Source organism: Lagopus leucura, unplaced genomic scaffold (assembly GCF_019238085.1).
Source record: "Lagopus leucura isolate 7727_CA_CO unplaced genomic scaffold, USGS_WTPT01 Super-Scaffold_100012, whole genome shotgun sequence".
NCBI classification, from domain to species: Eukaryota; Metazoa; Chordata; class Aves; order Galliformes; family Phasianidae; genus Lagopus; species Lagopus leucura.
Window position 1 is genome coordinate 5,594,218 of NW_024962267.1, and position 72,089 is coordinate 5,666,306.

Here is a 72,089-nt window from a genome sequence, read left to right on the forward strand (position 1 = left end):
TTTTGGTAACATACAAGGGCCTTATATAAAAAAAAAAAAACAAATTCAGTTGATTCAATACAGCCAGCATAGAATGAACCACTAAAAACTATCATTGGCTTCAAAGCATCCATCATTCCTTTGCAGAGCAACCCGCCCCTGGCTCCAGCCACCACCATAAACTGAATCAGGTGAATATCAAGTAGGTTTATAGAATTATGTTGTGTTTTTTGTTGGGTTGGGTTGTTTTTTTTTTGTTGTTTTTTTTTTTTAATCCCTCAAGAAACTACATAAACAACAAAATCAATATAACTTTTATCAGCTATCTACACACAAGGGCTGCTCCAAAAGTACTGGTCACTATTGCGTTGGCCCACGACAGCAGAAGTGGATGTTGGCGGTATAGCAATAGAGGTTGAACCTTTCAAACCATATTCCATTCCATTTCATTGCCCCGTGACAGATGGCTGCAGAATGGCCAGTCTGAAAACATGTCCTCTGACATGGTGTGCATATGGAGGTGTGGAATTGAATTCCTCCACGCAGAAAAATTTGCACCCATTGTCATTCATCCATGTTTGTGGAATGTTGATGGAGATCAACCAGTGAATGTGAGCACACCAAGGCACTGAGTGGTGTTCCAGCAGCGGCAACAGTGGGTCACCTCCACTGGTGCATTTTTACAAGTGCAGCATGCAGGCTCTTGTACATCTCTGGTGAAAATACATAGCATTTTGTAGGTCACTGTTGGCTTTAACAAATAGTGTTATTATGCTCTTCGTATCTGTTATAGTTTTCATGGAAATAAATAGAGGCATTACTTTCGGAGCAATCACCATAATTCTATATTTCTAAGAATTTGTCTAACTGGGAAAATATCAGATTTCAAAAGAGAAGGCAAAAGTTTAAGCATCTTCTCACAAGCAGAAAAGCTAAGAGCAATACATGCTGTCCAACAGGCAACACTGCATTAAGCTTATCGGACCCTAAGAACTCACTTTGCCATTGGTTTTAATGGAGGTTCAACTACAGGTGATGCAACTGTTCATCAAGACCACTGCTAGGATTCTCCTACATCCTTTTCTCAGAATATTCCTGAATAAAGACACTAGTTACACTGTAAACTACACAGGCACACAAAACCTGTGCAATAACAAGGACATTACAATGAAAGAAAAACCAGAAATAGACAGGTTCTCCTGTTTAAACAAAGTCTGATTTACAAAATCTATAGGATGAGTGCAAATATTACCCTAAGAAATGCTAACTTTCACATTTCCTCTAAAACATTGTGTAAAACAGTTCTCTTAAAACTCATTTTCTTGTTGTTTTTGTAAAATGTTGAGTGCAGGAGCAATTCAAAAATTAAGCTTCTTCAACTAAGCAGAACTCCTTGGAGCAAAGCAAGGAATTAAAGACCAGACCACTTTAGGATAGCTGGAAGGTCTTTGTTGCTTGAGAATTCAACAGATGCAGCATCTCTATTTTCATTTAGGCAACAAAATAGAGAAAGCAAGAGAAAGAATTATTATTTCAATATAAGTTACAAATCTAGAGTTGAATGGGAGTTCACAAATTGAATAATCTAAATTGCCAGACCTCCAGTATTTGCACCCTCTGTTTTCTCCCATATCCGATTATTTTAGAATTTTTGCTGCACGTATTTCTCTCTGGCAGTTGCAATCTTGCTTTTGCATATAATTCTTCTCACATAATAGTAGGAGAACATAATTTCACAGTGGAAAAGGCTTACAAAACCCTCTTGGAAAAATATCAGTAACTGTACACAGAACACTTACAGCACAGTGCTAGGCCTGCCCAGAAACATGTTTGTTCCCACGGTGAGTATGGAAAGAAATAACCAGTATTACAAGAATTGGTCAGGACCCTTCCCACCACGTAAAAATTAAGTCGTGATCAAATTGATTTTATGCAACCTTGAAAAGGCTATATTATGATTCAGTGCTTTGGATTTTGCACCGTTGTCAGGTTAGATAATCTATCAAGATTCTTAAAAGTGTTTGCTTTAATCTCAAAACCCCATGGTTTGGGAGCAAATTATTACATAATCAATATGTTTCATTTTAAAACCCATCTCTCTATCCTGCCCATCATACACCTCTGTGGGTCTTATTCTTGCAGAGGAAAGATTGAATGTGACCTGACAGGACCCTAGAGAGGTTCACAAATCAAAAGCAGTGGGGGAGAGAAGTCAAATTCCTTGAGACTTGTGATCTTAAAGGACAACTCAATGTACTTATTTTTAAAAGCAAGAGGGCAGCAATTACCATCGTTAAAAGCTATTACAACTTACTCTTCTTGTTGCATAAACAAATTGCCAGTCACAGAATCACAGAATGGCCAGGGTTGGAAAGGAACTCAAAGACCATGAATATCCAAACCCTCCTGCCACATGCAGGGCCACCAACCTCCCCATTTAATACCAGACCAGGCTGCCCAGGGTCCCATCCAATCTGGCCTTTACATGTCAAACCATTCCAGTCCACTTGGAACTCCATCTTTTTCCCCTGAAAAGTCAGACATCAGAGCTCTGAACAGTTGGCCTGGCAGACAGTATAAAGCATGGAACATTTCTGATGGAATTTCACAACTGTTGTGATGCATTTTTACACAACAAGACCTGGAAGGCAAAGTCCTGTGCCAATCAGCCCAACAGGGACAATTATGGGAAGAGTTGGTTGTAATTCCTCACCTTCATCACCTTCCACAAACTGAAAATTGCCAACTCCACCCAAAGACCACAAACTGCAAAATGAGACCATTGCCACAGATTGGTAATTAACACAAACATTTTCATCGTATTGAAATTTCCAGACAAAAAAATCTTCTATGAATTATCACGCAGGTCCCATCATCTAACATATTCTTAAGCGAGAAGACAAGGAGAGACACTTGAGATACTGACCAATGAATAATCTCGACTTCTCAATCCCCACTTGTAACATTTAACCACTGCAAAACTTTGTCCAAATTGTTTGGAACCTTCAAACCTTCAGTCTGAGGTTACTGAACTCACTGCGCTCCTAGTTATGTTATATGTTTTATGTTATATTTGTAGGGTTCTCTTTGTCCTTTAAATAATGTGTACTCTATAAACACATATTACACCTAATTTCAGAAAGTAATGAAGTGCTGAGGTGCTAATTTTCAGCCATGTAACTGAATGGGAAAGAATGTCTGAGAGGTACTACACAAAAAAAAAATCAGCAAGACATAGAAGGAAGTGAGAACCTAGATTTTGCTTGAGAACATTCAATGTATTGGTCAAATAACATTTAGGAACTTTTTGGCAAATCATGTATTCATAGTTGTGTATTTTTCTAGTGAAATCTCCACAGAAAGGCCATACACTTACAGTCTGTATTCCTCATTGTGGAAGATCTAACAAAGTCTCACTCCAGAGTAACCTTGTGTACAAGGTGCTTTTGTATTTTATTTGTATTTTTAATCTTCCAGTACCGTTGTACTAAAGACTTTATGAAGATTAAGACATTTGAGATTTTAACTATTAAATAATGAGTAGCTTCATTTATCCTATTCACCCATCCCCACAAACTCATCAGTGTGTGAATATTGCTAAGACAAGGCCAAAACACATGAGGAAGAAGCACTTTTTCCCCAACCTTCTGAAGATTAATAATTTGTTAGAAGTAATTGCTGTTAGATTCAGGATTTAAAAAAAAAATTTCTATGTTTCTGTTTAAATAAAGACGAAAGCAGCAACTTCATAATGTTTGCCTCTAGTAGCAGCTAATAGCAGCTAAAAGTCTTACTATACCAAGTTAACATCACCCAGTAGTTTCAGGATTAATTCTAAAACAAGCAAGTTTATCTGATACAATTTTTTTTTGTTAATTGCAGAGACAAAACGTTTCTAATGTAAGATATTAACCTGGGATATATTGTCACACAGTGCTCCAATACCATTCCTGAAAAAAAAAAAAAAAAGTGTTCTCAAGGTCTTTTCTTCTGTTTCAAGGTCTTGTCCAGTCAGACAAAAAACACTCCTTTCTTCCATCCTGCATCAACTGGTGTCACCTCATGGTTCTGTTCTTTAAGTCAGATTTGCTCCAACACCATAAGCAGTACAACCTTCTTGATGTTGACTTCAAGGCAAGCATATGCCCTCCTAATGAATTGGTTTTGATAATATCTAAACCAGCCTCTAAGTGGAAGCAACTTCCATATCATCTCTCTTCGCTTTTCCTTGTCTGCTTCCACACTGAACAGCTTTCTTGAAACCACCTTCATAGGAGGATTCATTCCACTAAATGATCTACTTCTGTCAAAATAACTAAGGGTAACCAATTCTTCTTTAAAGCAAGCGCTACAACAAAAAGTAGCATTTCCTCACTTCCCTGTTCTGAAATGTTTTTAAAATTGACCAGCTGACTCACTGTTATGAACTACACTTATTTGTCTTTCACAGCAGTTCTTACGTAGTCCAGATAATTCTTCTCTAACTTATACACACACACACACACACACTGTATTTGAATAAAAGGAAATCCCAGAAATTACTCACAAAATTTCAGAAGCAACTAAAACCCAACATCAATAAGCTTCCCAATTGTTTATTACACCACTTTGAGGTTTTGCTCTTCATCTTGAAGAAAGGGCAACCGTATAACATCTCTCACAATTAAGTGAGACATTCACAAGACCTGGCTTTCAAGTATTTCTGAAATAAAATGAGATTCAAGTACCTACTAGAAAATCAGAATACAATCAAACCTCAAGTCATAGTATTTATTTTCCCTTGCTTTCTTTTATCTCCTCTCATCTTTTGTGAGACAGTCTGCAACTGAATTAAATATCACTAGCAATTTGCAAAATTTCAGATTTTGCTTCATGTTCTTGGGAGTCAAAGAGACACAACTCAAAACATAAATTTTGTTTCCTTGACATGCATTTTGATCCAATTCTTCTTGAACAGCCTTTTTTCTTTTGTTACTATTGCCTCTATTGCAGTAAATGGAAGTCAAGAAGCACCTGCTGCAGAAACAAAATCCTCTCCTCTCAAGTGTGTCAAGACTGGAGCACACATACTTGGCATGAATAATGTGTAAATGCTTACTGTAAATTGAGGAAAGCCTAGAGTCATATTAGTATCATATATATATCTCCAAGCCTGAATTGACTTGAAAATTAATCTCATGTACCATAACTTTAAACCCTTGAAAAATTACAAAGTTAAACATAGACCCTTCTCTACAAAAATATGGGTTGACACTAGATTTTTAAGTCCCTTCAAACACAAACCACTCTTATTCTGTGATCTTTAACAGCTTTTCTAAACCCTCTGAAGCAGTCAATGGAACAACTGCATGGATACAATGTTCTAGGAACCACAATGCAAGTTTGCTGCTAGACATCTTTATTTTCCTTTAACAAAATACACAAAGGCACAAGATTCACTTATATCTTGTCATTATTTTACAGGTATAAATAGTGCTTCGTATTCAAGTACAATCAAGTGCAGAGACTTTCTATATTTTATGTAAACACAAAACAGAACTGTATGTATGCGCCTCTGGTTCATCTGCAATGCAAATACCAAAGGAGATACCATTTTTGAGTGTCATTTAATTGAATTCTATCAAAAAGTTAAACTATGAATAACATCAACACTACTGTAATGACACTTTCCATATGCTTAAGTCAAATGTCCGATGACACTTCAATTTGTAAACATCTGTACTTCAGATGTACTCAATTTACTTCAGTAGGGAAACATTAAAAGGTATCTAAGTTCACTAGACCAAATTTACTAGATCAGCTGTGGGCCAGTAGTTGTTCGTTAACGGCTAAAGAGATGCCAAGTTACAGGTCACCTTTAATAAAACTTAAAAGTTCAGTTTTTCAAATATGCATAGTGAACTACGTCTATGACTGTTAGACTTCAACCAACTATACATTCTGTGAGTTAACTTAAAGACATGCTTAATTTACAATATCCACTTTTACACAAAGCTTTGACGTACTGTGGCAGTTGAGGCAGTTTCAAGCTCAAGCGAGATTTTTAAGTTGTACCATTTAAAAAAGCTCACCTGAATAGTAACAACAGGCATGAACAAAGCTAATAACTAGCTACAGAAGGCACTTGAAGTACTTTATTCTGCTTTCATTAAGGATTCCTCACTTTGTTCAGTTGAAATAGCAGAATCTGAAACAGAGTCTTCAGTTGTTGAAACATTTTCTGCTGCTTCTTTTTCAGCTTCTTCAACAAGACTATCACTCAACTGCTCAGCACTTGGTGCTTTCTCATCCGTCTCATTTGACTCAGCGAGCTGAGCCACTTCTTCAGATTCTGTGGAAAAAAAAAAGAAATCCAATACCTATTTTCAGAAATAGCAAACAGCTAATATTTCTAAAGTGCATATGAAAATATTTTGCAAACATATATACAGGTTTCATTACATAAAGTTCTCAGCTGCCAAAGGTAAAACTATCAAGAAAAAAGAAACTGCTGTGGAAAAGAGTTCAGACCTCACTGAAAATACTACATATTATTTGTGAACATTCATACTCAACAGAATCTTTCTGGGCTTGTTCATTTCATGTGAGAGATGGTTACAAGTAGACATTATGGTAATTCAGTTTCTTTATTCTTGGTAATGGAAGCAATATAAACCGTATAGCTTTTTCCAAGCTGAACCTCCACACAAATACATTCTAAAAGATTCTACTTGGTGGAAACTACTTTAAACATAAGAAGCCAGGTCAGGTAATTAGAAAATTAGAAGAAAATAGAACAATCTAGTTCAACATCTGAGAACTGCCAATAAAAAACTGAATATTCTTGATCTTGCTACTTGTCTCACCTCTGCTTTTTTTCTTCAGTCTCAGATACTACAAATGAGTTTATGCCTTTTCTTGCTCCAGCCTCTCCACACTTAAGTTATGTTAGATCTTTACTGCAGCTGTTGAAGCTCGAGTGACAAAGAAAGTAGAGGATGGGAGGAAAAGAACTGCATGCCCTCAATTCTCCTATAGTATAACCCAACCATTACTTGTCTGCTCGCTCCTGCAGCCCTTAACTGAACAACGCTCAGCATTCTGCAGAACTGCCTTGTTTTCAACCTACCAAAAAATAGAGGCGCTTTCCCTAAAGAAAACAGTTATTTTACTCGACTTTTTCCCTCACTGAATTTTAAAGAAACTTCGTGAAGCTGCTGAAACTCTCAGTTTAAAAAGGAAAACCTTACCTGGAAAGTTAGTATAATAAATAAAGGTCTGACAACGCTAAGGAACTAAAGAGCAGGTTCTTTAAACAGGAAGCCATAGCAGTCATATGAAATGGTACTGCTAACTCACTTATGATAAATCTTCATTGAATATACACAGTGATTCCATTTTAAATGCACTGATTAATTGAATTTTAACTTCATACCGAGTGCCTTAAATTATTATAGGAACAGTAGCTAAGAAAAAGCTCCTTAAGTAAACTTGAAGATGACCACAGAAAGGTAGCATTCTTGATGATTAATCACAAATCCCAGATTTAATTGAAGAATGCAGCTGTGCACAAGCAACAGCAAACAGCTCTACGATGGTTTAAGGCAAAATTGCAACCATAAAGTTCTTAAACTTAAAAGCCCTGGTTCTTAAACTTAAAAGCCCTGGTTTTGGCTTCAGTAGTTCCCTCTTTCCTACCATCTCTGCTTAATGCTTACAGAGCACGTGTACTTCACACATAACGAGTTCATCTAACCCTCTTCTTAGAGGGTACTTCATTGTATAACCTGTGATAATCACAATACTGCATCACTACCAGATTGAGTAGAAGATTTGAATAGTCATGCTACAGACAAAAACAATGGAATTTTTAAACTAAGAACTGTGAACAAGTCATTGAACTCCAGGTAAGCTGATCCAGGTCTGCCTCAAAATCACAGAACTCTAGCTATGTTAACCAGATAGCAGACAAAACACAGCAGGCAGAAATTCACGTACTTTAAGTGACAAATTGGCTTACAAAGATATACCATATCCACACTGTCCTGTGAAAGCAAAGCATATTTAATAAAGAAGCAAGCCAAATCTCAAGCAGAATTTGTCCACTTATTATTAAAAAAAAGCAAGTAAACAGACCATCTGACCAACTTACTCCTTAGTTTTATCTTCTACCAGTTCTAATCCTAATGTTTCTGCTCCATTTGAAATACTTGCCCAAAGCTAAGCTCTAATTTTGGTACAACTCAAGCATATGCTCAGAATAGAATTATTTTTTGAGAACAGTATCACTGTGAACACTTCCATTGAAGTGCAAACCAAGTTTCGGCATCTGCCTTGTAAATAGAAATCTTCTCAAACATACTAACAGTTGCTATATGCCAAGAGCATTAAATAATTGTAGAATATTCAGACAGCCAGGGAACACCATGCAAACCTGGAGATCACAAGTTATCTTCACAAATTCCTGATGGCTACAATGAAATCTGAAGTTCAAAGGCATCTAACAAACATCAGCACCAGATATTCACCACAAAATACTCATGCTGTCAAACTGCAATTTCAACATTCAAAATGTTGCTATATGATAAGTCCACATCAAGAACAGAGCAGAAGCACCTAACACAGGGAAGGCAGAATTAACCACAAAGGTGAAAGTAATTCATGCTGTGTTTCTATCCCCAATATAAGATCCAAACATGAATACTTTGAGATGTTCATAAGAGACCTGCCTTTGATAGGAAAAAACAAAAAAAACTGAGATCAATTTTTTTCTTAAGAACTCAAGTATTTGGTTTCATTCTGGTACCAAAATCTCCCAAGTTACACAGCTGAATAGCAAAACAATGTTTGTGCCAGTAATCGGCATCAGACTGACAGGTGATGACTTCATATTTCCAGAGGATTACAAAGGCCAAGGTTCAGTGCCAGTAGCACTCCACACAACCATTCTTCAGATCTCTTATCTATAGAAGTACCATGTAGCATGCTTCACTGTGTGAGCACACAGCAGAAAAAAGATTGAGCTTCATGCTCCATTCATTAGTAAAGTAGCTGATGGTAAAAAAAACATTTATAGCACTTCTGCATCTCACTAGTCTGCAGTTTCTTCAAGCTATATAGCTATGGTTTAAACAAATTATACATAAGAGTTGGATATCCCTGTGTTGTCAATATTGTGGTGAGTTTGGTTTCTTGATGTTAATGTTTGTTCACATCTAAGTGAAGATATTCTGTTCTTGCCATGACAGCATTTATATTACCACAGTGAACAAAAGGCTTCCCCAGAGCTATACCTTCACAACTCAAAATTACAATCAAGGAAGATGCTCATTTATTAATACAGCCCAACTGTCAGTAAGCAGAGTTATGCTTCAAATTAGGGTTCTGATGGAAAAAGTGATTTACTGAAAATGATATTTTCTCATTCGTAAGACATTACTTTGTGGCAGGACACAGGCAGTTATGCACAGCGACAGACAGGATAGCATATATTAAATCAGCGAGACATGCTTCAGATATTAGTTAGGTTAAATATTAACGCATGCTCTATGCTGGCTGCTTACTAATTATCAAAACAGAATGGTTCATACTCTGTAGATGAAATATTCAGAAAAGATTCAGGCATTTAAACCACATAGAAACAAAAGTCAATGCACCAAGTTCTAATTTCTCCTCCAAAAAGTTTCAGCATATACTTCTTAGCAGGAAAAGGTAAGTAGGGAATGACCCCCACAGTGGTTTAATTTTTGTTGTTTTTTTTTTTGTTATTGTTTAAAGTTAGAGAAGCATACCAAAATATGAAGATCTACAAAAAAAGAAAGCCATTTTTACTTGAAAATTCTACTTTCAGAAAAAAGAAGTATTTCACAGAATTTTCACTCGCACATTTCAACTGCCTAATGAAAAACCCACACTAATTCTTAAAGTTTTTTTTTTAACAACATCTGTAAACTGACTCAACAGCTCAGACCCATTAGAAGTATAGTTTGATAAACATTACTTCAAAGATAATACTAGCTTAATTAGCACACCCTCTCTCAAAACCTCTAAAAGGCTGCAGCTGAACATTATTCAGATGTCCTCAAGGCACATATCTCCAAGAAGCAGGAGCTTCTCCATTTGATTCATACAGAAAAAGAAAGCCTGAGTTTTGAAGACACCATTAACAACCCCTATCTTTTCTACAACAATCTTCTGCCTTTAAAAGTAGCCACGAATTTATCAGTCCATCCACTATGCACTGAAAAGATCAGATAATTAGAGGGCAGAGGTGAAATTTGCATGGTTTGGCTTCACACATGATTTAGTTCTTGTTTCAATACTATTATCATAAAAGTACATTTAAGTAGTCAAGTACACTTATCTCTGTTGCCATTCGACCATAGTTCTCCATCTCCTCAGTTGTGTGAATAAAACTGTTAGCTATATCTACATACATAAAGCAGATTGTAAACTGTGGCACACTGGCAAACACAAGGGGAGAGAAATACAATATGCTGTCTTAATAAATACTTGAATGTGGAGCTTCTCAATCTATGTCAGAAGGAATTTCTTCCCTCCTGTATGTTGCTCCACGATACATCATCCTTTCAGGTGAGCCAACAACTGGCTGGGGAACTACACTGAAACTAGCTGAGGAAAGCTGCCCTGTCACAAGCATTGCTTTGACAGGAAAAGAAGTCAAGCAAGTTTTCCCTGCAATGCACCTTTCATCAGACTGCACCCACAGAGATAAGTCTTCCCTACCAGTCTTAATCAGCATTCCCATGCCATTTTGTACTTAGTGTTAAAGAGTAAACAAGTATTCCATCACAATCTGACAGTTACAATCTGATGAACTTCCAGTCTGAATACCAGGTCTGCACCATCTCATAACTTTTTCCAACATACTCCCTGATTTGAACTAATGCAAAATGCAAGTAGAGAGATTCTTTAGTTCTAAATTATAATTTCCAAAGTCTTTTAAAACACTGCATCTTCCTGTTGGCTGTACACCAGATGCCTACTGTATCTGCAGACTATAAAAAGTCTCAAAAGGAACTATGTTAAATTAAAATTGACAATTTGTCTTTGAACTCCTTGATTTTAAACAAGGGGGTTTTTACTAGATTTTCCTGCCCTGAGGAAAACAGCAAAAGGAACAAAGGCAGAAATTCCAATGCAACTTAATCAAATGACCTGCTGAACACAGTTGAAGTTAACCACTTCGAGATGTATTCCCTCCTTAATTTATTTACAGTGCTGTTTTCCATGTGTTTATCAGTAACAACAGTATAAATAATTTTGCTGTGATATCATTTGTGCTGAACATACTGCATGATATCAAGAAACTTTGGAGTTCGGGACAAAAAACAGCAGCATCAACAAGTTAAGCTAGAAGTAGGAACAAAAAGATTGGAAAAATTATAGGCTGTAACTACTTGTGAAGCTATTTCTACAGAAAAAAAATCACCCAGGTAGAGAAATCCCAATGTACAGTAAAGACAAACATACAGACTACATACCAATAACAGTTGGCACATTCAATAGCTGCATGCATGGGAAATGGCAATTTCATTGGGCATTAAATAAGAGCAGACTTGGCGAGGTTAGCACGTACCTTCTGTCTGCCGATTCCCCTGCGGTTCTCTCTCTCTTGATTCTGGATGCTCTGTTTCCGACTGCAATTCTGGAAGTTGCTTTTTTTCAAAATTGAAGTCTGGTAGCCGTGGAGCCCGAGGTCTCGTTTTTCTTGCAGGATTCAGGAAAAAGCAGTAGGCACACCTAAATGCTGCACAAAAGCACATCCAGTAATTAGCCTCACTGACCAATTTCACCGTTTCACCCTACCCTGCACAATATCTTGACTGTCCAAAATACTATAAAGAGAATTAAATGACTATCAACACCTAAGCATATTCCCATCAAATTTATACAAGTGTTCTATTTAGCTTTTTTTTCTTCCCTTCAGCACACATTTACTTATTAAATACCTGTTTGCTTTCAGCTCCGCTGCACTTCAGCATGGATATTTTTGCCCATAATTGTGAAATATTAGACGACAAAAAAATAATGCAATTCAGTACCATGAATTGTTGTCACATGCTGTTCTATTCTTTCCTACAGAAGACCTAAGCTGGCAGATTACCTTCTTATTAAGATGTCACTGTGCTTGTTTTTCAAGTAAAAGGATGCCGTGTACTCTAACACATTTCCTCACTATTTGCTCTTAGAGGAGCATTCAGCTCCAGTGAGGCTTAGTTAAGAAAAGGCAATTTTCTTCCGAAATACTGCATACCACATAACACATTTTACACAGTTAAACACATATTTTCACCAAGACACAAGTGGGGGGAAATGGTCATCTCTTGCACACCAGAACTATGAATACACTTGAGCAAGGAATGACATATAGACTAAATATATTCAGACTCAGAGGAAACTTTCATCTCATTCTTTTAAAGTGCTATATATTTTCTCACAAAATTAAGAGAAACAAGATTAAATAGACTTATCTAGCATTTCCTCATTTTTCAAACATCAGGCTTACACTTGTGGTAGAAAGAAGGCAAAATAAAACATCTGTGTTCAATAACAAGCTGTGTCTGTCCTAAGTTATTGTCAGCCATAAATTCACATATAGCCTCCCAGGGCTTGTTCCCAGTCCTTTTCCAATATCTCCCCAAGATCTTCTTGCCAAAGCAAAATTTTAAGTTCTGGTTAAAAAGGAATACTTTAATGTCAGATCGTTTCTGAACATAAAACCCTTCTGAGAACCGTTCAAAGCAATTTTCAGGGATGCATTGGAGGAGGTTTATTTCTACTGAGTAGTTTTTTTGCACAGAATCCCTGTCCTGGAAGTTGCAGTAAAATACTTCTTCAAATCTTAAAGTGAATCTTTAGATACAGAGAAGCAAGTTACCATAAAACTGTTCCTGTGTGAACTGGCATTTCACAGTGTCAGTTGAGTATTTTGCCACAGTCAAAATGAAGCATCACACATGCCTGTTATGAAACAAGCCAGCTATTACAGTCTACTGTACAGTCTACAGATGAGTTCTTACCTATATATTCAAACTCCTCCTTCAGAGCCATACCATTGTGAGAACAACACTGCTGACATATAAGGGCATACCTAGAAAACAATACTTAATTTTGTACCTTTAAGTAATAACGCACTGAAGCAGGAGAAACATTTTACTTTAAACACCAATAGCTTAGATATTTACTCTAAAAAATTAATTTGCACAGTGAAATTGATACTAAAGGACAACTAAATCTGTATACTTAACAATTTTTAAAGTTGGTTTAGAAACAGCTACAATTTAGAGTTCATAGTTGAATAGACTTTTAATACTAGCATTTTCAGAAAATAACATCAATACCATTTAAATGTTTGTACCACATTAGTGACCACAGCTAATATGGGAGTTCAGATATGTCTGGACAGTTCTGAAGGCAAAGCATTTATAATAGTAATAAAGTTGAAGTGCAAAGATAACTAAATGGTTGGGTTTCTTGAACAATTTATTCACCTACTTGAGTATCAAGGTTTATTACTTTTATATCATGGCTAATACCATTCAAAGTAGTTACCATTTTCCCTACAGACATCAGGAAGCACTAAGCAGCAGCCATTTCATTTTAAAAATGTGCAATACTTATAGTCTTGACACTTCTAATTTTTTTTTTTTTTTTAAATAAAAAAAGGGTTAAGTTCCCTAACTCAACTGTTTGCATTCTTCCTTAAGCAATGTCTTACCTGTTCTGAGGACCATCACCAACCAAATATTCAATAACTCTATCCATAACTCCTCTTTCTCGAGGAAGAATAGGTCTCGCTAAAGGAGGGCCTGGAGGATGAAGACCTAGGAAGACATGAAAAGTATCAAATGGATTTTCAACTATGTTGTATATAATCCATCACGTGTGCATGCTAGTGCCATTAAAATCCCACCTACTCAATATAAAATGTATATTCCTTCATTTACTAGGAAAGCTTTAATTTTTTTCTCAACCCACAACAGTTGAAAGTTCACCTTCTCCTTCAGCTTACATTAACTCATTTTACTTTTACACGTTGTTAAATTTATTTCTAGAAAACAATGTATCAATAGTACTTAATGACGACTGAGAATTATAGACTTTTTAAGAAAAGTACTGCTCTTTTTTGAGTTTTCTTAACACACTTTCAAATCTGCATATGTAGTTTTCCAAGTTCATGCCAACAAATCTGGGGGGGGAAAAAAAAAATCAATCCAACAGCAAAAGAATAAGTAAGGACACTACCAAAGAAGCATCCATTGGCTTATGCAGTCCCTAGGCAGCAGGAGCTTAATTGAAAATATGTACCGCATGTATTCAGTCTACACATTAAACATACCCAGACATCTGATATTTTGGTAATCTAATATTTGTTGGAAAGCTGGATATTTTCAGACCTGTGCTTAGTCAAAGTAGTCAGAAGATCAGTGATATGAAAATATTTCTGTATGTGTCCGATTACTACCAAAATAGAACTCCTTTCAAAAACAACTAACAACATTCAGTGCTACCGCCTTCATCTCTGTTCACATACAGCAATTACAGCACAGCAATGGCAATCACTTGTCTTCCAACAAAGTTTGAAACCCTCTGGTCTGCTTCAACACCATCACAAACTACCAATTTCCATATATGTCACTTACATTCACACTTCTATCTTCCCTTCTAGTCTTGACACAGAAGAAGTTAGACATAGTGAACAAATACAATAAAAATTGACCACTCAAAAAGCAAGCATTTCAAATCAAGGACACTCCTGGCCAAAAGCCATTTTACACACACAAGGTAAGTTACAGTACATTCAAAAATTTAACACATTTATCAGATTATACGGCAACATATACTGCCTTCCACTTCTCTGTTAATTAATAGTAACTATTTTAAAGGAAATACTGCTTTTATCCACAGTACTTCTATGCAACAAGATGTATGCCTCCCAGAACTGGCATATCACATTGTCATACCTGCAGGCTACAGACAATGCTTCAGTTTGAAAAACTGCTTGATCAATTAGTTTTAGTTAAATCTCTTAATTGTGTGTCCAATCACCAGCTAACATCCACATCAGGTTAAGTTCAAATAAGTGCTACCAACTGAAAACATCTGATTTCTCATCTTAAAGGACAGAACCTTAGAACACATCCTTCTGAGACCACTTTTACTACTCAAGATTAACTTTATATCCCAACCCTTCAGATTCTTTTTAAAGGTTACATTAACTGCAGTCTGCTCTACAGCTTGAACACTTTGCATTGTTGTGAGAATACACACTTCCTCCAAAGTCCTGCCTTCTAAATTCTGACCTGAAATGACTCCTTACATGAGCAAGGATTCTGCATATTATTCAGTGCAGAATTCATCCACATTAATGATAAGAAGAGGTTCCTTCCAGGATCTCACACAGTTAACTGAGACAAAGACCATGCTACACCCACTAACCCAAGAGACTAATACCCATACTTGAAAGCTCATTCAGCAGTTGAAAAAGCTACTACAGCATCTGAAATCATATTTGGCAGCTCATTAACTAAACTTCTAACACATCACAGAGGAAAAAATACTTACAGCTGAACAATGCTATAGCCTCGTGGGTCAACATACAGCATTAGTTCCAGACAACTTGTCCTGTTGCTATGATTTTGCTCAATGCCAAGGAGAAAGAAATGAATGTGGGGTAATCTGAAGCCATGCAAAACTGAGTATATTTAATCCTTAGGAGTAAAATTCTCAAGGCGCAAAAAGCAACTCCTATTCTCTCAGGGAAGAGTTCTGGCTTGTAACTATTCAATATATCCAATAAAAACACTTATATAAAACACATAGCTTAGAAAGGCTTTCAGTGACCACACATTCAGCTTTTGATTCTCTATTCCAGTATTTTTCTTGGAAATGTGTTTCATAGATTGGATTAGTTGAACTAATTCAGAAGGACATTTAATTGAAAGACACTACAAGGAAAAAAGAAAAAAAAAAAAAGAGCAGACTTCAAGCTTCACAGAAGATAAATTTATCTTTTCTGTAGCCCTTTTATGCATGCCCTACCTGCCCCTAGCTGAAGTCATTCCTTCCAGTAACTTTTAGCAGATTCCTTCATAAGCACCCACAGAGAAGCAACATGTATGTTATGGTTATACAGAGGCAAAGACAACACAGCAGCTCTTGCCACTTAATAAGCTGATCTAAGATGGGCATTCTGCTTAGACAGCATTAAATGTAACCGACAGCAATTCTCTCTCAAGCCTTTTATCTTTTAACCTCACAGATGCAAGCAAAGGGAAGATTCACAGCCAAAATGCACTACAATCAGTTGTAAACCTGAAGTTCAATAGTAATATATCTACATCTCCTAAGGTAAAAAAAAAAAAAAAAAAAAAAAAAAAGAAAATTGTTTCACAAAGTAGGTCTCAAACATTTGGAGCTATGTCCTCTCACAGTCCTACACTGAGAGTGAGATTAATCTTGCTATTAAGGGTGCTTTTTCTAAAAGAAAATGCCTCTCATCAATTCTTGAAAACTGACCTAAATGGTTTGTCCTGATCTACACATAAACAGTAAGATTTGATCAGAACATATTGCAATTTACAAGTCTCCAATAAGCACATAGTTTCATTCTTAACATATTGGGTTTTTTGTTTTGTTTTGTTTTTAAAATCATCCTCATTTTCACAAAAGAACTGAAATCAGGCGACATAAATCAGCATTCTCAAGATATTCCTGTATTCTGCAAACAAGTAGTACTTAAAACAAAGAAAAACCTCAAAGCAGTTACCAGAAGAATTTCACTACAATGTTAACTAGGCAGAACCCTACGTTTTACAGATTTTTTTCCAAAGGCTGGCCAGAGAAAACTTCAAGTGAAACTCGAATTTCCTAAGGCTTCACAAAAAAAAAAAAGAAAAAAAAAGAAAAGAAAGAGGAAAAACTCAGTGCTTCCATTAAAAAAAAAAAAAAAGCGAATGGTCAATGTTTAACATATGAGTGCAATGGCAAAGATTTGGAAGACTGATATAATCTGCAATAAAATTGAAACTCTACCATTTTTTTTTCCTCAATATCTGGTTAGTATTCAAACACTGATTAATATCCAAAAGACCAAATTTTTATATGCCTCATATATCATAACAAAGTTTCCAGTAGTTAAAAAAGGTAAAATTTAAGTAAAACTACCTAGCACTACAACATGCTCCAAGGAAAACTTCAATTACCTGACTACTAATAACTCAAACCAACCATCTTAGTTCTCATGCTGTTATGGACACCAGTAATTAATATGAACATCAAAAGCAATCATTGTAGAAAGACTGGTCATTTTTGCAAAGCTTGGCAAACTCTCAACTACCTGCTGGTTATTAATTTTCAAACATATGGGAGCTCCGTGGTAATACACGTTAAATTGATTCTCCTCTACAAAATATAGTATAATGAAAATGAATTATTAATCTTCTCTACTTTAGAGATAATTAAGGCTATTCACATTTGTTGCAAGCCATGCATAAACTTAGAGGCAATGATATTACTCTTACAGATAGTGAATTTACATACTTCCCACTACAGCTGCATGACTAAGATTTTATATGCTTGAAAGGTTTGGGAAAACTCAAGAGAAAACAAGGCTTCCACACTGACACTGACAGTTACAGCATACAACAGAACACTGCTGCAACAGACTAACGTTTAAGTAGAAAAAATGCACATGCATACAAAGCACTGTCATCAAAGTCACATTAAATATTTTAATTAACAGTCTTGGCAACTGTCCTTTTAAACAAGCTAATTTTTCTTCCTCCTCTAAATCCTTTCTGCAAGTAAGGGCTAAAATTCACCCAGCTTATTCATTGTACCCAATGATGTCTTTTTTCCCCAATAAGAAAACTAGCAGACTGCTGATACTTGATTACAAAGCCAGCATCTTAACCAAGAAGGAACATGTGCTTGTAAGCTCATTAAAGAATTTCCAACAAGCAGGTTTCAGTAAACACTTTTTGAACCCAAATGACCACTTCCTTGGTGTGTGAAGCTAATTTACAGTACTTCAAGATAATCAAGAAGTATTAATATCTTGCCATTATAGTTCACTTCAGGGATAAAAACAAATTTAGCAGTTACATAATAAAGGTAAAAAATTACTAAGCAGTAACAAGGCTTAACAAAGCACAGTAAACAGATCGCTACTCATAACACTGCACCAAATTACAGTGGTGCTGAAAAGAATCTTGGCAAGTTGCATCCCCATGACCACTTGAGGAACTTAAACATCCACAAGAATACAAGTCCTGATGAGACACATCTCAGAATTTAAGGAAATTAGCTGATGTAGTCATCACGTCACTTCCAATGACGTGGATGGCGTGCCATACAGAGGCATCTAGATAGGCTTGAGCAGTGGGCCCAGGTGAACCTCACGAGGTTCAACAAATCCAAGTGCAAGGTCTTACACCTGGGCCGAGGCAACCCTCACTACAAATACAAGCTCAGGGACAAAAGGCTTGAGTGCAGCCCTACCAAAAAAGACCTGAGGGTAGTGATGGATGGGAAGGTGAACGTAAGCCAACAATGTGCCATCGCATCCCAGAAAGCCAGTTGTACCCTGGGCTGCATCAAAAGAAGTGCAGCCAGCAGGTCATGAGGGCTGATTCTACCCCTCTACTCTGCACTGGTGAGGCTTTACCTGGAGTACTACATCCAGATGTGAATTCCTCAGTACAGAAGAGACATAGACATGTTGCAGCACATCCAGAAGTGGGCCACAAAAATAATCTATAGAATGGAACACCTTTCCTACAAGGACAGGCTGAAAGGGCTGGGACTATTCAGCCTGGAGAACAGAAGGCTCCAACATGACCTGAGAAAGACCTTTCAATATCTGAAGGGGAGCTACAGGAAAGAAGGGGACAGATTCTCCAGAAGGATCTGTGGTGACACAACAAGGGGAAATGGTTTCAAAGAGGGTAGATTTAGAGTGGATATATGGAAAAAGCCTTCTTACAGTGAGGGTGGTGAGGCACTGGAACAGGTCACCTAGAGATTCAGTGGATGCCCCATTCCTGCAGACTTTCAAGGTGAGGCCAGATCAGGCCCTGGGCAACCTGACGTAGCTGTGGTGTCCCTGTTCCACTGCAAGGGAGTTGGGCTAGATGGCTTTTAAAGGTCCCTCCCAACTCTAAGGAATCTATATTTTTGAGATTGTGATCTCCTCCACTGTCTTGAGATCCAACTTGCCAAACATTCTGCAACAAATGTCTGCAACAATTTGCAAAAAACAAACCCTGGATCTGGCCCCTACTGATTCACCTTCAATGAGCAGAACAAAACCTCTCCTTCTCTCAAAATCTCCCAAATTTTAGCATCCCTCCCTAAACCAAATGGCACATGCTCAATTCAATTAAGTCCATTCCTTCACAACAGGAAACCAGAAACAAAAGGAAAAATACTTCCAGAATATGAAACCAAGTTTTAAGGAGCATTCATTTCTACAGGATTTTGACCTGCTGGTAAACTTTTGACTATTGCACCAAACTAACGTGCAATTTTAGAAAAAAATCCAGATACAACACAGACAATTCTTCTAGCATATTTGGTATTTCATACTTAAAATCTATGAATATAGATTGCCTGAGTATACCTACTGAAGTAAAAATTTAAATAAATGTCAAGATGTATGTTAAAAAAATATGTGCAGGGTTTAGTCAGAAACATGAATGTGTTCGGAAAGTGTTCTCCTCTATATCTGATTTATATAACTGTAGAGTTCTTCTAAACTAAGAACATAAAAAGGTATGCTATATTGTTGACTACAGAACACTGCAAAGTTTTATTGCCATTTAAACAAAGAAGCCATAACAGTTAAATGAGCTCAGGCAATAGGTTTCAGCATCAAGAGGTGCCAGCTGTAAAGAGTTATAGCTAATTGAATATGGAACTCCTGCTTAATCAGATAACTGCTCTGCAATTTCCAAATGAAATGCCATTTCCATACTGTCTGAAAATGGCCTATTTTATAGGTAACCAGAGAAAACAATATAAACTGTAAATAACAGTAAGCATTCTGTTTACCCATTCCAGGCACTGAAGTAGCAGGGGATCCAGGGCGTCTTGGTAGAATGTTTGACTGCAAGGGTGGCACAGCAGTTCTTTCTGGTTGTCCAGTAAGAGCAGATGCATCCCTCTGCTGATTAGGAGATGGTGTTGCCAAAACAAGTGATTTTGGAGAGCCTTGCTTAGGAGTAGCAGGTGTGGGTGTAGAAGCATTTCTTTGAGCTGCAGTCCTCTGACGAATTTCTGACAAGATACGCACATACTTATTTTAACATCTAACACTATAAGCAAAAAATAAGTACGTTAATATCACTAGCCTGCTATTTTAATCAGCCAGAAATAACAGAGTCAAATAAAACCAGAAAGGCCTATAACTAAAGACTGCCACTGAATGGTTGAGCATATCATAGAAACACAGCCTGTACAGAATGCTATGTTTTTAATAGTAACGATCATTAACTGTGTACTTGGGGTGAAAGACTTCCAGAAGAAAATTAGCAGATGCTTACCTTATAATCTTGTACTCTAAAGCAGAAAGTTGGACAGATAAACAGATAAATTTCAACCAGAAAGCACAGATGGAACCTGTTATTTCTGTTTTACTCTATGATTTAAACACGCTTCCAAGCATTTCGTTTTCCATGGGAATAAAAACTATTCAGTCATTGCCTAAAATATCCAGGTTAAGTATCCAGCACTATTAAGAAACTTTCAGATTAGATAATTTCAGATTGTATAAATTAAAAGTCTAGAATGATAACAAAATATTACACTGCTAATCTTCAATAGGTAATACAGTTCTGTTCCCTCTTTTCAATAAATGTACCAACAAGCCACATGTTTGGATCGTCACAAAGCAGGAAAAGACTCTACTACATCATTCACATACTTTTACTTTGATCTCAATCTGTGACCACTGAGTTACTATTATTTCTAAGAACATTTTTATATGTTTCTTCAGCTTCTCTTCCACCAAGACAAAGCTCTCATTAACAAAAAAAGGAATATCATCCCAGTAATATATTATGGTTTAGATATTTTAATCGAGTCACGACATTTTGAAGTTCTATTACGTTTATATACAAGTTTGTTCACCAAAGCAAGGCAGGATCAGTGACCAGGAATAGCAACCACTGAACTATTTCTCATCCTATCTATATCATGTTACCTCCAAAGAACATTTGAAATACTCTACTGTAAATAATTAAATTGAAATTAACCCTCACTTCAGGACTCCAGACATTAACACTGTTAGTATATGATGGCTTAATCTAAAAACTGTACTCCCAAAATGGCTACACCAGACACTAACCAAATGCTTCCAAAGCTAGTCCCCAGCACCCACAATATTTTAACTGAACTTGCTTATCTTCAAAAAATAAAATAAGGCATTTAACATTTGGTTTGGACGTTCAATTCATCTCCCTGAGTTTCAAGATTGGAGAGACTGCTGAGTTTCTGGCAGGCTGGAGTGTCAGCTCCTAGCAAGTAGTTAGTAAACTCATTAGCAACTGGATGGCCAGGGGGAGATGGGTGTGCTGAAGTCTGAAGGAGCAACCTCTGTACCACACTAAGCTTTTGTATGTGCTATGGGGGGTGGTGAGCATGTAACACGAGCTTACACTAGCCAAGGAAGAGTTGCTATCACTGGAGCATCAGGTCAAACAAAAGTTCAGTTGGGTCAACTGCCAACACCTAGTGCTATGAAACTGCAACATGTAGGCTATGTTCTGGCCTACTAATCTGTGCATATATATATATATATATATATATATATATATATATATATACACACACACACACGTATATATATAGCATTAGTGTACACCAAAAGGAAGAAAATATCATCATCCACAGTCAGAAGACTGCAACCAGTCTTATTAAAAAAAAAAAAAAATCTACCTAGCTCAGTTTCCTACTAAGCAGAACACATTATTAGCTTCCCCTTCTACGTTATCATGCACATTGCTGCATTAACTGACACTTCATCTTGCAGTTTAGATCACCCAACAAGTACGAAGATTCTGTATGCTTTGAAGTTGGTGTTAGCAAGTACGTGTCCCCTCATTTAAACTGTTCTAGATCTGCATAACAGGATAAATTGGTGAGGTTGCAGAAATTCCTTAAACGTCTCCTTGGTAACATGTTCCTACTTTTAAAACTAATCCTGTGTCAGAAATTGAATTTCATTGAGAATTTATCTACGATAAACATCTCACCAACACTGAGAGATTTTTGTGAGAGATTTTACTAGCAACATTTCAAATTAACCCGCACTAGAATAACTACTCTCTTCATTTACTCATTTGCAGCTTGTAAAATTCTGCCCAAAAAGTATAAGTCATCTATAAATAATATATTGCATGTTAATTATGAACCTCTTGTAAACTTTCAGGTTTCCATAATGAAAGTCCCACGAGTTAACTGAAGAAAGTGTTCATTTTGTCTCTGTTCTAACAATATATAGAACTGCTGAAGTAGTTTGAATTAAGTTCTGCAGTTTTCAAAGGTTTCTTCACCTCCTCCCCCCCCCCCCCCCCATAAATGAATACTTTCCATCTGTAAATTATCTGTAAGAAGACAGACAAGTAACTTGAAAATGGGCCTTTTATCCTTCAGGTGTGCTAAGTTCCCTCAATTCAGGTGTGTTGACCCCTCAGTTACTGGCACTGAACAATACTCATACATAAGCAGATAGATTAAAATGGCTATTCCCAACTGATGGTTCAGTATGATTTCTTGCAGGTTTATAGAGATATTGCTACTGGTGAGACAGCTGTATCTTTCACTTTTAAGAGAAAAAGTATTTTATTTCTCCTTCACTTCAAAACTTGATTTGTGTACACTGTTTTTAAAATATCTACAGCACAATGCCAGTCAAGACATAGTTCACAAACTTGTTGGCTTTAGTGGCAAAGATGAACCAAGAATTTCTTTATCCTTGGTGTCTGTACCCAACCCACAACTTGCAACCATCTGTTATTGCACTGTTTTTAAATTCAGGTCATGCAGCGATCTCAATTACAGAGCACTGCTAACAGCTGTATCAGCACATTGAAGGGAACAGGTAACAACAGGATATTACTGTGTTTTTTTTTCCCCACTTACTTACTCTATTTTCTTCATAAGGACAGAGTTCTGAACATTCACTAACTCCACCCCTCAAAGCACTGAATACATAAAAATCACACTTCAGTTTTCAAATTCCCCTCCTTCTGAATTACCAGGATTTTCTAATAGCAAACATCAAGACTAATTGTAATTTTAAGAGATGAATTGTATTAATTAACAAGTGCATCAAAAATCACAAAAACTTTGAAAAGAGCTAAGCAGCACACGATGAAGCTGCTGAATGATCAATGCAGGGTCTCATTTCTTCCCTGTGATAAGTTCAAACTCTCAGAAATCACAGAAACACCAAGGTTGGGAAAGACCTACAAGATCATCCAGCCCAACCAACTACCTATCACCAATAGTACTCACTAAACCACATCCCTCAACACAAAATCCAAACGCTCCTTGAACACCTCCAGGGTCGGTGACTCCACCAACCCCCTGGGCAGCCATTCCAGCACTCAACCACTCTTTCAGAAAAGTACTATTTAGATATAAATCTCCCCTGGCACAGCTTGAAGCCATTCCCTCTAGTTCTATCACCAGTGGTTTTCTGAGAGTTAACTACTATGTGAAGCTGAATGATAAAAATCTTTGAACTAAATAATTTGTTAGATGTGTGAGTTTCTATTTCAACTTGCAAGTTAACCATATACCAACTAACCTCCCACCAACTGCTGCATACAACTTTAAGTCCAATCTGACTGGTCATTATCTATCCAGTGCTTAAGATAATGAGTTCTGCTCCCTGACCGGCTTGTCTCCAAACTGAGACAATAGAAGTCTAAGGAAGTATAGATGTTAACTTATCAGCTATTTTGTGAATTTCAAATTACTAACTATGTTGTATGTCATATACAGTAAGTTATACCATAACCACAATAAGGCACCATTTAGTAAGTTGTAGTAAGTTAAGTTAGGTACTGTTCCATGCACTGTATTTCTTTGGGGCAGATATTTAGCGTGAAAAACAATAAGCTAACACTTTTGATATCTAAAAATTGAATTAATGAATTACTGCATATACAAAAAATGGACTATTGAGAAAACAGGTCTCCTCATTTCAGAAAATAAAGCCAAACAGCACAAATACAAGCGCTGTGCACCTACAAAAACAGCATTTCAAGAATGAAAAATGAAAAAAATACAGGCTTGTCTATTTCAAATCCCTTATTCAAGAATTAGACAAAACTTAAGAGTTTTAACATATGTTCCAGAGCAGTGTTTCTTCCATAGGAAATTATGTACATTAGATTCTGCAGTTTATTTTGGGTATGAACCCCCACAGGTCTGAGTTGGTTAAAACAGCAAAAAACTCTTTAGACTGTCTCAAAACAAGTGAGCAAGCCACCTTCATTAACACTATACCAGGTGGCCTTTAGACTGAAAATGCTACTGTTAATACAGTACAAGTACAGCATGTTACACTCAACTTTAAGAAAAATACAAGTATATTTTGTTTGTGACAAACTAGTGAAATCCATTTTTATTACCTAACACCACTTCTGCACTAGCTTTGAGAAATCAACCTATCTGCCATAGAAAAGTAATTTCAGTGCTGCACTATGAAATATCTGACTAAACAGATAATGTAGCATAACTGGAAAATTAAGTCAAGGAACACAGTATTAGATTTCACAGCCATTTAGTATTCATATGAAACAAGCATGTGACACAAGAACTTGATTTTAATGCATCACTGTGTAATGTTGATGCTAACATTGCCTAGAAGAGCATCAGTATTTACTAACAGATCTACTCTATGAAAAAATAAGGAACATCCACAGGCATAGTATAATAAACAGTCTATTAACCCTAAATAAAGGTCAATCAATCTACAAATTTTATTACAGAGAGACTTCCAAAAGTGGAAACTGCAATGAAAGATGAGCATCTCTGCTAAAGAGCAGCCATTTTACAGAGCTATTACCTTGTCCAGGTCTTGAGGTTGCAGATGTTCCAGCAGATGGCAGTTCAGCCTCCTGCCAATTAATTATAAATAACATTATCTGAATGTACAACTCCATGGTACCTTTTACATTAAGTCACTATCAATAAAAATTCTTACCTTTGCATTTGATTCTGGATCAAACCTTTCAAGAATTAGTTTAGCAGTCTTGTATGTTTCCTTCTCCATCACTTCCTCAAGCTGGAAACAAAAGGGTCCACATATCAAAACAGAATTCTTTCAGCATTGTCTTCACACACACCTATTCACAACCAATATAAGAAGTTACCAAATTGTGAAGCTCTACTCAATGAGTCATGTTCAGATGTAACTCACATAACATGTTCAGAGAACTACAGATTTGGTGCATACAATGGATTTGTATATGTATGGTGCATAAAATGGATTTTCCTTCCAAAAGTTTAGCAACTCTAACGGGCTACTTGTATTTAACAGCTTTATTGCAAGGAAACACCAAATATTGCTAATTGTTTACATATAATGAGGAGAATAATTACATGCACCAACTTCAATAATGGAATGTGCAAAAATCTATCAGCCATCATTATTGGAAGTTATTAGACATGACAAGCACATGACAGGCAATTCCTTAGATTTATTTCCTCATAGCACTTAATGCTATTAATTTAAGGAAGGTCGTTAGCCAAGTGCTTTACAGAATAAAGTCTCTGTGCCAATTAACTGCTGTCAGCATCGATTTTAGATTATTTATTAGCAGAAGCAATTAGCTTGCTGCAAACGCTGTGAAAACTCACTAACTAGAGAACAGCCATAGAATTTGCTCAAATGACTTTAAAGGCTGGAACTCCATCTTTACAGCAATTCAAACTGCTTTTCAGAAGAAAAAAAAAGGGAACACGTTAAGAATTTAAATAAAAAAAATTTACTGAGAACTATGCATGCTTCAGGGAGTGTAATTAAAGCACTTCATTATTACAGTGTTTTATTTACAATGCACTCAAGTGGCTTTATAGCTAATACATAGGCTTAATTAAAAAAGTAATCACTAGTAAAGTATCATTTTAGTGGTTAACAGTCAACATCAGAAGTAGCTTAACTTTAAAACAGCTAAAGTTATGACAAATAGCAAATATACATAGAAATTATAATGCATTTTACAGTATCTTAAGCAGACCTTTTCTCTTAGATATGCTGACTAATGGCCACGTTCAGCTAAAAGTAGTCGTTTGTTTGTTTGTTAAATTTGCTGTTGGCATAAGCTGTAAAACTGAGAAGGTCAGTGGTCAAAAAATTACATTCCCTCTAAGTCATTTATCACTGCTAAAATAATAAATGGTGCACATCAACATGACTTTTAGGCAAGTATTTCACTAGTGAGAAACTAGCATCTCAGCCTGTGTATACAGTCCTTGCATTGCTTTTACCATTAAAGAAACCTCAGAATCACAAATAGACCTCAGAAGATAAATAAATTCCACTCCATTTAACAGATACACAGTACCCATTTAACAGCTCTCTCCTACACACATTACCAGAAGTTCAAGGCAAGGAATACTATACAAGCTGCTAATTAAAGACTGTTGAAATAAAGAGGGAACGAATACGGAAGTAAAAATAATAATAAATTCACTAAATTTTTTATTTCTGCAGGGCTTTGGAGTTAACCCACTAACTTAGAAATGCCACGCAGTACACACTAAGATCAGAATTAAGAGTCTAATAGGAAAAACAAAGCATTAATTTCTCATAAAGTGCAAACCATTAGGCAATCCTTCACATGACCAGGTGATGTTAGCAAGGGAAAGTGGGGAAGCACTAACCATCAGTGTCAATATCCAGTCCCCAAACCAAAAGGAAGAGCCCCAGGTCACTTTACATAAATGACCGTAGAATGCATGCATTTGTCTTCATAGCAACACAGGAAAATGAGAAAACCTCAGACTAGATGACTTCTAGGTAAAGAAAGAACAGAATGCTCCACCATCACTTGACACTTTCCTGTCACAAGATTCAGATGTCACAGTCATTCTCAAGTTATCAAATTATGGGATAATTCAACAAGTTATTCTTCATATTTTGAAGTTTATACACAGCTATATAAAACCAGCAAAGCAGAAACTGAGTGAGAATTCATATCTGCAATCAAGCTTTTACAAATTTCTTGAAAACTCCTAAAAGAGATCGAGATTTTTATAAATACACTCACAAATCCCATGGTTTCACTTCTAGAATATATTTTCCTGAAATCAGTTAAATTTATATTGGCTGACAATATAAAAAAAAGTAGTGAAGAGATCAAACTTTGCTTACTGTTTAAGCAAATTAGTATAATTACTATAAGCACATAATGGCTTGTGTGCATAAGCTTGGAATACTATAAGATTGCATGAAGAAGAAACTTGCTTCTGCACTACCACAAATCCATTTGTAAATACAAATCAAATGACTGACTTCTGGATCATTCACTACTTTGAAACGACCCCAGAAAAGCTTTGTGCTGAACAATGGCTCAAAAACACAACAAATTGCTCTACAGTTCCACTCTTCTCCCTAATAACCTTCTCTGAGATTCAAATGTTTTCCCCCCACAAAAACATTTTTCACCTCCTACCAAAACAAAATCCAGTTTATCAAGCTAAAATGCTGAGTAACCAGAATCACAAATGAATTCTCTATAAAGGTTAATACCACCCTAATCATGGATTTCCGAACTAACTCACAGAATTAGTCACATCTTAATAAAGCACCACGGTTGTACCACTTTCTCTCCTATGGATAACTGCATGGATGGCTTGCTTTCCAAATCACAACCAAACAGAACTCCTGCAAAAACTACACCAGTTGCCTACACTGAAAAGTAATATGTGTAATGTATTTTAAGCATCTTGTCAGGGTGATTTAGCAAATAGAAGTTTGAAGTATTAGCACACTGCAAGCTACTTAATCACCACACTACCTCGTGAGTTCTTAAACTGAATTACTTGGTACGTCAAACCTCACTATGGAGAAGTATTTCTCCACATTTGTGCGAGGCTGAAGATTAATTTTAACATACAGTATAAGATTTGCAAGCACATACAAAAGTAACTTTAAAATAGAAAATAAAGTAATTTAAGCCACAATAGTAACCGTTTCATATGAACACTGCAACACATTTACAAGAAACACCTTGGTTATTCATCAGTAGATTTAATTTTTAATCATACGTTGAGCTTCCTATTGTGAATTTGCAGGACTCTAACGTATGCTGGGTAGGCACAGCTGGGCTCACGCAATGGTCAGTAATTACTATGCTATCTTAGCAACTCTGTTCTCAGGCTAAGAATTATCCCATCTTTAAGACTGCTACTCAGGTAAAGTCTCTGTTAATTCCCACTTCTAGCAGCTTAATACATGTCCTGTGCCCTTGCTTTTAATCTGCTTAACCCTCTGAACTTGCTCATCTAAACACATTCAGGCTTAAGGGTTGACAACTTCATTAACTGATGAAGAACTAAGGCCAAAGAGACAGTCACAGTATCACAAACACAACCATAGTATCCCTTATAATCAATGATGGGAAAAGTTGCATCTTGAAGTACTGTCTTAATTATAGCTAACGCACTCAATTCTTACCCCCGTGACAGCGCCATAGAGAACCACAGCATGTTTGAGACCACTAAGGAAACAATACTCAACCCTGTGCAAAGTATTATATACACTGTGTACTTCGTCTCAACAGACAATATTAATGGATATTTCAAGATGAAAAATCTCAGATATTTCATCCACATTACCATCCATGTGATTATGCTACTAAAGTCTGAAGTCTTGTGAGAAGAGCTAAAGGGTCCATTTGGCAGCTCACATGGCACAATCACCAGGGCTTTTCATCTAGTAGGTGAGGAGCTTATTCTGTTGTTGGCACCCTTTGGAACTTAAGGAGCATTACCAGGGAAAAGATAGACCACAGGCCAGAAAAGTCAAGTGCTGTAACACTTCTCAAAAGGCCAACTGTCTTTAAAGTTTCTCCAGCACTCAGGCAGTTGAACTACAATAAAGTGAAAAACTATAGCTATTGCAGCATGCTCACAGTGCCTAGACAATCCACATTACAAATAAACAGGAAGTACATAATTTACCCACTCACTATGTTAGTATCTCAGTAACCATTTCTATTACCAAATACATTGGCTACTTAGAAACCAACAGGAAAAAACTATGATCTTGTCCTTCTCCATTCCCATTACTTCGCATTAATGCTTTCTGGTTGGTTGGTTGTTTTTTTCCCCTTGCTTTCATTGCTTTAACTACGAAGTAAGTATCACTACAGGTACTTGTTGATACAGATAGGATTAAGGAAATACAAAACCAAAACTAAATCTAAATATTATCAAAATTACATTACTACATAATTGTTATAACTCAATTTTAAAATGTTTTTATCTAGAATACAAATTCTAGGTAATTACCTGCATCTGTTTTCAGCTCATTTCAACACAGTAGGATTCAAGCTTAATTAAATACCTTAAGCTATGACCAAACTTTGAAGAAAATCTTCAGAGTGAAAAATACTAACACCACACCAGATAAATAGGCTTCAATAAGTCCTCTGCTTCCTTGCTAGGAATCAGGCACCCACAAGCTCAGCAGATAGTCACAGACTATATTGCCCTCAGACTGAAAAATAGTAGAGCTAAAGTTCTGCTTAGAAGTTTGTCTTCAACAATTACAGGTTGGCACTTGGGCTGTTGTTTTGACTTTTTTTTTTTTTTTTAACTTTTTTTTTTTACATTATATAATTTGCATATGCAAAGTCAGGACATTTACACCATGTTTCACTATAATTCCAAGCAAAGAAACCTCCCCATTTTTTTTCCTGACTCATCTACTTGATTTTATCTCATCTAAAATAAAATAAAAAAGGCAAGGAATCCACACACAAGTTCAGCATGACTATTTTTTCAATAATATGATGATTGTGATCACAGAAAACCGTTTATTTAAATGAAATGAGAGATTTACACTCAAGACTCCAAAGGCTCTTGGGATTTGCATTGAGCTTCTCCAGAAATTTCCCTTCAAAACAACTCAGTAAATGTGTAAATTGGAAAGATTAACTAACTTCAGTTATTGTTTTAATAAAATAAGATTAAAACTATAGCTGTCATATTCGTTTATTTCATTACTACAAAATTTAAGCTTCTCCAACTCTTTTCATCACCTCTTCAGCCAAAGGACACCTCCATTTAACAGATCCCTTAAAATAAAGATTAGCAGATATAAATTAGCAAATCCTCTTTACTAAAGGACAATGACAATCAGGTTACAGTTTTCCGTACCATTTTTACATTTACAATGTACTTACACAGCCCAGTGGAAGATCAGTGAATTCTGTTTGCCATGTGAAGGCCATATGATTTCAGACTCTTAACAGACACCTTTTTAGTAGCTTTGCTGCAGATTTTCTGTTAATTTAGCTACTAGAGCAAGCAATCCGGAAGGCACAAGGTAAACACTTGGAAAAAATCATAAACATACTGCAATCTCAGGAGGATGTTTCATGGGTAGCGACTTCATTTGTGATTTCATCAGTGGCTGGTTGGAGGTTTTTGGGTTTTTGTTAAGTTTTGCCCTGAGAGACCTGAGATGAAGCCACAGTTTCCTTACAGAGCGACTAGCCAGAGATGAAACAGCTTTCAGTATACAGTGCAAGTTATCCAAGACTCAGTAGCTTTTCGATCTAAAATTTGTTTCAAGATCAAGTGTTGATCCATCTGATACAAAGACCTGACGTACACCAGTTTCATACAGTTAATTCATCCACACAGCTCACAAAAACAAGCTGGAGATAACCAATGGAACTGATACAAGACAGTATACATTTTCAAGAGGAAAAAAGATAATGGAATGAATACATAGTATAAAAATAAGATGGAGGAGAATGAAAAATAAGCAAGGAAGCATTTGAGATACAAACAATCTGTTACTTGATGAAAAAGTGAATCCAGATGCAAGTCATTTTTGTTATTTATAAACAAAAAATTAAATGATGTGTCTATTAAATATTCAGTTGGACTATGTTCTCAAGTCAGTATATCTACTGCTTTATAAACCTAAAGCAATAAGCAATTTAAAGAATACATTTTCATTTTTTGCTAAATCACTTAGCAGACCTAGCAACAAACAACAAAACAGGAGGTTTAATTTAAACTACGAGAAGAGAATTTATTCTCATACACAAGCAGCCCGGTACTACTGTGTGGCAGGAGTACTAGAAAACACATGAAAACAGAGCAACATTAATAGCTTCTCCCCCTTCTCCTCTGCCTGTCTCTGCTTTTCATTTATGTATCTTCATCAAGCTGAGCTTGTAGAGACAAAAACATTTCAGTGGACCACAACAACTGCTTTTTGAAGTTTTACTTACAATTTTTTTCTTTTGAGATTTTAAATCGTCCAGAGCATCATCTAAAAGAAAAACATCATACATCAGTTTCCACATATGAGAATGCCTGCACCCTCTGACAACTGAATTTGCCCTGTACGATCAAAGTTTACTGACCACAACAAGACCTGCTTCAGTTAAACTTGAAAAAAAAAAAAAAAAAAAAAAAGAAAATAAGCTATCTTTAACCCTGAAACTGCTCATAAATTATGGCCCACTTATCATTTTACAGTTATAACTATTTAAAAAGTTTTATGTACCATTTCCTCATTAAGGGAACCAATTCTAGCTAGTGCCCTGCTTTGACCTACATTAAAATTGCTACAACAATGGACCAAATGCACTTAATCTCAGCAGTCAAACTACAGAAAAAAATGCTTGAAGTCCAAGTATTAATATATCTGAGTACCGGATTTACTGGCTTCAATATTTCATGTAAGCCTCTTACACATGCTAGTTTCAAACGCCGGATGAATTCTGAGCTTCAAATCTGAATTTATTTCATCCTTCCAATACTAGAGATCACAGAAGAGAAAAGAAGTTTTGTAGGCTAACCAGGTCATTTTACTACTAAATGTAAGAGACTTTGCTACAAGTAATAAGTGCAGCACTTAACCTCTTATCTCTACAAGGAACAGAGAGGAAAGGTCAAATGCAATGGGATTCTCCTTAAGTCAAATGCTTACAGCTTGGCACTCAAGGAAACCTCACTGCAATAAACCATCACCTAGTACAGAAGATGCTTTCTTGGTAACACCAGTTTTCCACTACATCCTTCGTAGCAAGAAGAGCTTAAACCACATAAAATCTTGTTTAAAACTCTTCCCCTTCCTCAATATTACTGGACACTAGTAGTTCACTTGTAAGATATCATGGTTTCTACCCATTTTTCAGTTTTCCAGAAGCTATAAATAAAATAAATAAAGCTATAAGAAACAAGAAGAATATTAAATGTAATACATACTTTTACTTACATACATACATTTGCATTTATTTATGTATATTAGATATATTAAATACTTCTGAAAACTTATTCCAGGAAATAACTTTGAGGAACACATAACATCTTGAACTTTTCCAGAATGTAAGAACCCACTTTGATGTAATAAGCCATTCTATTAAATGTATAAAATACTAGAACCTGGCACATACAAAATTCTGAAGTTGAAAGCTAAGAAAAAAATAACTATTACCATCACTTACCAGTAAGAGATGGAACTTAGAGCAAAATCTATTGAGTGCCAGGCCAGGCCAAAGAAAATATACAATCCCAGGAATTACTTCAAATAAACAAGCTAATACACCTCCACCCACCAAATTTGATATCTGTATTAGAACAGTCTCTCAGGTAGTCCCATATAGATTAACAGCTTCCACTGTAAGGTAGCATGGGATCAGGCAGCCAAACAAATAGTAGTGTCATTCATTAACAGTTAATTAAGAAACAGAGGCTGCATTTGGTACACAACTGCCTAGAACAACTTCGAGTACAGCCACCCACATAGGAATACAGTAAGTTTATAGAGGGAGCATTTGTTTCTTTACCCCCTGCTTTTGACAAACATCTCATGCTTGCCACTTCCAAGGTGGACAAATGGAAATTACTGGAAAGCACTCTCAAGAAACCAATATATATCTTATCTTAATTAAGGCTACTGAAAAAGCATTCATATCAGAGAAGTCAATACCTGCAAAATACCTCATTTATTTTCACCATGCTTTGGGATAGATCAGCCTAAATCTTCCTCAACAGCTATCTGACTCACCTATCTTAAAAACTGATATTCCCTAATCTTCCTACATCACCCATCCTCCCTGTGTTTCACTAGGATTTTTCCTCATTCAGAGCTTGGCTCCCAGAACTGATCCAGTGTAGACTTCCACAGTATTAAAATATCATTTCTAATGAAACTCACTGTACTAAATTATATCAGAACAAAAGACTACATTTGAGATACTCAGTTGCCAGTTCTTTTTCCAATGCATTTTTTTCTGCAACTCTTGCACTGTGTGTTTTATTTCTCTTTTCTAAATAGAAGACTCACAATTTTGAGGTAAAACACAAATTGGGTTTGCCCAATCTCTAGTGCAGAAATAATTCTCTTTAGCGCGATCTAACAAGTACTTAAACCTTTTCTACACAGGTTTAAAGGCAGTAGACTTCCTCATATTCTAAAAACAACAAAGGCTTTTAAACGAATCAGAATAATACACTTTTATTTCTTATGGGACCACACAATGCAAATACATATTTGTCCTTAGAAATGAATCAACACAGCATCACAAAATATATGAACAATTTTATCCATACATAAAAATGTCTGTCCCTATGCTTGCATATAAGATGTAAACATTAAATTTAAGAAATTCCAAAAGTGACATTTAACTCAAAAGCTGTCAACTTAAAAACATCTTGTTGCTCTGCAAGTCATAAAACACTGACTTTTTTCTGTATAAGTGCTCGCATGACTGTGAGATATTGCTACAGGCCAGATTCCTCTCAAAGAAAATCTCAGATGAAGTCTAACTACCACAGACAGATGAATTTCACATTACAGTGAATTTGCATGTACTTTAGCAACTACACACAAATATATTAGAACACCAGCATTTTTATTTTTTAAGTTACATGACACCCAATTTTCCTTAGCTCTCAAAAAAAAAAAAAAGCCATCACACCCCCATCTCCTCATACACTCAGGAGAGCATAAGCATATTTTGGAGAACTTGGTGAGGAGTAAGCCGTCTTGACAAATAAATTTAACACTTGCTATACATCTCTCCTCTTGTACATTAAGATAACAGATTAGAACTGTAAGAATACTTGCAAAATGCAAATATTAAAGAAGTCACTCCTATTATTTTCCTTTTTCTGCTGCATTTTATTCTGTTACACTTCCAAATACCCAAAGAGAGGAGAAAAGGTTACCATCATTTCATAAATAGAGAGATTAAACAGTTTCCTTAATGTTCTCTACAGAGTTGTGGTAGAAACAACAGTGTGACTAACACTACGCATTTTAACATCAAGAGGTTATTGCTGGAAGCACCAAATGATTCAAAATATTTCCTTTCTCACAGCAAGCATCATTCCCAACTAGCCCCATACGCTTAGAAAGACAGAAAAATACTTACTATTCCTTTCTGTCCTTTTGGAAAAGAAAAAAATGAGCAGTGTTCTTATAAACCAGATTCTTTAAAACAGAAAGAAGAGTTACATTAATTAAAATATTGCAAAAATCATTTCTGAAGTCATTTAGCAAAGCAGACAGTTCACACAGAAGACTTACCACATGAGATTTAATTCTGCAAATACAAAGAACAAATCTTCAAACAATATTTAAGTTAGGTAATTGTTTAAATAACAATTAATAATATTGCTAATATTCAATATTAACAATATTAAGCAGAGAGCTTAAATATTAATTGAAGCTTAATGATTACATTGACAACAAGACATCAACGCTGGTATAAATAAAATCCAACTGGAATAACATTAAACAAATACTACTATAGGTAGAAATACTAAGGAAGCAGTAGCAGTAACATCATTGCTCGCTAAAAGGCTCAGTGAGAATGTTTGGAAACCTCAAGGTATATGAAACCAGCTGAAAACTACCTATTCATTGCTTCTTGTTAAATTAATTTATGAAGCAAGTTAACCAAAAAACAAGTTCACCAACTAAGTCCCAAAATTAATACACAGGAGGTTTGTACAGGGAATTCAATACCAATGAAAGGCAAGAGATACAGCTATTGTGCAAATGCTCTCCCAAACAAATATAACTGTCCTGACTCCCATTGATTTTACAGAGCTCTGAATCCAGTCACATTCTGTACAGTTTCAGCTGACTTAGTCCAAACAATGCAGCAGCTTTATCTATGTGCTCAAAATAAAATTACTGATCGATGTCTGTTTTACATTTGAAAGGCTTCTCTACAATGCTTAAGACTCCTTCAAATCTAGAATTGTTTATAATTACGATAAAGTAGCAGTGTTTCAGTTGAGCAAAAAAATCCACATCCCAAAGGCTAGAAACATTTTCCTATAACTAGTATAGGAAAGCAAGCAAAATAATGTGAGATTTTAAAAATACTTCTGAGTAATTCATAAAAACATATTTTGTATTTATATAATGGCTACTCAGTTTCAAATGCTTTTACACAGTAACAAAACATGCATTAGGTAAGTCAGACAGGGCAAATAGAAGGTGAAGGTAACATATCCAAGGTAAGAGAAACAAGCCTAACCATTCCACTTCCGAAAGTCTACTGTAACAACTTAAGAACACAGACAGCGCTGTCTCTGAACAACCTAAAATACATCTTCCCATGAAGAAAGAACACTATGGCACACAGGCATTACTTTTTTGCTTTTATCTATGCTTAATACAGAAAAGAGTCTTTTCCTACCTAAAGTTATATCCTAAGCAAACACATATGGTAGGATTTCACACAGCAGAAAATTCATGAAACTTGGAAGCTGGAAAACAGATCTTTTCATATAAACGTAAGTTTAAAATGAAAAACATTTATATGAGAATTAGGGCAAGATGAAATACTTTTCATTTAAATAGATTCCATTTCAAGAATATCTTCCTAAAACACAAATCTTCTCAGAAGTATCAATACATATTTAAAATCGATCCTAGCAGTTAACTCTCCTTACCAGTAACGTGCCAAGACTGAGGGAATGACCTAAGGCAGAAACAAGATGGTGACTGACTGCAACTGGAAAAGGTAGACATATTCCAGTTGGATTAGGGCTTTAATAAAAAAAAAAAAAAGAAGAAATCTTAGAGCTATTGCTGGGTGGCACCTCCTGACTGAGAGCAAAGACAAGCTGGCAGTTGTTTGCTATTCACATCTGTCAAAAAACCTGAAGTGTAATAGCTTAATAGAAAAAAAAAAAAATCAGATGAACTGTCACAAATGGTAAAAAACAAGTCTAGCTCTGAACTTGTAATCTAATTCAAAAATGCCACCATTCCAAAAAAGTAAAGCAAGAATTGGGAAGACAAATTAGGGAAAATCCAAAGTGAAAATTCACACCAGAGCACTAGAAGGTATCACCTTCAATTGTAAATTTTTCATTTCTACACAAGCTCTCCCACCTCAGTCAGGTGAAGATTCCTCTTCTACACACTGTCACTAATAGCATAAGCAAGCTTTGCATGCTAACAACAAAAGGCTTCAAATCAGTGCACTTAAGAACTAAACAATTCATATTGCTGTCAAAGATTAATTTATAAATTAATTCTTTCCAGAAAAGATAGCACGGCCCATCTATCTTCTCCACAGGATTCTATAACAGCCACACTTGACTACACTTACACACTTACACTTAACACAATATAACATGTAGAGAATATATTCGTGTATCTTTTAACGTATAATGTATTATGTTCTGTGTTATCCACACCAATTGATCTTGCATATCCTTAAATACATACACTTGACTCTTCCTTTCAAGTCTAGAGCTAGAGCACTGGCAAATCAAGTTTCCACACAATTGTGCTGCACAAATATAGACAGCATTCATCATGTTCATCAGAGACAGTGCAAATTCCTATGACATAAAGCAGTAAATGCACTCTGCAATCTGTTTGCTAGAAATGTTGCTCCAAAGACCAAGACCAATTCTCCTTGCTGAGGGCTGGGGGCAAAGAGCAAAGAAATGAAAGCGCTCTTTGGTAAGGTGGGAACTCAACTTTTTGTTTTTAAATAGAAAAAGGTCAACGTAAAAAACTAGTCATTCATGAGCACAAACAGGCAATTGTGTAGAAAAAGAGAAGACTATCGTCCCTCCTATCCACACTCAAAGATGTTAGGGTGTTTACTATGTAAACAATCAAGGAATTTACAGGAAAAAAACAGCTATTTAAGTAAAATTGATCCTCAATATATTTAAAATTGATCCTCAATATATTTAGCCCAATAACCCTCCACATAACTTGAGCTAACACTCAACTAACATCTAAAATTCAGTTTTTCCATTCAGTCTCAAACTTTTTCCTCCAATTTTATATGGTTCACTTCACATACAGGCAAAATAACTTGTATCACTTCCATACAGTAGTGTTGCTTTTCCAAAACAGCAGCAGAAATGAAACCTAAGATAGTGCTCTTCTGTTTATACTACGCTAACTGGCAGCTGCTCAGGTACAGCTCTCTCTCTAGCTCTGGTATAATTTTGATAAGTCAAGCAACTTTAGCTGCTAACTCCTTCTGATGATAACACTTAATTCAATACTAAATCCAGACCCTGGAGAAACATTTCCACTAAAGAAAGCATCTATCCTACTACTTGGATTTATTTTAAAACAAAAAATTCAACAAGTTATAACAACTCAAAGATCATCAAAAACAAACCCAAACCCCTGCCACAAAGTATTCTCCATCTCCTTTTATCAAAGGGACAAATGTTTAAAAAAGAGACATTTACTTACATCAGTGGAAATGCAAAAAATGGAAGCATCATAAAAAACCTTGCTGTCCATTCATCAGGAAGACACCACAAATACACAATTAAGCAGGTGGCAAGATAAAGAAGTGAAGAGTAGAAGAGCAGCCTTCCAACCCATAGTTTCTGTAGTCTCTGATTTTTTTCTCTAAATTCTTCTAATGTCTGTATTTCCTGTAAATAAATAGGTTCAAGTTTAATGATGAAACGTAACTGTGGCTTTTATTAAGCCGCTTTTAAGTGCTTGCTAAAATGAGCCACAGTGTCATACCAGCACTGAAGTTAAGCATATTTTTGATAAATGCTGCTATTTACCCAGAGATAACTTTCACACCATAAATACACCCCAGGACTATTCTTACAATGAGGGCCACTTGCACTGTATTAGCAGTGACATATCACTACTGGGCAGAACAACTGAAAACTATTACTTTTTCCTATGTAACATTTTAGTATGTTTGGGACAAACTGAACATGCTCTGTATCCTATGAATGGCTGTCTCTAGGACCACAGAAGACTCTACCAAATATATCTTGCATTCTAAAACTTTTATCAGACATGTGGAACATCAAATGTTTTTAATGCTTTCCTACTAACACGGGAAACTGCTGAAACCTCCCAATCACTCCACATGGTTTCATCTCAATATTTTCTCACCTTAAGACTAAAATCTTGAAAATCAAAATGATACTTTTGGCATATTAGTAAGCAATCAAGCTATGCTCTGAAGTGTTACCATTTTTATCGCATTTCAAGTGACAACAGAAGTACTTAAATTTAAAGGAAAAAGTATCAACAGCATATTTCAAATGAATATTTCTTCAAGCAATACAGACACATGTCTGAAATTCCAGCTAAAAAGCACAACTGATTAATTAATTGTCTGTTTTGTTACTCAGGCTCTGCCTTACTTACTACCACTATAGTTACAATTTTTGCACTTTAAACCACACACTGAAGGTTTTCTAGCAAGCCTGATAAACAGAACTTTCCTCAAGTGACATTTCCCATAACACAAGAGTTTAACTATTAGTTACAATAGAATTGTGAAGTTATGCCAAGCTCACAATTCAGACCTGTTCCAAGCTTTCTAAACAACTGTTTAAACTATAGAACTATAGTTTCTCTAATTATTACGCAGTGTTCTGGTGTGGTTTAGGTTGTTAGGGTTGGGGTTTGTCTGTTTGTTTTGGGGTTTTTTTGTTTTTGGTTTTTTGGTTTTTTGTTTTTGTTTTTGTTTTTTTGTTTTTTTTGTTTTTTAATGTAGCAGTCTATATGAAACTCAGAATCTATAACAACCAAATGGAAAAATCAAAATAATTTAAAATTCCATAGCATTATTTTACTTAAAATAAAAGTGTGACCAAACAAGACATATATTTCCAAACAAAAACAAATAATTAAGAGTCAAATACATACCTTATCAATTTTTTCTAATACTTCTACAGTAGAAGGCTTTGCCTGCTTACAAGGGAAAGTACAAAGCCATTAATCTGATTAAAGAAATACATTGAGGATTAGTGTAGATTAACAGTTTTCTAACAAAAAGACACGTAATGAATTAATATATCATCTATTTTATGAATGTACAGATGTTACAGTTATGAGTTGTACCAGAGAGCTTGGCTGCGCAGTTCTTACACCAAAGCAAAAAAGATAGGATGCTTATCCGTACCCTGGGCTCACTATGAAACTCCAGCAGAGTGGATCTCCAGATGAGATCCTTCCCCACTGGCAGCCAGCTCTTAAATAGGTCTAGGAGAGGTGCAGCCAGGCTCCACCCCTTCTGGCAGCACAGCTGAATTGCCTTCACCCTGCTCCCGTGGCTACTCATGGCTCGCCTCAGGTGGTCAGTCAGAGGTTCAGGCCGTGATTCAGCAGTTCCATACACACTTGAATAGTGACAAACGGAAGACACTGACACATCGCTGTCTTGCAGTTGTCATCCTATGGATTGAAGGCTCCACTCCTACACCACAAAAGATGAAAACCTACAACTACGGTAATAATAGGTGTGTGGGTAGGAAGTAAAACAAGAAGTGAACTGATGAGTGGAAGGAAGAGGTAAAATAAAGAAAATATAGACAAGAAGCCTCAATCTAAGAACTTTTAACCTTTTAGCAGTACTCATTGCACACAAAGACAGGCTCTAAATAAATTATAAGCATCTGCAAGTAAGCATTCTCATCTGCAGTAAAATTCCCCTTAAGAACAACTTGGAATCTATCTTCTAACAATCTCCTCTAATTTCTGAGAAGTAGGAAGGTACTAATTATCCTCCCAAACTCACTGGACCACAAACTCAAAGACTAAGGCCAACACAAAAACCACTGCAGACTTGGAAAATCCCCCACCCCCCAAGCAGGGCTGACAATTTTAACTACACTCTCATCTTTCAATGATTTTTTTTTTTTACTCTAAAAACATCACTTGTAAACCCAGACTCAGTAACTCACATCTGCTAATAGAAAGAAAAGTCAAGAGCATAGTCAAAAGTTTTATGACTTTCGCAAACTCAGTATATTATTAAATTATACATAATCCAATAAAAATAGTTAGGAAGAAAGATCTGTACATGTAGCTACCAAATTATTTTTTAAAAAACAGATACAGAATGATATTCTGAATGTATCCACTTGGACTGAGAATAGCTACTCATCTTTAAAGTTACAGGTACTGCTGTATCTATCATGATAGGGTACCACAAAACTCTTTGGAGTCAAAGCAGTAATTTCGTAACTCAACCAAACCCTGCCAGGTCTGGTACAAAGAAAATAAATCTTCAACTGTAACTTTCAACCAGCAAGTCAACAAATAGGATTAAGAATCACATCCTGCAAACTTCAATCTTCCAAGCTAACAAAAGATTATGACATTGTTAAAATATTTTACTTACCCTCCATCTCGAAATTAATCCACCCATCTTCTACAGTGGACAAATGTTGGTAGAGCTATTAATCTTCTACAAGAATTCACAGCTAGAAATAAAGCATTAAGCACATAAGACCAATCTAACAGCATCCTACAAGAGTGATAACATACTTTAATATCTAAACATGTCAATGCAGTGCATAAGATCACTGCATAGTTATCTACCTATATGTTAACATAAACCAAGTCTCTGCTTCATAGACCCTCTTGTAGGTCTCTTAATCAGCTTGAATGAGAACAACTTAATTTATACTTTGTAACTCTTTAAACGGAGGGGGACCCTCAAAAATAGACACAAAATAACCACTTACAAGTCAAAATCCTCCAGCACTACTACTTACTATTAAGCAGGATAATTCATTTCTCAGCTCCTCATAAACTCAACTCTTCATGTACCTTTTTATTTAGTTGACGCTCCCAACATTCACAATTAACATCCTATTATTCATGAGAAAGAAGTTTTTCTTCCATAGATTTCCTTCCGTTTCACACCCATCAATAAGAACTTTTCATATAGCATTATTATTCCTCCTTTGTACGATCAGTTTTAGGTTCAAAGCAGGCTACAGCGATATCACATGCTCTTGGGAAAGCACTACACTGGCAGGTGCTCCCTGAACACAACTCAGGGCAGTTACCACCACATTAAATGGCCCTAAAAGCAACTCTAGGCGTGCAAAAGTAGTTCAGTCTGCACGAATCCAGAACCCATGAACAACACTAATGCAATAAGCTGGGCTTAGGTTCCTGAAATAGAAGTTTTGCAGCCTTCCATCAAAAAGTAGATGGACTTGGAACCTTAGAATGACAGATTTTCTCTCCAGTCTGGACTGAAACAATAGAACAAAAAAAAAAAAAAAAAAAAAAAAAAAAAACAAAGCACCACCCAGCTAGGCAGAAGTAAGCGATTAGTAGTTTGTTTGTTAAGTTACTTTTGGCCAAGCACTGAAAGATAAAGAAATCTCATCTCGATTCAAAGTTGTTCCCAAATTATCTGAGGCTGTCAGAATGAATTAACACAACATAGGATACATACTGCTCACTAATGCTACTGTATTACAGCCTCCTCTTCACCTTGTAAGAGAGCCAAGGACTTCAGAACCCAGAACCATAGGCCCTATGATTTTGAAAACCAATCCTTGAAGATAAGCAAATCTGTACTTGAAACGCAGCCAAAGAGAAGCTAGAACAGATGGACACATGAGCTCTGCTGTTGCCAAATTACTAGCACAGAGTGGATGAGATACAGAAAAAGCACAGAGTGGATGAGATACAGAAAAAGCACTGCTAGCCCTTGGTGTTCTGCATAAATCCTCCAATCACTATTACAGTAGCTCACCTCAGAAAAACAACTTCTCTATTTTTCAACATTCAATACTACTGTTCTCTAGCACTAAAAATTTTACACCATTTTTATTTTACCAGGTACATGTAGATAGATTTTGACACACACCAAGTAGATCTGAAGTGACTTGCTTCACAAGTACTTTCACGCTGAGATAGCATCATTATTGCAAAACAGAACGAACGCTGTTATCCAGCCAATTAAGAAGCTTGTAAACCTAGCACGTGGTTCCCAAATCCGGTTTACTTCAATTATATTGTCACTGGTACTAGGAGCACAGGTAACTTTTTTAGGTTCACATGATTCACACAGCTTTTTGGAGCCATTTTCCTTCACACCACAGCTGCAGAAAACAACACAGAAAATGTAGAGGGCCCTGTGAGCAAAAATTGTTCATGAACCATCAGTGTTGCAGACCTCTGTCAGTAACCCATTCATAGTGGTATCTATCCATGTCTTTCAAACTACCTGGAAAACATCTGGAAGGGAAACAGGTTTGACAAGTGTCATCACATGTATAATTTTATACGAACCACAAGAGCAACAGGCTTTATGGATGCCTGTGACTCAGTATTACCAAAACCCTTCTCCAAGGAGGATTAGGACCACTGAATTCACATTTGCAATTTAGTCACTTAATCCTTAGTTATCAGATAGAGAATTTTCTGTGTTTACTATGGATCACTTCAGACACTTTCCTTGCTCCTCCTGCAGAAAACACGCTTCTTCTGCACAGAGCTGTTTTGCTCACTCACTCACTGCTGTGATAGGACTCAATTCTACCACATTACCACTGATTTAACATACAAATAAGATAGCTGAACCCTAAGCTTTAAAAAAAAAAAAAAAAAAAAAAATAAAAAATAAAAGATTTGTAAAAAAAACAGGGAAGGTAATAAAAAAAAATTTATTTTTTTTTTTTCCCAAAGTCTCAAAAAAAAAAAAAAAAAAAAAAAAAAAAAAAAACCATGGTAGCTTCTCCTCTACCCAAAAAAGAGGCAGCTTGATTAGGAAAAAGCAGACATGCCACAGAAGGACAGCTGGAGCAAAAAAGGCTTTTCTTTTGAAAGATGGTGGATTGTGCACAATTACAGAAGTCACCAATCTACTCATCCAGGGGAAGAAAATGGTTTAATGATCTCATTACACCTCATCAAGCTACACAGTCAGGCAGACTGCCTCCTATGGCTAGCAGCACAGGCTGCACTCCATTTCAGAGCTAACACAGGGTCCAAACAACACCAGGTACCCTCAGGGCTCTCCTCAGAAAGGGCCCAAAAGCACGCAGAACATCATCGCCACTTTCAGATTTCTTCAAGCTAACTTCAAAGAAGTTTCATGATTAAAAAGCTCTTCTGAAATTAAAATCCCCAGTGTTAAGAACTAACACACTGAAATTCATGACTAAATAACATCAAACCAAATCATACTGTAAGGAAGGAAGACTCAAAAGTCGCAGTCAGGACTCTGCACACAGGCATTGCACCCTGAAGGGAAGGCAAGTGCCATTTAAATCAGGTATTCTGCAAGCCTTCCAATTCGCTCCTGTGTAGACTCCATCAGGTGCTCACCATCACATCCAGGGATGGAAGTGCCACCTCCGTGTCCGTGTCTGCTCGCTCCGTTTCCACCCATAGCCCAGGCTCCCGCTGGCCTCAGACACCCACAGCAGCTGCAGAAGCTCCGAACGCCTCGGACAGGTGAATGCAAACCGCGAGCATCACCTGCCACGCACCACCACCCGCCCCAGTACCTCCGTTAGAGGCAGACACTGACTTTTGTCAGCTACCAGCTTCGATGCCATCTGCTTGGAAGCATCCCGAGGTGCGGCGTTTCTCCCGAGCCGCAAAGATGCGCAGCTCGCCAACAGGACACGGAGCGCAGGGCGGCGGCCCAGGAGCCCTCCGCGCCCCACAGCGCGCCTGAGGCCGGACAGCTCGGCAGTTCCCTCCCGGCCCCACGCCCGCCGCCACGAGGAAGCCCCGCATGCTCCTCCCGCCCGCGGTTCCTCTTCCGAGCCTGCGCCGCCGCGCTTCCCGGGGGCCGCCGGCTGTCAACGGGCGAGGAGAGGGCGGGGGCCGTGCCAGGGGCTCCGGTTTCGGCGCGTGGGAATCGCCGGGCGCCCCGTCCGCCCCTCGGGCCGGCGAGTCCCCGGCGCAGAGCCGTGCCAGGCGCTCCTCCCCGCCCCACGTACCTGCCGCGCGCCGGGCCGCGCATCCCGCCGCCGCCCGCCGAAGGAGGGGATGGACCGCCCCGACGGCGATCCCATCAGCCCCCGCGCAGCCCCGCCAGCCAATCAGCGCCGTGCCGCCGCGGAGCGCGCTGCAGCGGGGGAGGGGGGTGGCCGCCGTGCGGTTGTTTCGTTCTGCGCTCGGCTTTCCCGGCTGGCGCAGCCGGTGCGGAGGAGCTGGCGGAGCGCAGGGCGCTGCCGTGTGTGCAGTCGCGGCTCCTCAGCTCCCCCGCTTAGGAGTTTTTACGGCCGCGAGGAGCTGAGAAAGAAAGGTGGTAGTTCCTTCGAGGTGGAAATTCGTATGCAGAAGCTGCGCACCTTCATCTGACCCCCGCACTGCCGAGCCCGCTGCATCTAACCGTGTAGCACAACCTGGCCCGTGTTTTTTTTTCTCGTTTGGATTAGTTTACCTTGGGAGGCGGGGAAGCGCCTGCACAGCCCCTTGTTCATAGCGCTGCAGAGGGATCAGGGAGAGCGGGAAGCGTGAGAGTAGGAAAGCTCGTGGGTCGGGTTAACAGACAGCTCAGTAAGTGTAGGAATGAAAGAGGAGTGCAAAGGAGATCACCCACCGCCTCCCACAAGCAGACCGATGCCCAGCCAGTCTCCAAGCGACGTCTACATGGAAGACAAAGTCTCCTGCCGTCTGCTAGCCCAGCTCTATTGCCGAGTGTGCCATTCTCTAGTACAGAGCATCACTTGGGCCAGTATGAGTCAGCTACCCCGTGTGTGCTCTGCTACTTTCTTGCCCACCACAGCCTTCTCACTGAAGGGGCAGAGTGAGAAAAAAGAAAGCTGTGCAAGTACTGCTCAGCAATAGCAAAACACTGATGCGTTGTCAACGCTTTTGTAGCCAAAAGTCCCAAACACAGCAATATGGGGCTGCTGGGACAAAAGCTAACTCCATCCCAGCCAGACACAGTACACTAATCTTAAATGTTACAGAAAATAAACAAGGTTGAAGAAAGACATGCAAGATATTGAAGTTACTTTTCAGATAACTGATCAGCTTTGTGCTTTAAGTAGTGGAGCTGCTGCAGCTGGTCATCTGCCAGGCATCCATTCTCAGTTCTGACATTAGGAAATTAATTCTTTTTGCTTCTACCAGTATTCACAGTGAATCCTACCACTCAACATTATTAGTTACAGTATCAGCCAACTGACACTTTGAATGACAGTTGAGAAAGGGTTTCAGAACAGAACAAAAACATAGCAGTCAGTGCAGAGCGCTGGATGCATTGAAGTTGCTTTGCTACCAGCTGCAGAGGTCATAGCTGTAAGCTGCACATCCATCTTTGTTTTTCTCACTATGAGACCCTTCCTTTCCAAAAGGAAAAAGGTTGAGTACCTTCTCTTCAGCTTATAACTATCACTATCCTTCTGCCGACAGAACTTTTTTTTTCTTTGTTTTCTGATAAGTACAGCTGCAGTCTACTTCTGGTTTTCATACTTCACTGTGGTGTTGCTGGAAAGCAGCTCATTTAAATCTTAAGCTAAAATATTTAAGCATTTTTATGTCTACTTCCAAGGTGTAGCAAAGCATCCACTTTAAATAAACCTAGATGATGATGGTACTGTGTTTTGGAATGATTGTTTTGTTTGTTATATTGGTTTATTTGCTTGTCTTTATAATGCTACAGCCAACAGTAACACCTCCAAGAGGCCTCCCCACCTTTTATATTGCCATAAACTTTTTCAAGTCACCACAAGTACCAGCCCTGACTCAGGGCTGAACCAGAATCATGAGGGACATCCCAGACTGTACTTTGTCCTTGAGCCTTGCCATAAAAGCTATATCTTGAAGCAGGCCTCCTCCATTAAGTTCTAATCACTGCTATGCAATCATTAATCTATTTAACTGGTAAGTTTAAGAAGGTGTTGATAGCCAGTGTTATTGAACCTTTCACACAGAGAAGTCTCTCAGCTATGTGACACGCCATGATAATATGCAGTGACCTGTTTGCTTCAGAGTATAGCTAGCCCAAATTCACCTAAAAGAAGAAACTGTGCCCATGTTGCTGGTGAGCATAATAAAACTGAGTATAGAACCATAATTTCAAATCAGTTAAACTAAAACTTTTATTAATCTGGTTCAAAACTGCCCCCTGCAGAAAATTAAAACTCTAAATCTATTCCTTTTAAAATCCTGGAATTGGTGTTTGACATGATTCTGTACGATCACTCTATGCAGTCTAGTAATCTGATTTATTTTCTAAATAAATATATGGCTCTATACATCCTTAGGAAAATGTTATTTGGTTAGGAGAGGTTCAACTTTGCTAGTTTGTGTTTACTCGAGGTTTTTAATTAGGCACCCAAAGTATGCTCAGCATCCTCTTAAAGCAGACCCTAAATGAGACTAAGCAGATTGAGGCCATCTAGTTTAACTCATTTAGATGCTGAAACTGAAACACTGTCTACGTTGCAATTTGAGATGTCACTGCAGAAAAAGAGTGCATGTAGCTAGCTTTAAGATCGCTGACCCTACTAATTCATAGCACTATGAATTGACTATTAAATATGACTATGGTCTGCATCTGCTGCCATCTCACCAGTACTTTCACAGTGTTGTCATTGAAAGAGTTTGAGAATTACATGCCGCTCTATGTCTCATTGCTCTGAACAAATGGCAGAGTGCTGTGACACAGCTCCTTTGTTTCTCTTAACCAGTCCTGTGCTCACTGCTGTACGCCACGACACAGCTTCTCTTCAGATCACTTCCTCGTGTGCTGTAGGCACTTCAGTAATTAAACTGAGCCCAAGCTGCCAGGAACACCGTCCAGGCACTGGCCACTCAGCTCTGCCTTCTACCTGCACAGCTACCCTACAAGGCTGGCTGAGTGAAGCTGTCAGGGCTGGTTTGCTGCAGCTTCCTCCTATGCCATCCCCAGCAGAACATTCCCAGCTGGCTGTGATGGCAGAAGCCAAACTGAATCAAGCCAGCAGTGGGTCACGTTTCTTGGGGCCCAGACTCTGCTTCCCGGGCATCCTGAACAGAATGGGTGTATGTGGCATTTCATAACAAACACGCAGTAATTAATGGGAATCTGTGAATGTCTTATCGAATTTCACTTCAGAAAAAAATTATTATTTGGTATAGCTTGGAATAACATGGAAACATTTTAACTTTCACCAGTTCAGGAAACTATTATTTTGCTTCTTATTGTTCTGAAGTAAACAAGTAACCATTTGAAAGATTTAAACAAAATATATAACAGAGAACGCTTTTGTGACCCTTGGTTGACACCCTAGATTTTGAATTTTTCCATCATGTTTTAAAAAAGAATGGTGCTATCATCTTCATTTCACTACTGTAAGTCTCTGACAGCGTGTTTGGAAACAAGGTAAAAAAAAAACTCTGGATTATTTTTGTGGCTCAATGAATCAGGAAAGCACTTTCTCATGAAACATTGAAATATATGTGTTTATTCCATCACTAGCATCTCATGAACAAACAGAAGGAGTCTAGCACGAAACTGACACATGAGAAGCGGAAAGATGGTTTTGCCTGTATTTGAGATAAGTTGTGTTTCAAATCTTGTATGGATAACTTTCAAAGCAGTTATGATACATGTAGAAGTGCATACCCTTCCCTGATGGGCATAACTTCAAGCATCTGATTCTTTAATGTTCATAGTGAGTAATATATGCTTATAATTAGAAAAAAGCCTGTGTAAACCATAACTCAATCTTCTTTTTAAAAAAAAAACACTAAATTTTCCCCAATCTCCCAGTGAAAGCCTGATTATTCTCACTGCAACTATTTGAGCTATACTAACATCTAAGTCAGCTATATTATTTTTGCTTCCTGGAGCAGTTTACTCTTTAAACAAATTAGGGTTCTGATTCAGCGGGATTCCTCCTCTTCAATAAACACGTAAGGACATCCTTAAATTTTATTAACATGCATGTCCTTGAAGCTAAATAAAGAATCCTATCCAACAGCCTTTTAATTGTGGCTGTGCCTACTGGGCAAAGTGGGAACCAACACAACAAAATGAGGGCCAAATTATGAAATAATTTGAGTGAAACTCCTTATATAAAAATCTTCTTAAGATCAGAGAATAATGGAATTTGGAACTAAGTGAATGAGATTCAGGTGTGAATGGGAATGCGCTGGTCTTTCAGCAATGAGCCTCCCTTCCAGGGCGCTGTGTGTGTGTGTATGCAGCACAAACAAGTGCAGCAACAGTGCACCATTTCCATTCAACCTGACTGCATTTTAGTGTTCGCCGATTAGTCAAGCTGGAGGAGACAGGCAATGAGAAGGAAAGTTCTAATTAGTACATATATTTTGCTTTTGATAACTGCTCAAAATAGTAGATAGAACATTACCTACATTAAAGGCATTTTGTACATACTAGTGATTGTTTAAAAAGCTTACTGTAATGAAGTATTAAATTTGCATATAAAATTGTTTTCAGCCAAGTGCTGCATACTGGATCTGCTAATAGCCTTTGTTCTGGTTGGAAACCAAACGGAACCACGTAGTCCCAGAATGCCAAGAATAGGACAATAAATATTTTTGGCACGGTTTCAAAGGTGTGTATTACCAGACATAGACATGTAAAAGTAATGGCAAGTTCTACAAAGATCATGAAAGAAATAAAATCACAGTTCGTAATTCATATAGTCATGTTAAATAGCAGGCTTGTAAAACAATTCATATAATAAAATCCACACATAAAACTATCTGTAATTTCATTTGGTTAAAGATGACAAATATTACAGTTCCTCTTGAAAGCAAATGACTGTATTGCAAGCAGAAGGACAAAGAACAGTTGCTTTGTGTTTATATTAAATTATATAACCTGATAGTCTTTTCACACACACTATTTTCAAGAAACTTTCAAAAAAAACAAGTTTGAAAACATTCAGAATTTCAGAACGTATCTCAGCTACTATTCTTTGCCAAAGCTATTACAGTTTTAAGCTTAGATAAGATCTGAATTTACAATGCCTTCACATACAAATCTCCCAGTGAAATCAACATGACTTTCTTTTGTTACAACATACCAGCATAAGTCTGAAACAAAGCTTGAATTAATTGTATTAAGATGTCAAATGTGTTTGTTTTTTTAATATAAGGCAATTTCTTTAAATATATGTAGAAGATAAAAAAAGAAAAAGGAATATTCCCTGTAGTAACAAATAACTCTAGTGACTCCAAATGATAGGATTCAAGGTCATTCCAAGGCTGTTTTGATGACACAGAAGTGTTTAGATTACATTAATATATCTTGAGTTTTCAAAACACATTTAGGAACTTGCATTTTGGAGTATTTAATTTTGTTTCTACTGAAAACTGTTTGGGTGCTCTTCATGTTCTGCTCAAATATTGACACAGTCACCTGGTAGGTAGGATGGTGGAAAGTGAGGGCAAGGCGTAAAAGTCAAAAGTAGAGTGCAGACAGGATATTGGAGGTAAAAGAAGTGTGAAATAGGGCTTACATTCTTTAAGTAACATAAACCAGAATGAAATACATTAGAAGATGACCTTGGTTTGTTTTTCAACATAGGCAGCACATCAAGTTGAGTCCTTCTGAGAAGAGTTTACTAAGATACTCGGACATAATGAAAATAGTACATTGTGAAGTCTAGGCAGTTTGCTTTAGGGCAAACAATATAATTTTTGTTGTGTCTGAGTTACTGAGTTATTAAGTCAGTTTTCCAGTAGTAGATCAGTTCTTTCATGGCAGAATAGCACAAAAATCTGCTATGACGCTTTTATGCTTCTTTATAATGGACAGTCTCATTTTACACATTCATTTAATTATCTTTAAAACAGGTGCTGATCTTGAACATCTTAATCTAATGTACAATGGAAACATTCTTATCATGCTAGTTCTCTCTCTTAGGAGGCTGTTCTTTAAAATACAAATTCTTCATTTTCACAAAAGATCTGACAGCATTGTACACAGAGAAAATCACTGAAAAAATATATATATATATTTGAGGGCAAAAAAAACAATATGATCTTATTCGTGGCCCATCTGCCTTTTGTTTGTTTCCTGTAAGTTGTAAACAGTTTGGTGTTGTCTCTGTTCTGCACTTGAATACCTCACGACTAGCAAATTGGATCCTGAAAACCTCCACAATACAAATGTATGGCTCCTACTCAGTAACACACTGAATTATACTGATCTAATAAACATCTTTACAGATCATAATCTTCCCTATTTGGCTTGCACGCTTACTTTCCAATTTACTTCTCAAAGAAAACTTTCAGAGAGGTTCAGTGAGTTTGGCTGAAATGCTGCAATGGATCTCATTTTGAGAAAGTACTAAGTGTCTAAACTTCAGGAATCAAGTCTCTTTTAAATGTTTTAGAGGCACCTAAAGTGGAGGAGCGCATCCATACTCAAAGCGCATTGTTTTAGCCTTCACCTATATGCATCTTCTGATTTTTTTCCAGTATATTTCTGATGTATGCAAATTTCCCCCTTCCTCCCCCACCCCCTTTTTTTTTTTTTTTTTGTAGTTGTAATATAACTTAAAATTAACAGTAAAAATAAATCATTACATTATTGCTGGGAAAAGTGCAGGCACCACACATTTCTAACAATCTATAAATGAATTCCTACAAACTTGTTTATTGGATAAGTCTGGTCATAAATTGGCCAGGACACAGAACTTTATATGAAAAGAGCAGAACATTGAACAAAAACATTATAAGTCCATAGTATTAGATTTAAAGTAAAGCAACCACAAACTCCTAAACATGTATCCCAAAACTCACAATCTCTAGAATGAAAGGAAAAGACCACATCATATAACTGTCTTAGTCAGGCAATTCGTTTATTTAACTTGTTTATTTTTCAGTTAAACAAAATCCAAATATCTCTGGGGAAGACAATGCTAATAACAAACATAACCACATAAGCTTTGTATATGAAATTCAATTTTAGCTTTAGTAGGGCCTGTCAAATTGGAAATTGTAGTAAAAAGCCAATAAACTTTAATCAAATTCTATCACACAGAGAGATTGGGCATTTTGGTTTTACTCAGGTCGCTACAGAATTTCTGGTTTGATCCCGAGTCCCATTATAATAGTATATTCCTTTGATATGTTTCTTAGATTTGGAAGGAATCTACTCTGTTTTCTAACAAGGAAATTTCATATTAATAGAAGAAACCCTGCTTAACCAGTGCATCTGAGAAAATCAATGACTATTTCCCTTTTGATTTTCTGGTGAAGTTAAGAGTTTTCCTGAGCATTATCCTTTCTCTACTGACAGAACTGCCACCAGTTCCCAGACACCAACAGTCACAAATAAGAACGTGACTGTCCTATTAGGGGAATATCCACCTGCAGGCCAATGATCTTAAATTTCTCCCGAAATTTCCAAAATTTCATGAATTCTTCCTTCTTTAGCATTGCTTACAAAAGTATGCACATTGACATCTATCAATCCACTGCTTAACATGTGAAATAATTCCTTGTGTCTTCATGCTGCGCTCAACTATTTGTATTGTACTGACATCACCTTTTATCCTTCAGTATTCTTACACTCAAATTTGCAGTTTCTCTATTCTTTCAGCAAATTTAGGGTCTAACCCTTCATCGCTGTCTAAATACCCAAAACACTACCAGGGTTCTGCACAGCTGTGGGTATCCCGAGGAGAAATAGAATGAAAAAAACTTGTTTTCTATGCCTACTTACTGCTATGCATCTGTGGACATATATCTCATAGATTACTTGGCAATTCTAAACTATTTTTTTTCTACTATTTCCCATCACAATTCCTGCAGACAAGCAAAGTTACAAGGAAGTGTATAGGTTGTTCTATATTTACCATTACTTCTGTGTTATCTGAGCTGCGTGCATGTCCAGGATATTGTTCTGTTCTCCTAATATTATAATACGTATAACTTCAGAAGTGACAGCTTGCGTTGGGTGCTACACTGGAGAAATCCCACAGATTCTGATTTCTGCAGAAGATCAGACTATGCAAAGCTTTTCAATGCTCAAGGCAGTTAGAACTGAAAATACTAAGCATGTCAAATACGGTGGGCACATCTGCTCAAAGATATTCTTGGGTATCCAAATGTTTCCGCACTGCCTTACTGCTATACAAAAAGGCTTTTTGGTTATTAAGTTACAAGATGTTACATATAGATTCATAGCTTGTTCTCAGTTCTGTCTTCAGGTGAACACAACCTGCTCTTTGATTTAAGCGAGGTATTCTCTGTATTTTCTGTGAGGACATCTAGCTACCCTGTGCTAGAGGACCAAGCTCCTGCCTCAACTGAAATCATGGCAAAAAGCCTTCATATGCTTCAAAACCATGCAGCAAGGCAAAAGGTAACAGCAACCTGAATCTTTAACCTGGATCTCAGACAGGAGAAAAGGCACCGTACTGATGCTCATAACAGTGAAGTCTCTGGAACCATAGACAAAATATTTCCATTTGTGAAGGGGATTGCATCTGGTCAGCTTACAGAGCCATCTGAGGAAGATACTGGCTTTCTGCATACAGAATCACATTTATCTCGATTCCAGAAGCAGGTATGATGTGAAGAGCTGAGAACTGGGATCACCATAATTTTAAACTCTTTGTGTTTTTGAAAGAAGAATTCAAAGATCCACCCAGCTGCATACAATTAAGAGCAGCAGCTCAGCATAGTAGGGTGAGGAACTTTTAATAGGTGTTTATAGGTTAAAATCATCAGCCCCTCTTTTAAAAAAAGAAGCAGCAGAAAAAGTAGTACCAGTAGAAGAGCTAAAAGATAACTCTGAATTCAGAACGTGCTATGAAGTGGAAGTTCCATAGTTCTTGATGCATCGGAAGGCCAGAATACCTGCAGACCACCCCTGTGTTTCACTGTCACTAATAAGGAGAGTGAGAAGCTACTTTTCAAAAACTTACCAAAAAAAACTGAAGTTGCATTAGCATTTTTTAGCTGCTCAGAAGGTTAAAAACGTTCCAACAAAAGGGTCTAGATCAAGTTATGTGAGACAAAAACAAGTATTTCTCCATAAAAATGGGTATGCCTTCATAAAGAGAAATACTTGCTAGGTTAAGGTGGGAATTTAAGGAATAGTATTATTTGCTTTTTTTTTTTTTTTTTTTAAAGACAGGAAATACTGTTTAGGCATTTTATATAGGGGGTTCTGCATCTGTGAAGGGATAATTTGCTCTAAAATATGTGGGCAACCAGCCTAAATTCTCTAATTGAGCAGTTTGCTTATAACCCCAGGCCATTAGGTGAACGTAAACTATTACAAGCTTAGTAAGAAAATAGTCCCATTAGGATTTTTGTATTTGTATATGGTTGTGGGTTAGTGTGACTGTTTCCAGAATGATGGATTAATGAAAAGGTCTTTTTTTTTTCCTGAGTTTTCAAATATCTGCTTCGAAATATCCATGCTTGAATGAGGCCATAGAGTTCTCTTTCTATCAAGAAGTACCAGATCAAGGCTTAACTGCAAGTTCTAGTGCAAGTTACCTGGGATAGCTTTATAAAAATCAATATTCCTACAGAAATGTATAAATCAGGTTGGGCTCCATATTTCAAAAACTCTTTAATTTTGAATACCAGCTATTAATGCAATCAAAATATCCTCTGTCTGATGAGAAACCTACATTCTTTCTGATAGCATACCTCACGCTTCATGCATACAGTTCAACTGCTGACATTAGGGTGTCACACAGACTGCTTGTAGTCTCACCTTACAGTGAGGAAGGAGACAACATTATATGCAGCTTCTTCTATACTGCAACTATTAAGTCCCACATTTGTCTCTGCACAGTCCATCTCTCTGTTGATGACTCTATTTGCTTTAGTCTATTGCATTTTACATTGATGGCTGCTGTAAGGGACTGAGATATAAGATAGTAGGATACTAACAGGAAACATAGCTTTAGTTCAAAGTCACAGGAATAAATGACTTATAAGTACACATGAGAAGTCAGCCCTAAATTCCCTGATAATTTCCAGTATCCAGCCATCCACACACAAAACCTGACAATCAAGTGCTGTGAGAAACTCACGTCTATGAAGTGAGCTAAGTCCTGCCATAACTCCGATGCAAAAGAAAGTAAAGAAAACATATGTCTGTCAATAGCACTGAAGTCGCAGAGGAGAAATGAAAGCATGAGGGTAGGCAGTTCTCCACGGGAGCTGAAGAAGAGAAGCACAAGAACAGCACAGCATCCTTCAGGTGCTGGAGAATGTTCACCTAATAGACGATATGGTATATCTGAAGTCTACCACTTGTCATGTAAATTGATGTGTAATTTTGTCAGTGCAATAGAGATGGGAAGAATTAAAGAAGAAAAAAAAGATATTTTACATACAGGATAATTAAAACTGAACCAAAGCTTAAAAAAAAAAAGCTGTGTGCTGAAATCAGATTGCTTAGGAGATTCACAGAAATAACCTCAGTACAAGCTTAATATAGAAATAAGGATCTGCGTTATTAAAAGCAGAACCATCACATGGCTTGTTCTGCTTCTCTTGCAGTCTCAAAACTGTGTAAGTTGTTGCTGTTTGCCCATTATATTAGTAATATAAGAGACTTTGTTCGATAAATAAGAGTGATAAATAGGAGATCTGTTTTGAGGATGCAACAAATTTAACATAACTGTGAATCCAATAAGTAAAGCACAAACAAGAACATTGCTATGCAGTAAGCAGGCTTTAGAAGTGCAGTGAGAAAGGAGCTCAGTGTACCAGTGTAGGTTGTATCCAGATCTGATATAGATGGGAAAGAAAACCAGTAAAGTGTTTAAAAAAAATAACATTTTTCTCACAAAAGCCATTAGAGAGAGGTGAACACTTCAGTGCTTTTTTTTTGGAAAACTTATCACAACATCACAAACACATCTGCTTCTAACTTCCCTCCTCACACACAAATGCTTCCCCAGTCAGTCTCACTCTGTCATCCTTCCTGTCCCACGCTGTCTGCGCAGTGACTGGCAACTTGTGAAACCCAGAAAAGCAGACCAACGAAAAAACCTTTATCTGCGGTATGCCTGGCATTGTCTCAAACAGTCACAAAGTAAAACCATTGCCATGACAACAGGCTAACGGCTGAAGATATTGTTGGAGGAGGGAACCCTCAGGAGACAGGGCGGCCTTGCTTTGGCCAAAACTCCCTGTTCAAACAGAGATGTTGATTGCAGAGTTTTGACTGTGGAGCTGTTGACAGTGAACTTGCTGATTGTGAATGCTGCAAATCTAGCAGGCATGAAAGGATGTCTAAGAGAAGCTCAAGGAGACTTCAGAACCTTAGGACTTCTGGATGAGCACTGTCACAGACATAGGACTGTTCCTGTGGCTGGACCAGCACCAGAACACAAACTGGTGGTTTCTTCCTCTGCGCATCCCTATTCCCCTCCCCACCCTTCTTTTTCCCTCATAAAGCTGCTAAGTAACACAAGGCTTATTTCAACTTCTTATGAAGTTGTACAGTTCATCTGCACAGCTTGGATAGATAGAACTGTAAGAGTGCCAACACTTTTAAGATAATTGTAGCACAGAGATTCTCATTAAAATTGATTATTGTCTTCAGACTCTGAGTATCATTTTCACTGTAATCTAACCAAGGGAATTTGTGAAACTGGTCATCCCTCCCTCCCTTTACGGGCAGAGTGTGATTGCACATGGACTTGTGACACTGAGAGAAGCCAGGTCCCAGTCACATGGCCTGAAGCCACAATTACAGGCACAGGCAGTAGAAGGTAAGTCCATTCAAATCCTCTTTAAAGGTGAGTAGATGCAGTGCAGCAAGCACATGTGTCCTGAGGGGGGCAAAGAATCTTCAGTGCAGGTGGGACATTCATGAGAATTTGCTACTCTGCCCTTGAAAATTTCCTCTCAGGAAATACAAGGCATAGTTATTGGGAAAGTTGGAATTAAAAAAACATGCCTAATTCAAGGACAACCCTTCTGCTAGTTGTAAGTTGTTCATCTACAGCAACTAGAAACTTTAGGATAGTTTTACTGTGTATATGTTTGCTTGCTTTTCACTTCGGGGGGAAAAGAACAACCTGTCTTTTATGAATACGATGGCTTAACTCAGTGCTGACATTTTCAGACATCAGTCAAAGGCAGATACACAGCATTCCATATGAACAGTGTAAGCCTGGATGCCAGGGACAATGGACAATAAGGTCTTCTAAGAGGTGTTAGAAACCATAGCTATAAGGAGTGCTATTCACATACTGAAAATGAAGATTAGAACCCATGTGCAGATTGTTTGAAGGTTTTAACTGTAAATTCAGGTGCTTTGCAGTAGTCATGAATTAACTCGCAGTTGTTCATTCTTTTTTCTTATTATGCCATCAGATTCCCACCAACCTTTGTATTAGGCTCCATTTTAGGCTCCAGTTTATGCCACAGATGAATGGCACTGATGATGCAGGTTGTCTCTCCAGAAGAAATGAAGGTAGAGCAGGTACCAACTTCTCACAAGAAGGCTGCTATTCCGATGAGCCTGAGATTCTCCTTCTCAGAGCTACAAGCACTCAGCATGTCCAGCAGCTACTATTCAATTCCCTGGCCTCTGCCTCGTCCCACCTAGTGTCCATCCTTTAAAAACACGCTCTAGGGCAATATGGAAACATCTCAGTTTCCATATACATGATGCAAAGGTTTCTCTTACTCAAATACACAGACACTGCCTCTCCTATTCATCACCTTGCCCTACTCAGCCTTGCTGTCTCTCAAGTCATCTGTGAGACACTGCAGCCCTGAAAGTATGGGGCAGGAGGAGAGTTTTGCTCATGTCAGTGCTTGTGCAAATCCTCCCTGGCAGCATTCACACCCTCCTTTCTGTGCCCTCTGACTGTCCTTCTAGGAATGTTTGCAAAACATGGAATTAGAAGTAAACAGTGCAAAACATATCCAGCCGGTGTATGTGTATCAGGTTTCCTAAGCAGATATCCAAAAATCTTTTAAGTCACGTTAATTACACAATTCTCTAAGAACTATAACCAAATAGCCTTGGAAAGAAAATATCAAAGAATAACATCATAATATTTTGTCATGAAAGTAAATGACTAGTTACTATTTTACAAGTTCAAAGAAGGAACTTCAGGTGCTGAACACTTCTTAAAACTAAACAACTTTTCACTGGAAAGATACCAAGTTAGTTGCCTTCAAGAAAATTACTTTGATATGTCCCATAGCATTTCTCAGGCAAGACACTGCTCAGGACAATCTAAAAGCAAAATAACTGTCAGTTGTTAATTTTCATGTATGAGAAGGATTTGGCAAAACAATGATGTGAAAAGAGAGATATCATGAGCAAATGATTTTTTAATGAATCCTCCATTGTATTTCTACAAAACTCCAACATATCTTTCCCCTTCCTAGCTTCCCCATAACCTGCTGCACAGAGGCTGGGGGTGAGCCTCATCCCTGACGCCTGCAGAACAGGGCTCTGTGGTGATGCTGGCTCAGCTTTCTGCAAGGATCACGCTGCATCACAGCAATAGTGAGCTCTCTTTGTGGTGTGTCCCATCTGCTGCTGCCCATCTGCAGCCAAGTTCTACCCTTAATCTCTCCTCAGACCTTTTGACTTGAAATCTTAGTGTAATTGTAGCTTTAAACTGCTCCTTGAGATTATTTTGGGAGTACAATGAATTCACAAGAGATTTGATTTTAAAAGTGCAGCCTGGATATAAACCTTACCTACTATGTAGTCGTACCGTGGATACAGGAACTGTATCTAGCTTAAACCCAGGGAAGAAAGCCTCAGGATCAAAGCCAGACTTTGTAGACATATTTAATTATGTATTACTGGTAAAGCAATAAAAGCTTACAATATGGGCTCTATTCACAAAAAGGACATTGTTTTGTCATGTTCTTCTTGTAAATTCCTTAAGCATGACTCAAAGTGTCATTTTACATGAGATTCATAAAGACAAATGTCAGTTCTACATGGGTGTACCAATGTGTTACAGAATTTAATCAAAAGCAAATGTGTATGTTGAAATCCTATGTGTCATTAAGAGCATTTTTGCCCATAAATTGGAACTCCTATTATGGTCAACAGACTGAACTCCTATGCAATAAAGCCAAACTAGGCCTTCTGCATTTCCTGAAAAAGTATAGCAAACTATATATAAATGCCATTATTAAACAAAATGTTCTCTGAGGGAACTATTATCTCAGGGAAGTACTTCAGGAAGAATCTCCATACTTCACATTCCTGCTTCCATTTCAAGTATTGTCAGAGAAGAGGTCTTGAACAACGTGTGGAGCTAGAGTATCTCTTCAGAGAGTTTGGTCTTCTTTTTATGAGAAACAGAAAGTTAAAGTACCTGGAGGGTCAGGAATTTCTGCTGGATGACTTCAGAGGCAAATTACTGGGAAAAAGCAGAAGGCCAGCAAAACAAAGCTAGGTAGAAGCCAAGGTGCTGGGAATCACTAACAGCACTCTGAATATTAATTTTCAAAGCTATTGTAGCAATGCAATAAAAAGATAATAGAAAACTTGCTTTTTAATTGTAATTTAGAGCATTAAAAATGTAAATAAACCAGAACCCATACAGATATGAACTACAGTTATGGCCAAAGAGGAACTCACAGGAAATATGAATGCTGAGATAATCCTTAATGTGGCATAGTTAATCTCCCATCCATTTATGGCTATGTACCAAAGCATACAAAGCTGTACATCACTTAATTTCAGTTAGTGAAGAAAGCCCCATAAAACAGTTTACTGATAGAGGGATAACAGTGAGTAAATAACATTCAGAGGAAGACTACAAGGAAGAAATAAGCAGCTGAAAGACAAAACAACTCAGAGTTTGCATAGATTTCAAAGGGTAGTTGAAAAAGCTGCCAGTTGCACAGCCAGGAAGCAGCCTGACAACACACATTCAGAAAGCAAAGGCAATCACTCACTACTGCTGTCTTGTGAAATACTTTTCCAAACACATGTGTGCATTCCACAGGCATGGGCAGCAAGCGGTGCCTCCACAGATGAAACCTAATGTTTGCCTGCCCATGACAGAGATGTCTAGAAGGTCAGTTTTAAAAGATTGAGTAATAATGAGCTCCATTTGATTCTTTCAGTACAGAACACATTCAGAGCTTGGTTCTTAATTTTGATATACATCTTGTTTGATTCCACTATAAAAATCTTCTGTATTGCAAAACTGGGTGAAAGGCAGATTCTCGGTTTTCTTTTGCTATTTCTGTCCAGGCCTCTGAACTTCCCCTGGAAATGTGACAGGTAAGTTGTCTTCTCTACCAGCTTTCCCACACACAGCCATGTCCAGCTGGAGCAGAACACCTGTCCTCCAGAAAATTGCCATTAGGCCACTCTGAAGGAAAATTACCACTTGTTTGGATGCTGCTGACAATGGCTCTGAGTCAATGGGCTTGTGTGTATTTAGAAACAGATATGCCCATGTCTGCATAGAGCACTATACTTTCTGTAATTTTTCATTTAGGGAATTTACAATGTACAAATCACATTATCAATCTTTTTATTCTTTCTTTTTCCCTGAAGCCTGAGTTTGAGTTCAGTCCAGGTAAATGTAAATTATCCCACAGAAAATTACATATAGCAACTACTAAGAGAGATCAGATGACAACGTATGATGAAAGTTTCAATTACACAGCATCTCTACTTTAAATACCAGCCATTACAGGACTAAAGGCCAGTGAACACTGCTGTCAGTGGTGTCTTGGGAAAGCAAAATAATTCTTTTTTCCAATTTTCTAGAAAATACTTCTAACTCCAATTTCATCACATTTGCCACCAATGTATCCATGTAAACCTTTAAAAAACACTAAGTTGTTTTCCTTTCCTCAAACTTGAATGAAATAGCGAAATAGTAGGATCTGTAAATCTTCAATTAGATGCTGCACAAAGTATATCTTCTGATTGACTGCACATATCTCATCCCTTACTATTTAACATAAGGATTATTTGAAAAAAGTTTAGGATTATTAACAGGAAGCCCTCTTTGGGATTAAATGATTAGGGGGTTTAATTAATAAATTAATTAAATGATTAAAACAATTAATTAAATTAAATTTAAAATATAATATTTTTTTTTTATTTTTTTTATTTTTTTTAATTTATTAATTATTTTAATTTATTATTAAAATATAATATATATTTATATATAATATAATTATATAATTATATAATTATATAATTATATAATATATTTATATATTAATAAAATATATTAATTTATTAATATATTATTTAATTAATTTATTAATTATTTTATTTTTTTATTTATTTTTTTTTATTATTTTTTTAAATAAATTTAAAATATAATTAAAATTAAAATAATTAAATGATTAGGGGTTTGTTTCTGTTTGGTTGTCTTCAGTTATTTACCCAGTGCCTGTTGCTGGTTTTTCACTTTTTGAATAACTGTTACCACCTTATCACTTTTACAACATTGCTCTGAGAATTTCTAATCTTCCAGAGTTTGTTCTTCAGCTATACCCAAGGTCTCTCTACATCTAAGGCTACAAACACCACCTTACTATGAAGTGATGCCTTTCTACCAATTCACGTGCCTTTGTTGTATCAATTGCTTAAAGCAGAAAGAAATGCTGTTTAAGAAAAATTGTCCTTTCTACTTATTCTGATATCACTGAAAGAAAGACGCATCACCGTTCTACATATTTAATAGTAAGTGTAATAAAAGAAAAAATACTCCTAAAGCATATTGTAGACAGAGACAGATCTGCGTATGTGAGAAAGGGCTGCTGGCTTTCTGAAAAGCATGAGGAAGGATGATTTACCCAGCAACCTGATGGGATAACCAAGTTCTGAATTTCCTAGTGATGTTTCTTATTCTTTAACGACCCCGCTTGTTTTTGACTTCTCCATTCTGTGTGGTTACTCTATGTGCTATAGGAGCCTTGCACAAAGCACAGAGTCTTCAGAATGATTTCTCCCCAGTGAACAGCCCCATCCCCCGACCAGAATGCCAATCGCCAGATCTGCTGCTCTGGGCCCAACAGGCAGTCCAGCCAGGCCAGCAGCACACAGCTGTTGCTCTAATCCCCAGCCTAGGAGACATGAACTCACATCAGGGTAGCTCTAGCACCAGGTGCCTCGACACCTTTAAGTGGGAAAACATCTTCAGAAGCTACTAATGGAAAAGAGGGGGCTTGGTGCAGAAATCCAGAAAATTACTTTTTCCAACAGCAAGGGGAAAATAATCATTCTTACAAGTAGAATTTTAAGTAGCAGGCTGCATTCATGACATTTTTGAGACTACATCAAGACAAAGCATGGTGACCAGTGGTCTTGACTGACCCAGGAAGGTAGTTCTGTCCATCCCTCAGAGATACATGCTAATGAGGAATTCAGCTAGTCCCTGGGGCAAGGGGCAGCAGCAGAAAGGATGATGTGGCCCCTTGCAGTGCAGTGCTGCTATGTCTCCATCTCCCAGAGCAGCTGACAACGCATAAATTGGACATCTCTTCAATGACAGATTGCACTTAATATAAATTTCAGGAAATGCAAATTCTAGTCAAAACGCTAGATTATCACTTGGACTTAATTTAACAGCCAGATTTCATGGAGATAAAAGAATGAAATTACAGCAAATCAGAAACATGCAACAATGGAGCAACTGAGTGTATCCTATCCCACGGTAACCGAAAAAAACAATTGCATCCTCATAACAAGATCGGTTTGATACTGAAATAGGGCCAGCGTAAGCTCTACATAATAAGAGAATGACAAACTTAAGCAATAAAACCCAAGACAGACCAGGCAATACCTAGGCTGGAATAAATACAAAATAGTTCCACTGTCATAAAAGGACCCATACTATTATGAGCCATAAAATATTACTAAGACATCTCTCCACCAGAGCAAAAAAAAAAAAAAAAAAATACTGCAAATCAACATTCTTCCAGCAACTCTAAAACAGGTTGTTTTGCACCATTCACAAGCCTGGAACCAAATGTGTGTTTGATATTCTTTGGTGAGGGCAGAGTGCTATTTCGAACTCCAAAATACTTCTCATTACCGTGTTTTTTCAGCTATACCTGAGGTCTATCCACATGTAAGGCTACAAACAACATCATGTAGGGAAGCGAAGTGTTCATATTATCTCAACACATAAACACACCCCTAGTGCAGTAGCATCTATTTATTAAAGCTTTACCATGCTAAGCCCTGGAGGCTTACTTTGTACCACTCCTTCAAGAGTGCTCCTTCCCAAACCAGCTCTGATCCAACTCTCCTGCACACTCCAGGACTGGGAGCTCAGCTTCCTCTACACCAATGGAAAACCCAAGGAATGCAGTGTTTCCAGGAGTAACCAAGCTGTACCATAACCAACCAGCAAGAAATGCAGGGAGTTTTAAGACACGGTTACAATGGTTTCCAAGCACATCTCTTCTGGGTATCATAAATTTCTCTCATTTACTGAACAGGTAACCCCATGAACTCTCAGCTGGGGTACTCAGCATCACCCAACAGTAAATGAGAGAAGTTTATAACACACAAAAGAAATGGGCGGGGGAGTAGCCATACATGTATGCTAGAAGCACACGAACCTGGTTGAAGAAGCTGTAAACTAGTTTTCAACCTGCTTTAATATTGGTTTAACAGTCAAAAGAAAAAGCTTCATTATTGAAGCAAAGTTTAATATGAAGTTTATATTAAAGCTCTGTTTAAATAATACAACTTTTTTTCTTCTGGTTGTTAAAACTATTTGAAAGATGACTGAGAAATGTTTTCACGCTCCTGCCTTGGCCTCTCACCTGCAAGTGTCACAGATGTCTTTACAGAAACACAGCAACCATTAGGGCACAGCTGAAAAATATCAGGTGGAATGAAAAATGCATCAGAGAACTCCACAACATGCAATAGCATGCACCACTGACAACATATTTACTTCTCTACAAATCTATATGTTGGCTTAGTTGTGTTGATTTTGAGGCCATCTCTGACTTCTTTTGAGTTCCGTGGCTGGGCTGGCAGAATATCAAAGTTCCTTTTCCAAGGAGATAAAGACTCACCCGGGGAGCAGCATGTTGTACTGATGACATCGTAATGTAGCCTCTTTGTTTCAATAAGAAAATAGTTCACTTCAGTAAACAAAGAAAATGCTTTCAATAAGAGAGGAGAAAGGAGAGAAAGGAGAGCCACAGAAGCTGAGTGATGTGTGGAGGCCTCTCCTCTCATCTACCCACCAGCAGAAGTTATGGGTTGTGCCATCATGTGCAAGCAGCACAAGCTGGCTGTGCTGGGACTTGGCAGCTACATCCTACATATTACACGAGTTTCCTACTTCTGACAGCTCTTGACCAGGCTCATAGGCTGAAAGCCTTTCACAGCTGGTGCCAGGGAAGTTGTCAACCAGGTTAATTCATCCAGAATGAATCCAGGGGTTAGCCAGCAAAGGGAAGCACAACACAAAGTGGGGGACATCCAAATTAATTTCAACAGGTGTCCATACCTCGTGTAGAAATCAGGGCTCTAAATGACCATCAGGCTGTATCCCATTGAGCTTCTTCATCACCATGGCCAGGCAACCTAGCCTACCACTCAAAGAAGCATGGGAAACAAGTTGTATCCCAAATCCTTGTTTATCCCCACACAGTCTCAGCTCGTGAATTCCATCTAACACTTAAGTAACACTGAGGCATTTCTTTCCGCACTGATATATGTCTACTAACTCTGTCTCAGGGATAATGAGGCAAAGGAGTGACTTGATTTCATTTCCAGTCACAGGATCAATGAGCTCAGCACTTGAACATCCCAGTCCCAGCAGTTCTGCTCTGCAGCCAGCTGAAATATGCATAGAAAGCACACACCAAGGATGACCAAAAATTAATCAAGAACTAATAGAAATTCCATACCTTTGGAAAAGGATATGGACTCAAATGACTTGACCTGTCTAGTTTGTCAGACAAGATGGCAACTCAATTATGTCATGTCACTCCCCGGGACACAACAAGGACCACTGCAGAATACTTCAGCAGAAAATCACAATCCAAAAAGCACAGACAGTTTCAAATATATGTCTAAAATGCAATCAAATGGAGGCACTCTTGAGCTAGCTTTGCACTCCTTGGGCTCGCAGGTAGTTGGCAGCCCACCCAGGGCAGCGGGGTGCTCGTCACTGTATAACTGCTCCATCAATAGATGGTGTATGTGCCAAAGTTTCTTGGATAGCTCCAGCTCCACACCCAGTGCTTCTGTTCCAGCTACACCCCCGATTTATTTAAAGGTCACCAGAGTGTGACTGCGCAAGATGCAAAAGGGCAGCGCTCTGGGCCCTGGCTCAAAGGAGGCTGAGAGTGGGAGGATGCTGTTTGTGTTTGCATTCATGCCATGTAGCTCTAATGAGTCACTCTGATTGTCCAGAGTGAGAGACACATTGCAACATGTTGTCTCAGCTCATTACAGGACCAGTTATAATGAGCCTTTAAAAGGCTATAATCACAGGATTGCTAATGGACCTGGGTGATGTTTTCCCTGACAGATCTTTCTGTAGGTCAAGTGCTGATGCTGTTGGCAAGTCAAGTACAGATCTAAACACTTTTTCTGTAATGAATAGCTAGGAGCAGGGCATCGCCCAAATTTACTGCAGTCACCTGCTTTTCCAGTGAACCCTTGTTTTCTTTACATGAGGAAGGGCAGCCATAATAGATTCAGAAGAAAGCATTTTATTTAGTTGGAATGATTGGAATGTTAATATGTTATACAGCGTGCAAAAGGAGGAATGGTCCTCTGTCCCAAACAACACATGATTCAAACATAACCAAAATGCATAGTGTTTTTTGTGGTTTATTTCCTACATTTCCCTTCAGTATTTCTGCAGCCACCATGCAGCATCCCTGCCAGGCAGTGGAACACAACTCATGAAGCTTCCCTCCAGCAGCAGAAAGCCCCCTTGCTGGCAACATGATTGACTTTGACCCCTGATCTGAGGTGGAGCAAGGGGGCATCCAAAAGAGCAAAAAAAAAAAAAAAAAAAAAAAAAAACACAACCTCCCCATTTAGTGTCACACAAGAAACCCACAGCAAACTTTACCTGCATTGCTTCCCTGACACCTTGCCACAGTTGCTATATTGTACTATATATTGTACTGATATTTCTCAAAGATAGGAGGGAAGCCTTTAAACATTATTACCCAGAATGAATCATCTATAACCATTTTCACACATACAAATATGATAATTTGGAAAAGCTTCCTGATGTTTGCATGCTGCTTTACAAGAGAGAAAGAACATTTTATTCTTGAATAGCCTGACAACAGGCTGAGTAAAAAGGCATGTGTGTGCTTTACCTCCGACATACCAGGAGGGATTTTTAACTGGATTACTTCTCTGGAGTACAGGGAGAAGAGTGGAAGAGATTGAGGTAGAGATAAGTTTTGCCCTGGATTTGGCTCCCAGAAATTCATGATCTGCCCCATAACAAGTTGTGGATCTGTAGGCATACTCAGCTACTCAAGCAGAGCATCCTGCATTCAAGAATTGTACAGTCATCTATGAAAACTTGCATGGAATTCCAAATTTACAGATTACACAGACCTATCACAAAATGTAAGTAATAATCTGTGAGTTGATACGTGAACTGAGATTAAGTTAACGAAAGCTAAATGGAACTGTAAGTTAACTAAGGATCGTTTCTAGCTAAACAAGTGACTAGCTTCAAGACATGGTAGACAAGTATCAACACAGTGTGTTAGTAAACACTGGGACACATTACAGCACATGACATGCTTCTCCCCAAATGAAGAGCATCACACTCTGACTCTGTCATTTGAATGGTGCCACCCAAACAGTAACGTGCACAGACAGAAAGGCGTGACCTCCAGCATTTTGGTAAGTAGTGTGTCATATGTTAATATATAAGTTATGGCCTTTGCACAACACTGAACCTATTTAAAGCAAAGCACTGCCTGCTGCAGAGTCATGCTTCCATGTTCCTGAAGAACAGAGTTAACCACTAGATAAAATCGCAAGGAAGAGAAACAGATATGACAAAGTGCTGCTACCCTAGGAGCAAGAAGCAGCAATGCATACAGGTCAAGTGGATTTGAGATCTCAGCTACATTATTTGTGATTGCAGCAGTCATAAATAGGGTAGGAGAAATGGTGAAATGTATATTATATATCTGTCTTTCTGATGTAGCGTAAAACTGACATCTTGCCCATTTCTTGACATTAAAGACCTTGCTGTTAAGTCTGCTTTTTTTTTTTTATTTATCACAGTACAAAAAGGTTATTTTTCATGCAGTAAACTTGTAGGTTTCTGGAAGTAAAACAGCATTTCATAAACAGATATTTTAAGAGACACTGTCAACCAAATAACGCTTTATAAGGCTCTAGAAATGATTCAGTGTTTGTCTGAAAAAACAACTTCTATTCACTTCTAGCTCACGGAAAATTTGCTATTCTCTCCATGAAATAACTACTTTTTCCTTCTCATCCACATTTCAGAAAGAATAAGTTCCCTTCAGATGGTTTAAGAGCCTACCATGAGAAACAGGCCATGAAGATTTAGACAGACAGGACAGATAGTGAACAATAAGACCCTCTTTCCTTATAGAAAACTACGTTATTTTCCTTCGAAAATACCACATCTCCTCAAACCAAACTCCTGCGCTACACTTTCTCTGCTTTTTCTTAAGATTATCTCATGCAGATTCCCAAAACACTTACTTCATACATATGTTTAGATAATGAGTGATAGGCAACTCTGTAAAGAAAATATAATTAAATGAAAGTACAACTAGATCATATATTAAAACACATAACCCTGTTCTCTTGCTCTCTGTGCTTTGTATGTACAAAATCCACTAAGCAGTAATACCACTCTCAGGCTCTTTTTGTACAAACACAGGAAGTGACAAATGGGCAGAAACATGAATTTAGTATTTTTGATAGAATGTTTTTAGCTGGCAAGCTTATGAGAAAACTGAAAGTGTTACAGCCTTCCCAATGGCAATTGCCCAAACCCCAAGAGTTGGATGAACCCCAAAAGTTGAAATGACACCTCTGATACATTGCAATGTTTGCTGTCCAAATCTTAAATCTGAATGGATAAAATGATCTCTGGGTCATGTTTGGAATAGTTGTGTGGTGTGACTGGAGACTGATCAGTGCTGCAGTGCAGCCAGAAGTAAATCTGGGAGGCACTGAAGTAACTGCAGTGAGCCTGTTGAACTTGGTAAAGACCACACAGCAGATTGCAGTTAGCCCTCTGACCACATTTCCTCCTCACATTTAGATGAGCCAAAGCCTTTATGCTTCTTCCTAAAAATGTCTTGTTTCTCTCCCAGTGATAATCATGCTTTCTCCTAATATTTATGTTTCCCTGGTTTGGGCAGTAAAACTGAACTTGTGGAATATAAAAAGCAAACTCTTTAACCAAAGCCAAGATACATCCCCCTACTTTTGTGCTCATAGTATCCCAACAGTGCAAAAAGCAATGGACAAGGATAAAGCTACCACAAATGGGATTGCTTGATGTCATGCAGGAGCTCAGTGCCTCAGCATGCCCTTCGACACTACATCTGCTTTGGCAGTCCTTATCTTCCTTGAACACCTTAATCAGAGTTCCACACATAAACTTCCAGCTCCTCAAACAAGCATCATCATCTCAATAAATCCATTCATCCTCCTATCACCAGTGCTGCCCACTAATCCATGTTCCTAAGTGCTACATCTACCCTTTCCTTACACACCTCCAGGGGTAGTAACTCCACCACTTCCCTGGGCAACCTGTTCCAATACCTCACTACTCTTTCTAAGAAGAAATTCTTCCTCATATTCAACACAAATGAGTAAGCCTATGGCAAACTGAAGCAATAGTCCATGCTTTACTTATTTATATAAGGAGAGATCACTGGCTGATTTGTTAATCTTGGAGCCTACATGCAAACAGCTATTTCAAAAGCTGCCTGAGGAATCAAGTATTCAGGCCTTGGGAACTGCCACTCTTAAAGTGATTTATGAGGCCTTATCTCATTGCTAGGTAGGGCTGCACTATGATGCAGGCATGGATAAAATCCTAATCTTTGTTGCTAAGCAAATGGCTGATATACAAGGTCTTCTGAAAGTGCCTAAGTACTGCACAGTGCAAGCTTGATATCAGTAAAACCCAGCCATATTCTGGACAAGTTAAACAATACTGGAAATGCCTTACAAAACAGGGTGCATGGCAAAGGAGACAACGGCAGTACCTTCTAGTAGGATACAAACCCTACAAGAACAATAGCAAGTATAACAGAAAGAAAACTCACATACCACTTCTAATGACCAGCAATTGTTGAAGTGCAGTCTCCACCCAGGCAAAAGCTACAACTTTGGCTGCTAACCCTTAAATGAGGGGTGAGGAGGGGTGGATGCTGGCTCCACCCCCTCTGGTCACTCAGGTGCATTGCTTGCACCTGAGCTCCCTGGGTTAGCCACACCTTCTCACCTCATGCTCAATCACTGGTTCAGGCTGTGACCTGGTAGTTCCACTGTGCAAGGGAAGGAATGGTTTCATGGGATAGATGAACAGTGCCTCAAATAGTGTAATTCAACCTCTGCCTTACTACTGAACTCCTGTAAAATGGCAGGCACGCCATTTAAATCCAGCTTTTCATGGTTGGGTACAAAGAGTAATTTCCATGTTAAGGGCTCCAAATCACATTCAACATCTTGTTTTGCAAAGCAATGAGAAAATAAGATTGCTAGATATATTAAAGTATCAGCCCAGTGTCATCTGTGGAACATACAGTGTCACATAGAGTGCAGTTTTCATTTGTCCCCAAACTGTGTGTCCCAGTTAGAAGACAGAGTTAAATCCTCACTTTACATAGTCATACTGAGTGTTTTTGTTTATGTTTGTGGGGTGCACTGCGATGGGAATGAGGAGAAAGATGCAAAGCCCACTAAGGAAAGTGAGCTGAGCCCTGCACTGGCAGGAAACATCAATGTGGGTCCAAGACACTTTGTCATTATTTACTCAACAAAGTAAACACAAACAGAAATGTCAGTAATATATATTTTTAAATGGGCATGACCTGGAGTATTTCAGACCAGTTTTTGAAAGGCTTGAAATATCTGAGGTGCGGAACTAGTTAAAATCCTGGTCAGAAAATGAAGAAGGTTGCCTGAAAGAGCATGCTGTGGTGTCCAAGAGCAGAAGAAATGAGTTCCAGACTGCTTCTCCACCTGTGTTAGCATTTTGCATGGAAAAACAAACTGCTTTGAAAAATGTATAGGGAAGCAGGAAATCTGGAGTCTAAAATACGGCAACATACACAAACCCTTGCTTTATAATTGTGCGCACTGTAGACCATCTGTTTAGCAGTTAAATACACTGCCATTTAAATGAGTAAGTACATTTAATGGACGAAGTATTAAGATCACTGAGGGGTGAAGTTTTATATTTGCAGTGTGTAAATGCCGGAGTGGAACCACTTGTACATTCTCAACGCTACGCACCTTTAAAATAACTAAGAAAAATGACTACTTACCTGCTGCATACCAAACCTGGCTCCTTTTAGGCAAATCATTACAAACTGGAATGGAATTGAAGCCTGATGGTCTCTCGGCCTCCATTCCAGAAGTGTAAATCAGGCTGTGCTCAGCCACTGTTGTTGTTAACTCTTTTAACGCATAGAAAGTGAAAATCAAGGGAAGGGATGATTTAACAGGTTTGCTTTAAGTATTCATTGTCATTTCAATCATCTTTTAACTAAGACAGGAGCGGAGAGATCTTTCCTAAATACCTTAACTAATACGTTGTCAGTGTTTAAAGAACAATTACTTTCAAAAATAATTTAAAAAAAAAAAAAAAAAAGGAAAGGAAATTAGCTGATATGATCAAGCCATATGGCTAATGTAATTGATTTGTTCGGATTTTTTTAAATGATGAAAAACAAAGCCGAATCGGCAGCGTAATATAATTTATGCGTTTTACTGGAGGTGATACGTTCTATTTAGTTCGACAACAAATCGCGTCTTCCCAGTGTCTAAAATGAAATACGACGAGGGAGGGCCGCACTGGGCCCTGAGCACACCGGGCCCTGGAGAACGAGTTCCGAGCAGCGGGGTGGGGGATCCCGCAGGGGTCTGGCCGGGGGATGCCCCCGGGCCCGGGCTGTTCCCTGAGCCACGGCTCGGCCCCGGCCCCTGTGCAGCTCCGCACCGCCTCTCCGAGCCCTTCTGAAATTGCTGCCGGAACTTGGATTCGATCCGTGATTTTTAAGACTTTCTCGCCGTCAAACCGAGCCGATATTCCCTTCTGGTTGAGTCATACTCAGCAAAACAGACCGGAGCCATAATAAATCTGCGCTGGAAAATGTATTTGTTTCTGTTTCTCTGCGGTGAAGTTTTTCAGTCCCTTCCTCAGTTGTCTGGAGGATGTGTTGTGTCCTCCGCCTGATCACTGCTGCGCGGGGGCTTCCGAACATGGGCTGAGCGCGACTATTTTGTCAGGGACAGTAAAGGGAGGAGATCTGGGGAAGCATAAGCTTCGTTTTCCTGCACGCTCAGTGGGCTGCGAGAGCGGAGTGCGACAAAAGGGCTCCCAGCACCTGGCGTGGCGTGCACGGGGCCGGGGCTCTGCCCCGCTCGGAGCACCGCAGCAACCCGCACGCAGCGCTCCCACCTCGGGGTGAGGTTCCCTTGCTGGCACGTGTGTCCGGACAGAACTGACTCTGATGGGCACCTTGCACTGGAGGACAGAGAGTTCGGCCTCTGCATGCCGAGTGGAGTTGAATTCAATTAGGCAAAAGCCTCTTTTGAGTAGTCTGGAAACTATAGACGCGGCTTAACTGATCACTTCACTGCTGTGAAATTCGTTCCCATCGCTAATAAGTGCAGGTCTCATTAAGGTGCTCCGAACGGAGTTTTTAATAATGTGTTAATAATCTGTGCCCATTGGTCGGGAAGGGAAGGCTTTGAACCCAGCTGGGGCGAGACGGAGCGGGCGGAGCCCGAGCGGGGGGGGCACAGCACGGGCAGAGCAGGGGGCAGAGGAGGTTTCTTTTAGACATGTACATATATAATAATAAAAAAAATGAAAAAGAAACAAAGAAGACTTCCAGACAGAATTTGTCTTTTTGCAAGGAGAGCACCTGCTATGCGGCTGGGATGTGCTCTCCCAACCGGGACAGCTCGAAGTGCATGCGGGGCCGAACCCGGAGGGCGCAGAGCTCCGTGTGCCCACAGCGTCCTCACAGCCGCGGGCGGTGGTCGGAACCCACGCGGGATGATGCCTTCAGCCGCAGAGATCATCCGTGATTAATGAGTGATGGGGAATTTGGTTTCACTCCCCACACCCACCAGGCTGCACAAGGCCTTCCGAAATTGCTTTTCTGGTTGTAAGATTGACTTCCCTACCTCGTCTCCTTGGCTCGTTACTATTATCATCTGGGTTTAAATTTCTCTTTTTAAGCAGTGTAATCTTTCTTCGGTTGCTCGCCCCGGAGTAAAAATCAGGGCATCATTTTCACATCAAAGAGCTGTCAGCTCTCTCGTATGAATCGCTGCCCCCCGCACCCTCTCTCAACCACCACCCTTGACACCCGCGCATTCGGAGCGTACCGCAGATATATCGCTGTAATCACAGCCCTTATAATTGGCTTTGGCGCTCCGAAGCTGGGAGGAGGGGCCGGGCCGCTCGGACGGGGCGCACGGGGCTGCTCCCCGGGGAGGACCCCCCCGAGGACGGGA

General features: G+C 38.1%; 1 protein-coding gene across 3 annotated transcripts; it reads right to left on the reverse strand.

Moving 5' to 3' along the window:
- Window positions 1–5,360: 5,360 nt before the first annotated feature.
- On the reverse strand, window positions 5,361–44,460 carry LNPK (lunapark, ER junction formation factor). Of its 3 annotated transcripts, none has more exons than XM_042874675.1 (13): window positions 44,422–44,460; window positions 40,848–40,929; window positions 39,371–39,412; window positions 37,937–38,124; window positions 34,623–34,681; window positions 31,470–31,510; window positions 25,199–25,279; window positions 25,061–25,112; window positions 20,035–20,259; window positions 13,700–13,805; window positions 13,002–13,072; window positions 11,558–11,728; window positions 5,361–6,310 (listed from the first exon to the last, which is right to left on the reverse strand). In XM_042874675.1, the coding sequence occupies exons 2-13, from the start codon at window positions 40,872–40,874 to the stop codon at window positions 6,114–6,116; spliced, it is 1,260 nt and encodes a 419-aa protein (XP_042730609.1). In that variant the 5' UTR covers window positions 40,875–40,929; window positions 44,422–44,460; the 3' UTR covers window positions 5,361–6,113. The 3 variants fall into 3 exon arrangements, with proteins under 3 accessions (XP_042730609.1, XP_042730607.1, XP_042730608.1); XM_042874673.1 differs by having other exon boundaries at window positions 39,371–39,415; XM_042874674.1 differs by lacking the exon at window positions 44,422–44,460 and adding an exon at window positions 42,336–42,494 and having other exon boundaries at window positions 39,371–39,415.
- Between the last annotated feature and the right edge of the window lie 27,629 nt (window positions 44,461–72,089).

Coding starts and splice junctions, on each gene's coding strand:
- LNPK (XM_042874673.1), bottom strand. CDS start 40,874: ATGGGTGGATTAATTTCGAGATGGAGG. Junction 13,806..20,034: donor TACTTCAGTGCCTGGAATGG/GTAAACAGAATG, acceptor ATGTCTTCCTAG/GTCTTCATCCTCCAGGCCCT. Junction 11,729..13,001: donor GGAGGAGTTTGAATATATAG/GTAAGAACTCAT, acceptor GCTTTTGTGCAG/CATTTAGGTGTGCCTACTGC.